The sequence below is a fragment of the Phodopus roborovskii genome, unplaced genomic scaffold, assembly GCF_943737965.1.
Source record: "Phodopus roborovskii unplaced genomic scaffold, PHOROB, whole genome shotgun sequence".
In the NCBI taxonomy this organism is placed as follows: domain Eukaryota; kingdom Metazoa; phylum Chordata; class Mammalia; order Rodentia; family Cricetidae; genus Phodopus; species Phodopus roborovskii.
The window spans coordinates 2,722,321-2,794,409 of NW_026126433.1; the positions used below are offsets into that span (position 1 = coordinate 2,722,321).

The window sequence follows — 72,089 nt, forward strand, 5'->3', positions numbered from 1 at the left end:
TTTTTTCTTTGTTTTCTCTCTCTCTCTCTCTATCTATCTCTATCTATCTCTATCTCTCATCTACTCTTCTGTTCTTGGTGCCTCTATGTCTCTTCCCTTCCCCCTCACTCCCCTTTCTAAATAAACTCCTCATTCAAGCTTTTTCTGCCTGGCGTGTTATTCCCTCTGCCTCAGTTACCCTCGCCTGCTATGGACCTATGCTCCCCCATGAGGTCCCTTACCTTGGGATCCCCACACAGGACCACACCCCCCTTCTCTAGCTTTATTTCTATAACTGTAACAAAAGAACAAGATTTTGTTAATTTGAATGCTCTCTCTCTCTCTCTCTCTCTCTCTCTCTCTGACTTTTGGTTAATTTGGATAAAGGTTTATCTATCTTGTTCATTTTCTTGAAGAACCAACTCTTTGTTATATTGATTGTTTGTATTGTTTTCCTAGTTTCTACTTTATTGATTTCAGCCCTCCATTTGATTATTTCCTGGTGTCTACTCCTCTGGGGTGAGTTTGCTTCTTTTTGTTCTAGAGCTTTCAGCTGTGCTGTTAATTCTCTAATGTGACTATTCTCCAGTTTCTTCATGTAGGCACTTAGTGCTATGAGCTTTCCTCTTAGCACTGCTTTTAAAGTGTCCCACACATTTGGGTATGTTGTGTCTTCATTCTCATTGAATACTAGCAAGTCTTTAATTTCTTCTTTATTTCTTCCTTGACCCAGGAATGGTGCAATTGCGCATTATTCAATTTCCATGAGTTTTTAGGGTTTCTGAATTCTGTGTTGTTGTTTAATTCTAACTTTAAAGCATGGTCGTCTGATAAAATATACAGGGTTATTCCAATTTTTTTGGTATCTATTAAAGTTTGCTATATTGCTGAGTATGTGGTGGATTTTAGAGAAGGTTCCATGTGGGGCTGAGAAAAAGGTATATTCTTTTGTGTTCGGATGGAATGTCCTATAAATGTCTGTTAAACATAATTGGGTCATAACTTCTGTTAGTTCCTTTGTTAAGTTTCTGTCTGGTGGTCTTAACTAATGTTGAGAGTGGGTTGTTGAAATCTCCCAATATAAGTGTGTGAGGTTTTATGTGCGATTTGAATTTTTGTAATGTTTCTTTTACAAATGTGGGTGCCTTTGTATTTGGGGCATAGGTGTTCAGAACCGAGACTTCATCATGATAGATTTCTCCTGTGATGAATAAGAAATTACCTTCTTTATCTCTTTTTTGACTGATTTTAGTTTGAAGTCCAATTTGTTAGATATTAGGATTGCTACACCCATTTATTTCTTGGGTCCATTTGATTGAAAACCTTTTCCCAACCCTTAATTCTGAGGTAATGCCTGTCTTTGAAGTTGAGGTATGTTTCTTTTATACAACAGAAGGTTGGGTTCTATATTCATATCCATTATGTTATTTTTATAAGCAAGTTAAGACCATTAATATTGATGGATATTAATGATCATTGACTGTTAATTCTCGTTTGTTTTGGATTTGTTGTTCTTGGTGGTATTATGTGTGGATTTTCCCACATTTTCTTTTGGCTGTTAGTTAAGTGGGATTATTTATTGCCTATGTTTTTGTGAGTGTAGTTAACTTCCTTGGATTGGAGTTTTCCTTCAAGAACTTTCTGTAGGACTGGATTAGTTGATACATATTGTTTAAATCTGGTTTTGTCATGAAATATCTTGATTTCTCCATCTATAGTGATTAAAAGCTTTATTGAGTATAGTAGTCTGGGCTAGCATCTGTGGTCTCTTAGTGTTGGTAGAATATCTATCTAAGACTTTCTGGCCTTCAGAGTTTCCATGGAGAAGTCAGGTGTACTTCTGTTAGGTTTGCCTTTATATGTTGCTTGGCATTTTTCTTTTGCTGCTCTTAATATTCTGCATGTGTGGTATTTTGATTATTAGGTGGTGATTATTATTTTTGTGGCCCACTTTATTTAGTGTTCTGTAAGCTTCTTGTGCTTTCATTGGCATATGTTTCTTTATGGTGGACAAGTTTTCTACTATGATTTTGTTGAATACATTTTCTGCATTTTTTCACCTCCTTCTATACCTATTATTCTTAGGTTTGGCCTTTTCACAGTGTCCCATATTTCCTGGATATTTTGTGTTAGGGATTTGTTGAACTTAACATTTTCACCTGCGGAACATAATTTTGCTCACACTCTCTCAGGTTGCAGCCATGATAGCAGACTTTAAAGTCCTAGTAGGCCCCCTGGCTGCCCTGCTCAGAGCATAGGCTGAGTGGAAGCATCTTGCTCTGAGAGCACTATTCCTCTGAGCTAAGGGATTCCCAGGATATCCTCATCACCAGGTATTTGTCTCACAGCTTCTTAAATTAGAATGCCTTAGTCCCATAATTTCCTGTGGTGAGTTTCCAAGATATGCACTCTCCTCTCAAACCTGCAAGCCTTGGCAATGCTGTAAATTCTTCCATTCCCTTATACCCTAAGTAATAGCTAGTGCAATTATTCCTGTATACCAACCCTCATTACTGCTTTATTAAGCCTTCAGATTAGGTTAGAAATATTTCTCAAGGAGTTAGATAGTGTAGCTCAGTAGGAGAGAATTATGAGGATGAGGAAGATGAGGGGGAACCAGGAGGTGATAATGAAGTTGAGAAGAGGTGCTGGGAAGGAGGTCCAGGGACAGTTCAAATGGGAAGAGGGGGCAGATATGGTCAAAATACATTGCATACATTTACAAAATTCTCAAGGAATGAAAATATCCTTTGAAATTAAATAAATGCAGGGACTAATCTACCCACCCAGTTCTATCTCCACCAACAGTTAAGCACTATTGTTTCTTGTGTGTTCTGGCATTTCATTATACTCACAAAACCAGTAGCAATGCAGTCTTATTCACCCCATCACAGACAAAGCTCTAGACAGCCCTTCTGGTGAGTAGGCAATAGAGTCTTAGTGGGGTTTTATTCTGTACTTCCTTAGCAACTAATGATGAACACCCTTTCATATGCCTATGGCCTTTCAGATACCTTTCTTGGTGAAAGGTCTATTCAACTCCTGTCCACTTAAAGAGTGGGTCTCTGCCCTTTTGCCTGCAAGGAGTCTTCTCCCATCTTGGGCATCCTTACTCAACAGGAATGGCAAGTGCTTCTTGTGGTCTGTGACTCATCTGGCCATTGTGTTACTGCTGTCTTTGGAAGTGTGACTTCTTAAAATTTTGCTAAGTAATTTTCCTTGATAAATTGTGATTTGGCATCATTTCTAAGAACTCACCAAACCATGAACATGTTCTTCTGTTTTCTCCTAATGGTTTATAGACTTAGCTCTTACCTTCGTCCTGTGATTCATATTTTACTTAATAAGTTTAGCACAGCACAAAGAAAACTCAAATTTATTCTTTGGAATTCCAAGAGACAGTTGTGTAGCTTGATATCTGAGGACCAGGCAGTAAGACCAGGGTCTATCCCTGGTGCTTGAGCTGCCTTGTGAGAGCCCATTCCCTGTGGTGGGATGCCATGCTCAACCTTAAAGTGGGGGAGGGGCTTGGTCTTGCCTCAACATAATGTGCCAGGCTTTGTTGACTTCACATGGGAGCCCTTACCCTTTGGGGAGGAGTGGGTGGAGGTGGGCTGTGGGGTAGGCAAGGGGTGGTGGGAGGAGGGGTGGGAGGGAGAACTGTAATTTGAATGTAAAATGAAATGAAAATAAAGTAAAAATAATTAATTCCAGTTGTCCCAGCAACATTTTTTTTTTTTTTTTTTGGTGTTATTTTCCCCAACTGAGTTGCCTGGATCCTTTTGTTGAGAATCAATTAAACATAGATATAAAGGTTTATTTGGAAGTTCTTAGTTATGGGCAACTGATTCATGTCTGTCTTTATGCTATTACTATAATGTTTGGGTTATTATAGCTTTATTAGTAAGGTCCACAATGGGAAAATGTAAATCACTAAACTTGGTTATATTTTTTCCAAGTTGTGTTGCTATTCTAGGTTCTTTGAATTTTCATATAAATCTTCCATAGATTCAGTTTATCAATTGCTATAAATCCTACTAACACCTTGGTAGGGACTGCACTGAGCCAGAAAGTTAATTTGGGAAGATGTGCTGTGCATGTTCATGAGTGTGGGGTAACACTGGCTTACATCACCCTTAACTTCTAGCAATACTTATTATTGTCAAATGTATAAACTTATTCTTCATTTGTTAAATTTCTTCCTAAGTACTTTAATCTATAGTTGTTCTATTAGTTCTTTTTCTCTAGAAAACCTTAATACACTAGTTATTGGTTGCTTGAAGCTTTTGTCAAAAGATGGCTTACTTAATATTAATAGGGCCTGGAGTTACCTGATATCATTTGGCTTAGTGTTGATGAAGAGATTTGAAAGCTCCAGGAAACCATAGTGTCAAAGTGAGTATGGTGAGTGAAACCTAACCCTCCACAATGAGAAGGCCCAAAGACATGCCCTTCACTCATCTTATAAGACCCAAAATGGTGAGAGGGGAACCAGTATATCTGGAGTTTTGAGTGTCTCTTTTCCTAGTGCTGGACCTTAGGGTTGGAGATGCTGGTGCTTGACTGCACGAATTAAATATGTATGATGGGTTGATTGGGCCCCAGAGTAGCAGGGACCAGGTGGCATCACTTAATTGTCAAAGGCAAGGTGAATGTAGTTATTGTAATAGGCAGCACGGACAAAGTAGTATTTATGGTGGCACAGTTTGTATGGACCTTTGATATTGGCTAATTAGTCAAAGTGTTTGCAGGAATGAGACAGATCAGTCTACTACACTTTAATTTAATTTGTATAAGTAGAAAAATTCTGGAACAAATGAAAGAAGGAAATACTGGATCATAGTAAGAGTGAAGAAAACAGTTTCCAGACTTGATCCAGTCTGCAGACCCAAAACTCATTAAATGAAGGGATGGTCAGGTCTCCCCTAGGAAGGACCTTGCTAAAATATGTAAAGACAGTGGTGGCTCATGCCTTTAATCCCCGCATTTGGGAGGCAGAAGCAGGCAGGTCTCTGTGAATTTGAGGCCAGCTTGGTCTATAGAGTGAGTTCCAGGTCAGTCAGCAATATATATAGAAACCCTATCTTGAAAGCTTCCTTTACCCCCTCCCAAAGAGTTTTATTGTAGCCTTCCTCTGATCCTTCCACATAGGGACCTATGACCTTTACAAGGACAGCTGTGCATTTGGGTAAAGGTCTACTAGATACTTGTTTAAAACTGCACTGATTCTGGGAAACCCCAAGGAGCACTGTGATCCTTCAGTTAAAGTGGGAACTAAGGAGGTCTGGTGGTTCGTGGAGTTTGGTTGAATCCAACTCACAGTGGGTCCAATGGGTCTCCAAACTAATTCTTGGCTATTTCCCAAGATCCAGGATATACAATTAGGATGGTTACAATTGGAAGTCGGCAGAATTCCCACATTTGTTTCCCTGGCCTGTGGAGTGAAGTGAGGGCTACTATAGTTGAAAAAGCCAAAAGGAAGCCATCCAAGTTTCCTCTACTAGGGAAAACAGTGAACCAAGATTAAACTGAACCTGGGGGAACTGTAGAAATAAGTGCCACATCAAGGACTTGAAAGATGCAAGAATAGTGGTTCTCACTATGTCTCCCTTCTGCTCTCCTATTTGGCCCGTGCAGGATACAAATGGATCATGGAGAATGACAGCTGATCATCACAAACCTAGGCAAGTAGTAACTCTAACTGCAGCTGCTGTACCAGGTGTGGTATCCTTTCTTGAGTAAATTAACACATCTCCAGGTACATGGTGTTGTCAAATATTATTTTAAGATGTGTTACATTGGTTTATGCTGTAGAACATTTATTTCAATCATTCGAAGATGTGTTGCATTCTTTCATGTTGCATTTGTTTAACTCTGTGAAGCTGTGATTATTTGACTGTCTAAAACACCTGATGTTCTAATAAAGAGCTGAATAGTCAATAGTGAGGCAGGAGAAAAGATAGGTGGGGCTGCTAGGTAAAGAGAATAAATAGAAGGAGAAATATGGGAAGAAAAGAGGAAATAACAAGAGATATCAAGAAGAAAGAAAAGAAGGGGCCACCCCACAGACAGCCATGGAGTAAGGGTGAAAGTAGGATTATGGAAGTAAGAAAAAGGAAAAGCCCAGAGGCAAAAGACCGATGGGATAATTTAAGGAAATCTGGCTAGAAACAAGCCAAATGAAGGCTGGCATTTATAAGTAAAAATAAGACTCTATGTGACTTATTTGGGAGCTTGTTGGTACCCCCCCCCGAAAAAAAGCCAAAAGAAAAAGCAAACAACAATAACATGAGATGCAACTATTGATCTAGCAAATGTCTTTTTATCAATATCTGTCTCCATGGACCACCTGATGAAATTTGTTTTATACCTTTATTGTTTTACTTTAAAGGTATATTAACTCTGTAGCCCTGTGTCACAATGTAGCTTGAAGGGATAGTGATGGTCTCTGTCTCTTCCACATATATCACACTGGTGCGCTATATTGATGAGGCTGTGCTGACTGGATCAAATGAGCAGGAGGTAACAGCCACTTGGACTTGTTGATAATGCATATGAGAATCAGAGGTTGGGGAATAAATTCAAGCAAAATTCAAGAGCCTTCAACCTCAATGAAATTTTTAGCCAGTGGCATAGGGCATGCAGATACTCCTTCTAAGGTGAAGGATGAGTTATTGATGAACTTGGTCCCTCCCACTACCAAGAAAGACACACAACATTTAGGCCTATTTGGATCTGGAGACAGAACATTTTACACTTGAGTGTGTTACTCTGGCCCATAAACTAACTGACTATGAATGTTGCTAGCTTTGTGTGGGGCCTGGAGCAAGAGAAGGCTCTTCAACAGGTCCAGGCTGCTGTGCAGGCTGCTCTACCACATTGTGGACAATGTGGTCCAGCAGACACAATGATATTGGAGGTGTCCATGGCAGATAAAGATGCTGTTTGGAGCCTTTGTCAGGCTCCTATAGATGAATTACAGAAGAAACCTTTGGGATTTTGGAGGAAGGTTCCATCATCATCTTGACACAACTATTCCCCCTCTGAGAGACAGCTCTTGGTTTGTTCTTGGGCCTTAGTGGAAACTGAATGTTTGCCAATGGATCACCAAGTTATTATGCAACCTGAGCTGGGTATCATCTGACCCAGGTCATAAAGTAGGGTATGCACAGCAGCAATCCATTATTAAATTGAAGCAGTATATATGTGATCCTGAGGCCACAAGAAAGTTACATGTATCTATTGTCCAAATGCTTATTGTTAATCCTCTAGAGGTGGTGGGACCTGAGAGAATGGAGCTGAAAAATGAGGCAGACTAAAAAGTCTCATGCAAGAGTCAATTTTATTCAGAGTATCAGAGAATTTATACTTTAAAGGTAAAATAAGTCACATGAGTGAAATGTACAATCACAACGACAAGCTGAACATGGCGGATAAGCCACATACATGGAAAATGTGGTTTTCCATAGAGGCACGTAAACAAATAACAATAGCCAGTTGTAATAAATAATCTGAAGTAAACTTCCTCCTATCTGCTACACCTGGGAGGAGCATGAAAGCATAATACAAAAACAATTCCATGTTCTTAAATAAATCAGGGTCACAAGACTCTTCTGTAAGGAGTAGGTTTTTCCACCTGCCGCTGTTCTTGCCCCAAATAACACACAGAGACTCTGTATTTGATATAATGCTGTTGACCAGGTACTAGTTTCTTATCGGCTAGCTCTGTCTTAATTATTAACCCATTTCTATTGATCTAAGTACTTGCATGTGGTCTTAGCTTACCGGAGAGAGAGGTCACCAGTGTTTTGCTCTCTCCTCTTCCATCTTGACTCCTCCTTACTACTTCCTCTTTTCTCCTTGTCTCTTAGTCCCGCCTATCTTGCTTTCCTATTGGCCAACAGTGCTTTTTTTTATTAACCAGTATGAGAAACATATTTACAGAATGACATCTCCCATCACTCTTTTCTTGTTAGAGTTTCTCTCAAGCACTTAGACTCTCCCATGACTCCATTGTGGACTGTGTTCAACACCTATGGGTTCTACTCCTGTTACAATGTCTTCTGCTCCCAAGCATACACCTATAGCTTCAGGGTATTCGGCCTATGATGAGTTGACTGAGGCAGGAAAATGCGAGGGTCTTCTTTACTGATGGCTCTACAATGTTCTACAGGCACTATTCAGAAGAGAACAACTGCCATACCACAGCCATTTCTGGGACAACCCTGACAGACACATGTGGAGGGAAGCCTTCACAGTGGGCAGTACACATGATCATATACATTCATTCCTCTTGGAAGGGGAAATGGCCAGATGTGTGACTGTTTACTGACTCATGGGTTGTAGTCAATGGACTGGCTGGGTGGATAGCCAGAGACTTGGAAAGAGCATACATGGAAAACTGATGAGAAAGACATCTGGGGAAACAGTATGTGGATAGATCTCTTTGAATGGGCAAGGGATGTCAAGATAATTGCATTCCATTTAAATGCTCATCAAAAGGTGAGGAATTCAGTAATCAAGTAGATATGATAACCCCTTATGTGGACAGCCAGGCTCTTTCCCCATCGGTCATTGCCATGGCCCATAAACAGAACATCCATGGTGGCAGAGATGGGGTCATGCATAGAGTCAACAACATGGACTTCCATTCACCAAGACTGACCAGGTTACAGCTGCTGCTGCTGAGTGCCATATCTGCCAACAGCAGAGACCAACACTGGGTCCCAGATACTGCACCATTGACCTGGTGAGCAGCCTGGTTGCACGTTGACTATATTGAGCCACTTCCTCTTTGGAAAAGGACAGTGCTTTGTCCTGACTGAGCAGATACTAATTCTGGTTGTGGATTTGCCTTTCCTGTATGTCATGCTTCTGCCAAAACCACCATCTGTGGATTTACAGAATGTTTTGTCTGCCATCATGGTATTCCACATAGTATTGCTTCTGACCAAGGAACTCACTTTACAGCCAGAGAAGTACAACAGTGAGTCTATACTTATGGAATCTACTGCTTACCATGTTCCCCACCATATTGAAGCAGCTCTCTTGATACAACTGTGGAATGGCCTTTCAAAAATACAGTTACAGCACCATTTAGGTGGCAGTAACTTGGGAGCTGTGGCAGGGTACTCAAGAAGGCTGTATATGCTTTGAATCAACATCCAGCATAGTATAGTGTCCCTTCTAGTCAGGATTCTCAGGTCCAGGAATCCAGGGGTGGAAATGGGAATCATTCCACTCACTACCACACCCATTAGGAAAATTTTTGCTTCTTGTTTCCATGACCTTAGGTTTGGAGGGCCTGGAAGTTTTGGTTCTAGGTGGGTGAACCCTCCTGCCAGGAGACACAATAAACATTCCATTGAACTGGAAGCTCAGACTTCCCTCTGGTCATTTTCGGCTTCTGATGCCCTTAAAACAATGGGCTGAAAAAGGAATATCAGTGTCAGAGTGGGGTGATTGGTCCAGACTACCATGGGGAAACTGGATTACTTCTTCACAAAGGAAGAAGGAAGGAGATCCATTAGGGATTCTCTCTTGGTGTTGTAATATCCTGTGATTAAAAGACTCCAGGAGCATATTCCCTATGAAGGAATACTATTTCAGCATAGATATACAAAGGAGGACCTAGCCAAATGATGTGATAGACTTTGATGATCCTGCATGGAAGGCCTCACTATCCTTGGTGAGTGGGTGCTGGTGGGTTGTGGAGGTCAGTGGGGGGAATGGGAGGATGGGAGGAAAGTGGGGGGATTGGTATGTAAAATAAGATTGCTTTTAAATAAAAAATTATTAAAAAATGATATCCTGTGATTAAAGTAAGTGAGAAATTGCAACAATGTAATCTAAGCTAACTGACAAAGAACTCAGACTCTAAAGGAATGAAGGTATGGATTGTTCCTCTAAGATCCAAGACCTGCTGAAGGATATCACAAACACACACACACACACACACACACACACACACACACACACACACTCCATATGTACTGAGTTCAATTCCCAGCAACCACATGGAGGTTCATAGTCATCTATAATGAAATCTGGTGCCATCTTCAGGCATGCAGGCAGAACACTGTATACATAATAAATAAATCTTTTTTAAAAAGTGAATTAGGTAATATAAATTGATATAATATCCATTATGAGACACTTAAAGAATGCACCTCAAGGGACATTGCCACCTATTCTAAAATATATAATTAATTTGCAGATGTACATGGGATACTTTGTGGCTGTTCGTGGGAGAGTTGCATCATGTTGGGTATAATTATGACCTGATTCTTTTTTCCATTTGTAAATTAAGCATGACATAATGAAATGTGACAAATTGACAAGGGATGGACTTGTGATGACTAATTTTAGTTGTCAGCTTGATTTCATCCGCAGTTTGTCAACTAAAGCACAAGCAGCTGGGTATGCTTCTGAAGAAATTCTCTTGATTAGATAATTCGAAGTGAGAAGACATACTATAAATCTGGGCTACACCTTCTGGTGGCAGACTATATACAAAGGGACATGGAAGAAGGAAGCTTCTGCTCTTTCCAGCTTGCCCTCACTCTTATTGCAAGTTCATCTTTCTTAGAGCCATGGCATTACTTTGTTGCCATTAAAGCACACTTGGTCAGACTGAGCTAAGACATCCAATCCCATGAATCCATCAACCACTAGATTCTTGACCTTTCTGTCAGGAAACAGCCACCCTAATAAATCTTGTTAATATATTCACATATATTTGTATATGTTCTTCCATTAGTTCTTTTCCTCTAGAGAACTCAGACAAATACAGACACCATGAATGGGTATCAGATTTTATTAAATGCTGTTTCTGCATGATTATGAGGTTTTGTCTTTGACTCTGTTAAAATAATACATGAGGTTAACCGATTTTTAATGAAAAAATTAACTTTGAATTTCTTGGAACTTGGCCATACTGTATAAATATTCTTGTATAGTATTTGATTATATGCCAAGGATTTGTGTGTGTGCTGGGTGTCCAATCCAGGGTCTCAATAAAGACAAAAGTTACTGACAGTAGCTACACTCCACACTGCTTGCTAGTATTTTCAAGACAGGATCATACTATATCACTTGGCTGGTCTAGAACTTGTGATTCTGTCTCAGCCTTCTAAGTAGAAGGAGTTCAAGAATGATCATCATGCCCAGCCTTCTAATACTTTTGAAGTATTTTTGCATGTGTATTTAAAAGGGATGTTAGTCTTTAGTTTTATTTCCTGATTTGTCTTTTCCTTTTATTAGGAGTCAGGATCTTGGCTCATAGAATGGCAGCATGTGTCTACAGACATGTAAATGGAATTTTCATTGTTATAATTTATAAATTGTAATGTTTCACTTTCTGTGAGCCAAGTTAGCATCATCATCATCAGGTGCTAGAATGCCCTGTGTGACTGAACCATACAGCCAACTCCCAAGTTAGTGTTAGGAATAAGCAAGGTCTCATTCATTAGTTTGGCCACCATTTATTTGGTGCAACACATCTAGAGTCTTATGCTGTGTCTTGTTGCTGACAAGAACAGAGGCAGATGATAACTGGATCTATATACCTTAGCATCAGCTCCACTTACTAAAAGGGTGTGCCACCTCCTATTTTCTTCTGTATCATGGAGTGGTTACAAAATACTTCCTGAGTCATCAATGGTCTTCATCACAGCTTTTTATCTTGAGACCACATTCTCTGAAGATTTGGGGGAGAAGTGTGATAATGGTACACAGATGTTTTTGAACAACCAACTCGACTCTGCTGTTTAGAGCCTCCAGATGCCAAGAGCCAATCTGCTGTCAGAAGAATCTATGTGTTAACCTGGTGTTTCAAGAAGTCAGAATGTCCAGTCAGTTGCCTTTGTCGTGCATCCCCAATACTTGTTATAATAATGACTGATCTGGGTTACTGTTTAGTTTGTGAAGTGCAGTGTTATACCAGTATAATGCAATTGAAAGGAACTACTTCTTTCCAAATTTAATTGATCTTGGTATATAATTCATTAAGTTACTTTCAGTTTTAAAAAACAAAACAAAATCATCTCAGTTTGATATTCAATGCTGTTCATTTTTCAGATCTCAATTCACATGTCACTGCTTCTAGAATGAGCAGCCACTACTTGTTGTTTTGTCCTCTGTGTACTGTCTCCTTTACAAGGTTATGAGGTAGGCCTTTTACAGATGAAAAGCCTGGGGGCCCAGAGAAGTTAGGAAATAGGCCATTATCACCTCTGCAGTAAAATGACCAGTTTGATTTCAGCGCAAATCCAGGTAACTCAAGCTGGCCCTCTGCTTGCTGTGTAGCCTCTGTCCCAGCACTCGAAGCTTTCTCAGAGATCTTACCTCTCACAGATTCCATATGGTGTAACACAGAACTCCTGGTTGAGTAGCTTGGGAAAACCTTCCAGAACTGTGTGGTTGGTTCTATTTTGTATTTCTAGCATTCTAAAGTGTAGTGACACATAGCTGTTCTGTATGTTCAAACAGACGACTTATTAAAACAACTACACTTCCAGGAACTTTGACATAGAAGGAAACTAAGTACATATTTAATACAAACTTTTGCTACCAGTCAGAGGAATTGAGTCTCAAAGAAGGATGGTGGCATTTGCCCAGTCATACAGTGATAGAGTAGAACATGTTTTCTGTCCATGACTGTTTCATGTAACCTTCAGGTTCGGAAGTTGCAAAGCTGATGCCATACGCCAGTTTGTAAGTTGAAAATAAAAAAAAAAGATCAAAAAACTAAGAGATCTGAACTTGAGATATCAGAGGTGCTGTGGAAAATTCCAATCAGGGTGACTTCATACCTATCAAAGCTGTTTATTAGGTCTGAAGATCATTCCCCACCTGAAATAAACCAAGGCCTCTCTCAGGCCAACTAAACCCCTGGCTCGGTGCTAGTAAACTAAGAGCCTGAGATGTGAGCTATAGAATTCACCCAAGGTTCTCCGACTTCACAGCTGTGCTCTTACTCTGCAGGCTGAGTCCTATGGATGAAGAATAAATCCAACCTCTCCCAGTGGCTGCGCCTTCCAGCTAGGCCTGACCTGCTAGTTGTGCTGTCATCCCCCACACCCCACAGCTCACCAGGCCTGCCCAGCCACAGGCCTCAGGCTTCCTTCCTCCCCACTCAACACCCACCCCAGCCCAGCCCATCCTAGTCAGGGTTATCAAGAAAACCACTGAGCCCTTCTTACAGCAGTGCAGAAAACAAAAGCAAAGACAACCTCCAAACATCAAATTCTCTAACATTGATGGTTTGGGTCCCTCTAGTGAGCTGTGGTCGCAGCCTTTACTCATCTCGCTGCAGTAAATTAAGCTGCATACCCTTTCTTTCTTTCTTTTTTTCTTTCTTTCTTTCTTTCTTTGAGAACACAAATAATACTTTATTGCTGGACCTGTGTCCACTTTCCTTTTTATATATATTAATTTAAATATTTATATATTATATCTTAATTTATTTTATATATTTATATTTTATATATTAATTTATTTTCACACTGTGAAAAGGCCAAACCTAAGAATAATAATAGGCATAGAGGAAGGTGAAGAAGCCCATCTCAAAGGTACAGAAAACATATTCAACAAAATCATTGAGGAAAACTTTCCCAATCTAAAGAAGGGCATGCCCATGAAAGTACAAGAAGCATACCAAACACCAAATAGACTGGATCAAAAAATAAAGACCCCCTTGACACATAATAATCAAAACACCTAACATACAGAATGAAGAAAGAATATCAAGAGCAGTGAAGGAAAAAGGCCAGGTAACATATAAAGGCAGACCATCAAAATTACACCTGATTTCTCCATGGAAACTTTCAAGGCCAGAAGGTCCTGGATAGATGTTCTACAAGTACTGAGAGTCCACAGATGCCAGACCAGGCTACTATACCCAGCAAAACTCTCAATCACTATAGATGGAGAAAACAAGATATTTAATGACAAAGCCATATTTTCACAATGCGTATCTACAAATCCATCCCTACAGAAAGGTCTGGAAGGAACACTCCAACCCAAAGAAGATAACTATGCTCACAAAGACATAGGCAATAGATAATCCCACTTCACCAGAACCCAAGGGTAAAGCAGGGCAAATATATTCACAATATATTCACAATACCACCGCCAACAACAAATCTAAAATAAACAAGCATTAATGGTTCTTCCTTTCCCTCAATATTAATGGTCTTAACTCACCTATAAAAAGACACAGGCTAACAGAATGGATATGAAGACAGAATCCATCCTTCTGCTGCATACAAGAAACACATCTAAGCTTCAAAAATAGACATTACCTCAGGGTAAAGGGTTGGGAAAAGATCTTCCAATCAAATGTACCCAAGAAGCAAGTAGGTGTGGCTATCCTAATCCCTAACAAGTTAGACTTCAAACCAAAATCAATCAAAAGAGAAGATGGTCATTTCATATTCATCACAGAAGTGATCAGCACAAAGTCTCAATTCTGAATGTCTATGCTCCAAACACAAAGGCGCCCACATTCGTATAAGAAACACTACTAAAACTCAAAGCTCACATAAAACCTCACACACTTATAGTGGGAGACTTCAACACCCAACCACTAGACAGGACCACCAGTCAGAAACTTAACAAAGAAATGAAAGAACTAACAATATGTCTCAAATGGGGTTAACAGACATAGATAGAACATTCCATCCAAACACAAAAGAATATACCGTCTTCTCTGTTCCACATGGAACCTTCTCTAAAATTGACCACATACTAGGCGACATAACAAACCTCACCAGATTACAAAAAAAAAAAAAAAAAAAAAAAAAAAAAAAGAAAGAAAGAAAAAGAAAAGAAAACAAAAATGGAATAGTCCCCTGTATCTTATCAAACCACCATGCTTTAAAATTGGAATTAAACAACAACACAAATTGCAGAAAACCTACAAACTCATGGAAACTGAGCAATGCACAATTGCACCATACCTGGGTCAAAGAAGAAATAAAGAAAGAAATTAAGGACTTCCTAAAATTCAATGAGAATGAGGACACAACATACATGAACTTATGGGACACCTTGAAAGCAGTGTTATGAGGGAAGTTCATTGCACTAAGTGCTCATATGAAGAAAATGGAGGATAGTCAAATTAAAGAATTAACAGCACAACTGAAAGCTTTAGAACAAAAAGAAGTAAACTCATCCCAGAGGAGTAGATGCCAGGAAATAATCAATATGAGGGCTGAAATGAAAAAAGTAGAAACCAGGAAAACAATACAAAAAAAAAAATCAATGCAATAAAGAGTTGGTTTTTCGAGAAAATCAACAAGATACACAAACCTTTATCCAAACTAACAAAACAGCAGAGAGAGAACATGCAAATTAAAAAAAAAAATCAGAAACGAAAAGGGAGACATAACAACGGACACAGAAGAAATCCAGACAATTTTCAGGTCATACTTTGAAAACATGTACTCCACAAAACTTGAAAATTCAAAGGAAATGGACAAATTTCTGGATAAGCTGCATACCCTTTCATCCACAAGGAATTCAGGGCAGTCATTTCCTTGCTCGACTTCACCCTAGTCTTTCACACTGCATTGAGCCAGTTTCACTTTGCCTGTTGATTTCTCCATTGGCATTCCTTCTTCGGTATAGATGTGTCCTCAAAATGATCATCTTATAAATGAGCATTTTGTTATTCTTACTATTTTCAGTCATTTAGGCTAACCTGATTCTGATATTTATATTTTCTGTTTTCTAATATTTGCAAAGAAAATTTTTTCTCAAAACTGTTCTCTTTCATCCTAAGTAACTTCTTTGAAATTATTACCCACTGTGATGGAGCCAATTAGGGGTGAGTTCAAGGTCAGGCTAGGTAACATAGGGAGGATCGCTCAAAATTAAAATGTAAAAGAGGGCTTGGAAAGTAGTTCAATTTAGAGGGCTTACTTGTCTGGTGTACACAGACATTAAGTTCAATTCAAAGTACCTCAAATAATGTGGTTCTCCTAAACTGCTATACATACTAAAAACATGTATTCAAGGCAGATATAGATGCACACACACAAACACATTTGATACAGACTCATATAGCCCAGGCTAATACTTAGTCCTCAACTAAGTATACAGCCAATGACATAAACATTTGATTCCTCTGCCCCACCTAAGTGCTGGTATTAGCAGGTGCTTCAGCATGCCTGGCTTATGGTTGCTGGGGGAATGAACCAGAGCTTTGTGCAGTTGTAGGCAAGCACTCATTATTAGGGCTAAACTTCTAGCTTGGGAAAGTTTATTTCTAAAATTATATTTTATTTCTCTATTGTCCAAAGTTTTGCTCCAACTGAATTTAACTTCCCAAGTGCTAAATTTCTGTGCTTTCTATTGGCTATACATAAATACTCCAGATTTAATTCAATTTCTGTTTGTTTTCTGAAGGTAAGAACTTAGGCTGGAGGTAAGAACTTGGGAACTCAGTGATCAAGAGCACTGGATACTCTTCCTGAAGACCTGGATTCAATTCCCAGCACCCATGTGATAGCTAACAATTGCCTGTTAACTCCAGTTCCAGGAGATTCAACACATATTTCTGACCTCTAAGGGTACTACACACATGGTGCACAGACATATTTGCAGGCAAAACACCCATACACATAAAATAAAAATTAAAAAACTCATTAATAATAATTTCAAAAGAATACTAAGTATTCTTTTTCTTTTTCAGGCCAACTACTGCCCAGGTCTGAGCTGACTTAAGTCAGAGCTGCTCCCAGCAACTGGGCCAAAAATATAGCTATTCTGAATTAGTGGCGCTCTGAAGGTGTGAGTATTCACCTAACATAAATCCTATCCGGAAAACGGCAAATAAAAGATCTCAGTAATACTTAACATTGAGTATATATTTGGATTAAATGAAGTGTTAAATAATAGATGATGTCTTAAAAAAAAAAAAAAAACTTCAAATATTGCTAGGTGGTAGTGGTGCATGTCTTTAATCTCTGCACTTGGGAGGCAGAGGCAGGAGGATCAAGGCTAGCCTGATCTACAGAGTTCCAGGACAGCCAGAGCTGCAGCCCAGAGAAACAGTGTTTCGAAAAACCAAAACCCAAATCAAACCAAAACAAACAAAGAAACAAACAAAAAACCCAACCAACCCACCAAACCCCCCCCCCAAAAAAAAAAACCTTTTAAATGTCACTGTGAGGAAATTTAAAATAGTTTCTCATTTGCCTACACCGTGGCATTAGTCAGCAGGCACAGTGACTTGTAAATGTCACACACTCAAGAGAGAAAGGTGAAAGTGATTATGTTTCCTTGAATTTTCTTTCTGCTTTGTAAAATGGGGGTCTGAACTTCGGGACTCATGCTGGCCTGGAACTCAAGATTGGTCTGCCTCAGTATCCCCATGCTGGGATTACAGGAGTACAAACCTGGCTATTTCCCTTATTTGAGGGACCCTTTGCTAGCAATGAGTCAAACAGGATTTTTGTGAAATTTTATCAAAAATTAACATAATGTTTTCTCTGTAGTTGAGACTACTAAGCCCTAGACAGGCAGTTTTATATCTTACATACTATCCATTTAATAAAGGCAGGGCAGCAGTGATTATTCAACAGCAATGGCAATTCAAAGGCTGTCACTTGTATAGAGTGTCTTAGGAGGGTATCTAAAGAACCAGGGACCATCAGCGGTGCTCTGCGGCCTCCTGTCGTCAGGAATTCATCCATTGAAACCAGAGTTGTTCAGGACAAATGGCTGAGCAGAGGGGTCACATCTAGGAAGGACAGAGCCTACTTGGGAAGAGAGATGGGCTCACTCTGGGACAGTAGGACATTGTGACATCAGCAGTGATGGTCTCTGAGTCCTATTGCTGACCCTCCCAGGCCACACTGTTACTTGCTCCAAGCCCATTCCTCTACCATGAGTGTGAAACAGCTAAAATCAGCAGATCCGCATGGACCTTGAGGTGACAGGCTGGCTCTGGTGAATATTCCCATTTTCTATTTAGAAGGTGACCCACCCCAGTATTACGTGTTTGCGATGAGGTGTATAATGATGCCTGATTCCCTGAGGTTTTTCCCTTTGTCCTGATTAAGGATTCCTCTTCGAATGGTTCAGAATGTGGAGGAAAGAGTCCCAGGCAGTCATTCCTTCAGCTTCACTGGTAACGTTTACTGGGGCAGGGGACAGCAAAGGCTTGTACTTCTAAGCCCACTCTCATTACTTTGGTGTGAATTGGGACCTGTGGCCCCCATAGATTTCCTGTGGTCCATAAGGTCTAACTCTTACAAAAGGATTCTCCTTTAAAAGTTCTACTTTGGAGGCTGAGGGTAAAGTACAGAGCCACAGGTGTGCTCAGCATATATGAAACCTTGGGTTCAATTTCCAGCATACACAGACACAAACATGCTATAATTCTGAATCAATAAGCTGTACATGTTATTTTATTCAGGCTAAAATATGTTGCAAAATATGGGCCCAAAAAACACATGTTATGTAAGCATAGGACTAAACAGCATCCACCCAAGTTATGAGAAGCTGGTGGCCACATCTCTCAGACCATGCCTTGAAACTGAAGTTGGATATTCAGAACTAGCCTGCTGGCTTCATTTTAGCTAAATGAACCACCAGAAATGCTAGCAATCTGTCTTTTCAGAGTTCTTCTCTTGCTGCCAAACACAGATTCTAGAATTCTAGCCTCTTTGGTTTTCCATGTTTCTCTAAACAGAGTTGCAATGATTCTTATCAGTGAATATTTACTATAACATGAAAGATGTAAGCTTTTGCAGCAACATTTTTTTTCAAATGGGTTTACCTTGAAATGCCACCTGTCTGCAAATACTATGTCATTATAGCTATGTGTGTACAAAGAATGTGTGTGTGCAGGTATGCATTTCAGCTAGATGTTTTCATCTTACTTCTTTTTTACTGAGCCAAAATTACCACTATAAAAGTAGTTTTAAAAATTATGTATTTGAGGGGCTGGAGAGATAACTCAGTAGGTAAGAGAACCTGTTGCTTAAAGACGAGGGCCCAAGTTCAGATTTCTGCACCCACATACTACGCTAGGCATGCCGGCATGTAGCTCCAGTGCTGGGGTGGGGTAGATCTGAGACAGGAACATCAGTGGAGGTTGCTGGAAACTGGCATAGCTCTGGGTTCAGTAAGAGACCCTGTCTCAAGAGTGAGGCACAGAGTGATATAGCAGGACATCTGATCTCCTCACTGGCTTCCCCATATATGCAAAGGTATGTACACACCTATAAACACATATCACACACACAGACACATGCACACACACACACAATTTCTGTATTTGAAAAAAACTAAAGCATTTGAAACATTTTAATGAATACCTCTTGTTAGTCAAATATTGTAACTTACATGTTATCTTCAAGAACCTGCAAATCAAATGAATAAATAAATAAATAACCAGGACAATGTTCACAAATGTGCTTATCTCACAAAATAATAATGATTAGTATTCTCCATCTCATATTCAGTTCTGTAACCTGGAAATGTAGTGGTATAACCATTGCTGTTACATTTACCATATGGCCAAGTGTATAATATGCATCTATTAGAATGAGCATCCTACTACAATAACAAACAGTATGGACACAGCACTGCTGTAACTTCTTTTGAGACAGACTCTCAATGTGTACCCTGGCTGAGCTGGAACTTACTGTGTACACTAGCTTGGCCTTCCCTTGCATCTGCCTAACAAGCACTGGGATTAAAAACATGTGCCACCATACCTGGTCCAGTTATTACCACAAGTAGTTTTTGAAGCACAAGGCAAACATTCTACCTCTCTATCTCTGAGCTATCTCACCCACCCAACACTAAAAAATTAAAGATAGTGCAAAACACGTGCTTCAAAAACAAGCACACGATTTCAAATTCCCAGGAGGTATGGAAAAGTAGGACACATAGTTCATGTGTCTAAAATCCAAGTATCCCTACAGGGAGATGGAAGGTGGATACTGGAGAATTCCCAGAGTCCAAGGGCCAGCCAGTTTGGCATTAGAGGTAGAAAAACAACAGGAACTCCAGTTTAAGCAAGGCTGAAGGCATGACACCTGAGGTTGTCCTCTGACCTCCATCACGGACTCCACCTACAAACAAAACAAACAAAATTACCTCAGCGATGTATGCGATTAGGTCTTTGCCCTAGCTATGGCGACAAATGATTATCAGATGATGCCTTAATCTAACAGTATACCCTAGGGGGTCATAAAAATGTAAAACGAAATGCCCCAATTGCAGAAGTCCAGAGTAAGAAATAAACTGTGGTAGTTAAGAGAACATATTATAAGCAGATTGTTTAAGTCCTAGCTCTATTACTTGCTGTGTAACCTTGGGTGGGCATATTACTCTGTGCTTTGGTGCTCCCTACCAAATGGGCATACCTCAGACCTGAACTGAGTCTCCTGGGCTTAGACAGTATGATACACAGGAAGTCTTCACTCATGTTAGCTAGTGTGCTAGGGACAAAATAGGACCAAGCCAGGAAACGTGAAGTATATCGTGCTTAGCAGGCAAACACTAAATATGAGCTGCACTTGTGTGGAGGGCCAGGAAAAAGGCAATGGAACAATGCGGAGAGAAACCCCATGACTCCAGAGAGGTTTGTGTTAGGATAGTTCTTGGAGGCTGTGAGGAAGAGAGTCTAGTCTGCATTGCTGACAGACAACTCTGGTACAGAAGGGAAAATATGGAGAAGATGGGATAGGAGACAAACATGCCTGTAATCCTGGGAGCTCAAACAAAGCTGTTGGCAGTTAGCCTGGGCTACATGGTCAGACCCCACCATCTCAAAAGCGATGGAGGAAAGATATTACTGATGAGGGATAATGGACTCTTGGCTAAGGGACAGAGAGGTAGAATGCAGATTTGTTCAGGTGATAAAATCGGCAAGCTCAGACTAAGGGAAATGAGGTTGAGCCACTGTGGATGGTTCTAGTATTTAACTTGCATGATAAAAAAGCAGGAGGAAAGGAGTTTTGCTTTGAGGGCCGGTGGAATAAACAGAATTGGTGTTTAGGATACACCATTGGCCAGCTTTGGCCAAGATTTTTGGACTCACTGGGCATATGGACAGGAGTAAAGGAGTACAATATATGAACAGATTCGGGGTTGGTTCTGGAAAGCCCATCACTGAAAAACCAAAGAGTTTATCTAGCAAAGAAGAATGGTCAAAGTAGGGGACACTAAAAAGTAAATCAATTCATGGAAAATGGTAAAAATTCCAAGAAAGAGGTCAAGTGGAACCAAGTATCACCCCTTGGAGCTGGCACTTAGGAAAAAAGAGCTTTAAGAAAATCTATAAGCTGTTGTTGCAATAAAGTCTAAGGGAGTGCCGCAAGAGACAACCTTCTTCGTTAATATTTCAGGTTGCTAGGTTGAGTTCCTAGAGAATATCCACAGGTGTGATCCAGTTTCACGCTTGCTACGTGTTATTTTCTTAGGGCCTTGAAAGAAGCTAACCGCATCAGTGTAAACAGGCTGCTGAAGGCAAGAATGAGTGAGTGACAATTCTGTAGCGCCAAAGATCTGCTTCCGTAGGGCTCAAGGAGCTCCCAACACGTGGCTAGTTCTAAGCAGTAGTAGGAAGTCTTGAGGAGTTACAAAACAGTTCTTTTAGTAGAAACTTGGGAGGCTGTTAACTTCTAGGGCTTATCTGGTGTTGTATGCCTGTGTTGAAGGGAGACAGACCCATGCTGGTGATGAAGATGTGGATGATACTGTTGGGTGACATACACAAACCTGAGTAGCTTTTAAAAGAGCCATACTTGCTGTTTTATTTCCTTCCTCTGCAGGGAGCACTATGTTTCCTTGCAGCACACACACGTCCTCTGGACCGCAGCTCAGAAGCCAGGCTAGGTCGAGCTTGGACAGTTCACCATGATAGTGACTCTAGGTGCAATGGTTTCCCGTATTCTTCCCAAAACTTACCCGGGAAACTCTGACGTGGGGCTATTAGCAGCGCACGGCGGACAGGACGCGGCCGTGACCCTGGCGCCCTGAGTGGGGGCGCGCACAGGGCCCCGCCGACTCGGGTGCCCACGCGCTGGCCGGCCGGCGCCCCGCTGGTGCCCGCTCGCCGCGCGGGTCTGGGAGCATGGCCTCAGCCCCGGTGGCCGGGTCGCCCAGCCGCTCGCGCCACGGATGCCGGCAGGCCAGGCCGCCCACCCCGGGGCCCGCGCCCTCCGCCTCCCGCGGCCGGGCCGCTCCGCGGGCCGCCGCACTGCGCATGAGCGGGAGCCCGGCGAGCCCGTGAGAGGCGCCACCGCCGCCGCCGCCGTCCATTCGCTGCGGAGCCGGAGGAGGAGGGGAGAGGTCCGGAGGACACCAACATGGTGAGGCACCGCGGCGCCGTGCCGCCCGGCCCGGGACCCCGACCCGGACGCGCTCCGCTACCACTGCTCGGCCGGCGCCGGACTCGGCCGGTCCCCTCCTGGCGCCGCCGCTACGCGAGGGCCGGGCAGCGGAGCGCGGCGGGGCCTAGTCGCCGGAGCGGGGCCGGGCGCCGGGCGCGGAGGCGTTGGGGGACGGCCCGCGCCCCATTGTGCGGCCGGGCGGCGCCTGGGCAGCGGGCCCGGCTCTGCCCGGTCCCGGCCGGGCCCCTCGGTGCTGGCGGCTCGGGTGAGCCGGCATCGGCCTTCCCCGTCCGGACGCGCTGGCGCCGGGCGCCCGGGAGTTGGGGCGGCTCGGCAGAGGCTCGGTCCCAGCGAGAGGACTGGGAGGCTCCGGGCTGCGGACGGAAGTGCAGCCGGGGGACCCGAGACCTGCTGCCTTCCGAGCGCCCGCTCTGTTTGCTTGGGGTGGGAGGAGTAATTGCTTTATTATAGCAGTTAGGGACCATTTGTGATTCTTAAAAACAGTTTGTCAAGTTGCTCGCCTCCTGGTTTTTGTTGGGGGGGGGGTGAGAAAAAGTCACGGAAGCTGGAAGACGCTGTAGTGAGCTGACTCCTTTGTCATTAAGTACCTGGCGCTGCTGGACACTGTTTTTCAGTTTGGAAGAATACAGTCACACCTTGTTGGAGTTCCAGCCAGGCTGCTGGGTGAATAGTAAAAGTGAATGGGTCCTTTTGCTCCGGAGAGCAGAAGGGCTTCATTGGGGAGGAGGATGTGTGCTCCAGTCTTCGGTTTGGGGGGTTGTTTTCGCTCAGTGACACTTATGTGGCTCCAGCCTCCAGCTGCTTTAGTTTTGTGTGAATTATGTGATTTGGTCCCACATATTCAAGATTTTTCTTCTGTGCTAAGTTCGTAAAACTTTGTAAGAAGGCGTCCCAGTAAAGTACAGGATTGAGATTAAGTTCAAAGACCCAACAGAGAGAGAGTCTGCAGTTTCTTCTTGGATAGGCCCTGGACATCGCTCCTGAACCCCTAAGAGTTTCCACTCTGTTCCTGAGGTGCTTGTAGCAGGCTGACATACTGAAGTGCGGGTCTCCAATGGACACTTATCATTGCAGTGTGTATGTGCAGCTTCCAACAGCCCATCTCAGATTTTTCTCGAATGCAGTGCCTGTCAGTGCTCTGGGCATGTAGGATTCATGCTATTTAGATGGGAGCTCACTTTGGGTTTGGGCTTGTAGCCTTCTATCCCTTTGGTTAATATTAAATTAGCTCATTTTGGAACGTAGCCGTAAGTCATGCAATCGTCCTGGTTGTGACAAGATGCCCTTAACTTTCTATGCCTTAACTCATTTCATGTCACTTGTACTATCTTGGTTTAGAAAGTCAATATGGGCCCATAAGGATCTTACAGTAAATTTATTTCATTATAAATTTATAGTTTTCTCTTAGTACAAGTTTACTCTTTTAGGAGTTTTTTGTTTGTTTGTTTGTTTTTGTTTTTGTTTTGTTTTTGGTAGGGTCGCCATAGCTAATTTCTACAACACGAATTATTGTCAGTTTTAGGAAGGACATAAATGACAGGATATCTGAAACATTTATGTAAGGAAAAAAATTCAGTTACCTGTCTTTCACACTCAACAGAGAGACCAAAAATAACCCCGGGCTGGGGATCAAACCTAGGCATGCCTGATAGGCAAGTGTATTTTAAGAAGTATCCAAACATCTGAGTTTTCTCCTTATAAGATTGGGCAGGACTGGGTTTGTTAACTTCTCAAGTTCTGCTGAACGTGATAAGTTTATGATTCTAATGATTGTTTTAAATATGTAAGATATATGTAGATTGTGTAACCTATTTGATTTTTATAAATCACCAGGAGGTTTTTAGACCTGTGATATCTTATGAGACCATTTGGCTTATCCCCTCTCCTTTACAAAAGTAGAAGTGGAGGTTCAAGAAGGTTTTGAGGTTCAGGTTTGTCAGATGATTACAAAAATATAACTATTTTCTCCCAGCCTGTCATTTCCTGGTTTTGTGGTACATGTAAATAAGTTTTTTTTTAAATCAAGCCAAAAATGGTTGAAAATTGCATTTGAGATTAAGTTATATTAAATAGGAAAATAAGTATTACAATAAAATATGTTAAGTAGAAAAATTAAAATTAATGGGTAGCTAATGTTAATTACTGTTTTTAATGGCTTTAAAAATATGGACTTTGAAATGTATATTACATTTTCTGCAAATAGCAGGCCCTAAAAATTCAATGTGTATATTTGTTCTGGGTTGTTTAGAATTTGTTGCACATCTTCTGTGTAGCTGGAAGTAAAGGAGGACCTGACTGCTTTGGGCATTCATTAAAGTATCTGCTATCTGTTATGTTCCTCACGCTGTTATAAGCCCTGAGATGTATCTTATCAGACAGAAACCTAGAAAGTCAGACAGAAATCTAGGGAAAGTCAAAAAGTAAACATTGTATATATTTTCCTTTCCGCTACTGTTTAGAAGGTGTTAAGTGTTATGGGGAAAAGACACTGGTAGGAGCAGAAGGTGATTAGAGGGGCAGGGCCATGGTGGAAGTGGGGATACAAAATAGCAAACTAGTATCTGCACCACTGAGGAGAGAAAACTTGAGCAAACCAGAGTTGTGAGAATAAGCCTTGCAGAAGCAGGGTGGAGAGCAGCTTGCGAGACTGGTGTCTGGAGACCACTCTAAGTGTATGGAGGAGGCCACTAGAGTGGAGGGAGTGAAAACTGGGGCTCTGCCTTAGTAAGCATTGTAAACATACCAGACTTATACTTCCCAGAGAGATGGGAAGCCCAGCTAAACTCTGGGTGATATGGCAGTGTTCCTTTTGTCTCAGGTATCCTGTTACAATATGATATCTTCAAACAGTCCTTTACATACTAGATTCTCATTTAAGGTGTTTTTGAGACACACTTTCTCTGTGTAGCTCTGGCTGTCCTGGAATGCATTCTGTAAACCAGGTTGTCCTTGAACTCACAGAGATCCACCTGCCTCTACCTCCCTGAGTGCTGGGATTAAAGGCATCTGCCACTATCTCCCTCCACCCACGTGCTAAAGAGTTTTGAATTCTGTTTTATAATGTTTAATACATTTCCCTCTAACTGTTCTAATTTTTTTTAAAAAATGATTTTCTTAAGTTGTTGGACATTTTGGTGAGTATGTACATCAATGACTATATGCAGATAACTGGGCCTTTGAGGAGAGAAGAAATTGAGATTTATTGAGAATGTAGTGCAAGCTCATCTGACAGCTTATAACCATGTATTCCTGCTCTCACTTGCGGAGTAGGCAGTATTACCACCACCTGTCAACAAAGCTGCCAAATGTCTTGGTGGTTCTTGATGATCTGATCAAGGTGAAGAGCTAGTATAGGGAAGAGCAGGGAGTTCCGAAGGTCCTGATTCCATGTGGGATTCCTTCTCCAGACCTGTTTTTTTTTGGGGGGGGGGTAGTGGAGAGAAGAGAGAGAGAATTGAGAATTAAGCAGTTATTTCATTGCTGGTATGGAATCTCTTGCTAGTTTGACCATGTTGCTTCTATATTAAATCAGGTGGTCTGGTGTAGACATTAAATATGTAATTGAAAATTAAAACTTTGGTGTATAGTGAAGAACATTGGAAGTAAAATTAACTGAATGTGAGTTTTATTTTTCTTAAGTTGTAAAGGAATAGGACTCATTTGAGTCAAGTGCCTTTTTATTTCAGACTCTTAGGTTGGTGCATACATAGAGAAAATCGGAGGTAGCCCCTTTCACACACAGCTCTGAGGTGCTGAAGACCAGCTCAGAGGCTTGTGTAAGGTACACAAGTACTCTTCCATTCTGCTACATCCCCTGCCAAGAAAGTCTCCTTGAAGTATAGGATGTGAAGTTATGGATATGGTTGTGCCTATAATCCCAGCACGCCGGGAGCTAAGGCATGAGGATCACAAATGGGAATAAATGGCAGAATTGAGTTTCAGAGACAACCAGGGTTATATAGTAAGACCCTACCTCAAAGCAAGCAAACAACAACAAAACAATACAAACAGAAATTGTACTGTGTGGTATTCAGGCCATGGTGGAGTCAGCCATGACAGTTGAAGAGAACTACTTCAAATAGAATTCAATTGCTGTGTGGACAGAAACAAGTTATTGAATGGGTGAATAGTTGATTTACCTCACTATGTCCAAAGCCATCTTTCATTACTCCTAGGATTTAAAAAAAATTTTTAATGTTTTATTTTATGTGCATTGGTGTTTTACCTAGATGTATGTCAATAGTAAACTACAAGTCTGCATTGTAATTTTTTTTTTGTTTTAATATGGAATGATTCATGAATTTGCACATTATCCTTGCTCATAGGCCATGTTAATCTCAGTATCATTCCAATTTTAATATATTTATTCAAATAATACATTTCTAAAGAATTGTGTTGAATTAAACATTTGAATCCCTCTAAGCACATTGATCAGTTGCTGAAGTATATATAACCAATCCCCTTGTTAGGTTGGTATGTTTTAATTTTAATAAACATTAAGGGGCCAAAGTGTTGGCAGAATGCTTGAATTAGGCCCTGGGCTTTATCCCACCACCATATAGATGAGCCATGGTGGTTATGCCTATAATCCCAGCACCCTAGGGGTCTAGACCAGAAGGTCAGAAGTCATCCTTAACTATGTATGGAATACATGAGCAGTCCTATCTCACATTTATAGTATTTGCTACATTATTAGAGTTTTGCTTAAGATTTGAGTAGGTAAGAAATCTTAAAATTAGGTTCCACTTTTTAAGGATCTTTATGAAACAAATACTGTATTGACTGTTGAATGCTAACCATTGTAGTTATCTATGAAACTTTAAAAATATACAGTTCTTTGGGTTCTTGTTGCTTTTGGTTTCTTTTTCTTAACTTTTTTTTTTTTTGTAGAAAATGTGTATGGAAAGGGTAAAGCAATTTTCTTTTCATTCATTCATTCATTCATTCATTCATTTTTGAGGCGAGATTGCTCAGGCTCAATTGATCTTAATGCTTCATCTTGTTCTCAGGTGGCTAAGGCAATGATGATTGCACCCAGCTTGAAGAACCAAGTTACCTGCTAGGACCACTTGTTAGATGGTCAAGTCATAAGCTAGGGAAGACCAGCTGAAAAGTGACCAACAAAAGTAAAATTGAAGGGACTTATTTCTGTCCTCTCACCATATTTAGCTAGAAATTATCAAAACTCACTTTTAAGTGATCAAACACTTTCTGTTGGAATTTGACAGCAGCCATCTTTTGACTAACCTAACAATTTTGAAGAATAATGAAGAGAAAATTGAATGTCTGTGAATAGAACACTTGTTACAAACCTGTGAGGGTCAGGTGTGACTGTTCATGCCTCTGATTCTGGCAGTGCGGTGAGACAGGATTGCTGTTGAGTTCAAGACTACCAAGGCTACATGGCAAGGTGTAGGCCAGCCTACACTACAGTATGAGTAAGACCCTGCTCAAACAAGGAATTCTCTCTGCAACCATTTTGAATCATATAGACTTACTTCCTGATTATGTCATTGTACATAGTAACTACACAGCATTTCTGACTTTCTGCTCAGTAGGGTACTGCCTACCTCTTAGGTGATTTAAACTATTTATTATTCATGCTGCAGAAAACTAAAGGATGAATGAACAGCTGCACTGGCCTAATAACTTATTAGTAATTATTCTACACTGTAGATTAAATTGTAAAAGAGTATTCTGAGAGTTCTGTTTCTTTTAGCTTAGTATTGGAAATTGTACCCAGTGCCTTAAGTTCTGACTGTATTTTCTGTGTCCAGCCTTTCCACTGGAAAAGGAAACCATGACTTCCAGTAGCTGTAGGTCTTTCTATCTTTTCATTCAAAGCTGTAGATTGTAATCTGATTAAAAAAACAGACTGTCATGGAACCATAAATATACTTTTCTTCTTGTTTTACTACTTGTCTTAAAAATAACCTATCCCCTTATTTCCCCAGCAAAGCCCTAAGTAAATGTTCCATCTCAGCCCCTGTGTTAACCTGGGCACTAGATAGGGAACCAGTGTTTGTAATTAGATTGCTGATACTTGCATTTGAGAAGGGAAAAGTTGGTTCCATTAGAGGAGGTGAAGAATGCTTTCCTCTTCTCCCCTGCACTTTTGTAATCTTTGTTTTCATTTCCCCATGAAGATGTGTGCAGAATAATGGAAAGGTAGCATTCTTTGAAGGCAGGTACCATTCTTTGGGTAGATCTATTTGGTGAGTGTAGTAGTTCTTATCCTGAGATGATGTGCCCAGTGAGACCACTTTTCAGAGCTATCATATGTAAATCAAGCTCTGAATCCAGCTTGGGCAGTTGAGGGCAGGACTAGCTCTCAAGTTTCAGGCTAGCCCATGGCCACAAAGGAAGATCCTATCTCTTCCCCCCACCCGAAAAAAAGAAAAGTTGGCCAGCTTAAGATCTGACAGACAATAGTAGCTTGAATAAATACAAGCTATTAGTTTTATTATTATGTCATTATTTTTCATTTACCATTTAAGTAATTTTGTTTTGTCCTCCCCTCCCATTATTCTTGCTTAATGTATGGTCCTATAAGAATCCTTACTACATAACAAGTTAAGGTTAATTTGATTAAGTTAAATGCCTAGAACACTTTGTTTACTGAGGCACAGATTAGCTTTGTAGGAGTGGAATGGAAACCTTGCCAGGTTGGTGTGAGAGGAGACTTCAGTTTTGACAAGCCATGTTATAGTGCACCTCTGCAGCAGAAGAAAGATGTGGGCAGTTCACTCTTACCTTAGCCTGACTTTCCTGGAGTAGAGCTTTGTCCCTAGGTGAAAGTCTTCTGTTGCAGCAGGCCACCTCACTGAATCAACTTTTCCTGCACTTTTGACCTGTGATCTGTGGGGAGGCCAGTTGAGTGGTTGGGTATGGGTAACATTGCACTTTGTCTTCAGCAGACTGTCTTATATAAGAAAACATAGCTCGCTAGCTAAAGCTAGCTCTTACAAATCTCGTAGGAATTTTAAAATGTTAATCACATGCTAATCACTTTAGCCACACAGAGCTTTTTAAAAAAATATATTACATTATGTATTTATGTGTAGGGCTTCATATGTGCCAAAGTGCATATTTGGAAGTTGGTACAACTTGTCAGAGTTAGTTCTGTCTTTCTACACATGTGGGTCTTGGGGATTGAACTTGGGTCATCAGGCTTGATAGCAAATGCCTCTACAGGCTAGCCATCTCAGTGGCACCTGCTGTACACAGAGCATTTAATGAAAGTGACACATGGTTGTTCAGGTATTTTGTTTTTACTTTGAGTCAGAATTTAAGTTGCCCTGCCTAGCCTATGTAGACCAGGATGACCTGAACTCATACAGATCTGCTTTCTGTGCTACTACACCTGACTTTTGTGAATTAGGTATCAGCTGACTAGAATTGCATTCTAAAAAGTAATTCCAGAGCTGAGAGATGGCTTAGTATGTAAGAGATGGTGCTCTTACAGAGGACCCAGGTTAGATATCCACATGGCAGCTCACAATCCTCTGTGACTCCAGTTCTAGAGGGTCTGATGCCGTCCCTCCCTCCCTCATCTAGCAATTGCAGGCACTTAATGTGCATCCATACCTGCAGGCGAAACACTCATGTTCCCTTTAGAAATTACAGAACTGTGGACCTGAGTGTCTTTTCTGCAGTTGAGATTGAAGCTGAAGCTTAGGGGTGAGGTAAGCAGATGAATATTGTGGGTGAAAATAAGTGAATTTTTTTGTTTTGTTTTGTTTTTACAAGTGCCATTTCCTCAGTAAAGTTATTTCTGTTTTGGAAATTTGAAGTGTAGTTGGCCAGAAGGTCATTTTCCATGTACATGATTTGTCTTGGGGAACATAATAGGAAGACTTTCCTGTCATTATGTTTTGCTGTAATCTGTTAACCTAGTCATTGTTTTTTGAGTTTAGCAGTAAAATATGCCTGAAAATGTGCTTGGCTAGATCCAAAACACCCTATTTGAGGTTTTCAGATGAACTACTTGTTTTGGTACTGGAGATTAAACTTGCAGTAGTTACTGTACTGCTGAACCACACCATCTTCTTGAAAAAGCTGTAAATTTATTGAGTTAAAAAAAGTAGGGAAATTTTAAATACAAAGTGGTATGTGTTCGCATTTAAGCATTTTTTTTATTTTATAAGGCAAATAGATGAGTTTTAATTGTTGAGATTCTGGAATTTTTCCAGGTTTTCTCCCCTGTCCCTCTTTCCCCCCTTCCTTCTCCCCCCCCTCTCATTTTAAAATCTAGAATAAAACTAAGAATTTTAATTCAGCCTGAGTATTATGTCCTCAAATGCTTACCACTCTTGACTTCTCTTGAAAACTTGGTAGTGTCCAAGTGGCTTTAATACGTGAAGATTGGAGGTTGCACTGCTTAATCCTATTTACCAGCCACTCTGTTCTAGTCCTTTTCAATATACATAAAGGAAATCTAATATTCACATTTGACTGTTAAGTCTTTGAGGCTGTCTCATGGAAAAAGGTCTTCAGTAGCTTTTTAATGGAAATAGAAAAGAACCTACAGCCAGATGTGGTGGCGCACACCTTTAATCCCAGCACTCAGGAAGAGGCAGGCTGAGTTTGAGGCCAGCCTGGTCTACATAGTGAGTTCCAGAACAACCAGGGCTATACAGAGAAACCCTGTTTCAAAAAAACAAATTTAGAAAGAAAAATCTGTTTTTTCTTCCTCTTTAGTATTTGTTTTTAATTTCTCCTCTTATCTCTGACTTCTCAGTAATGTTCTGCTTAATCTAGTGAGCCTTCTTTTGAGATTGGGCAACTTTTGAAGCCATTCTCTCGTGGAATTGGAATATCTTGCCCCAAACCACCTGTGTGGCCTGGGAAAAGAGGATGGGCATGTGAGGGTTCTAACCATCTTGAGCAGAGGGCAGATGTAGTTTACCCTGGAGAGCCCTATGGTCTGCAAAAAGTGCATCACCCAGGGGGAAATGGGTCGCAAAAACTTGCTCTGGGTACAGAGCTGAGAGGATGTGACAACCAGCCAACCATAAGAAGCAGAGGGGTGCTTATCAGACATGGCAGGGGCAGCAGGGGCAGGCTGGAAGCAGCCATCACTAACCTTTCCCCTCCGCCGCCCTCTACTATCAGTTCTTGCCAGGTGCTACTCAGTTTATGAGGTTACACACAGATGACTAGTTGCTTTTGAAGAATGTGTTTATTTCTCCACAGACCAAACGTTTATACTTGGAGCAGGCAGAATAGTTACTGTATTAAAAACTAACTGGTATGACATGAAATTAAGTAGTTAGTATAATGTTGTTGCTTAGTTAGACAAGATATCTTCTAATACCTACTTTCTGTCAGGGAGTTACCAATGCACTGAACAGCTCTTGGCTTGTAGAAGTAGATTAAACTCTGCTTTTTAGTTCCTGTCTTCAGGAGGGAGCAGTGTACTGGGCTCAAACTGTCTTGCTGCCTGTGACTTTAGAAGAATGGGGGAGACTATGTAAGAAGTTATTATATCAGGGTTAATTCAGAAGTAGTTTCCAAGTTCACTTTCTAGATTATCTGGTGGCTGTGGTGATCACAATGACACTGAGCATTTTAAAGGGATATAAACATGTCAGATACCCTGTAGTTCTAGGGAGAAGTATGCTGTGTTTCAGAATAATTTCCACGGTGTTTGCTCTTAGTTAATTAACTTTTGGGAATTTAAATTATTTCCTTTTTGGCTATTTCCTTGGGAGTGTCATTGAATAATACAGTTCAAGGATAAGAATAATCCTGGGTCTTTGAGAGATCTCATGTGCTAGGCTAGAGGAGTGCTTCTCAACCTTCCTAAAGCTGCCACCCTTTAATACAGTTCCTCATGTTGTGGTGTCCCAAAATGACTTTGTTTCTACTTCATAACTGCATTTTTATTACAGTTATGAATCATAATGTAAATGATTTCAGAGGTAGAGGTTTGTTAAAGGGGTCATGACCCACAGGTTGAGAACCAATGGGGTATAACTTATGTGTTATCCAGAGGTAGAAGGGTTATCAGGCTAGTATATTTTACAATTTCTGTTTCAGTGGAGGATAGTGGTTGAGGTTGTAATTTGAACTTCATTCATTAACATTTGCCAAGAGACTAGAGAGTGATAGATAAGGCTCATGGGCACAAATGTTTTTCATGTTCTGAGAGAGAGGCTTTGTTTTATACTTGATTTTGCAGTCTTATTTTCACCCTGTGATAACGGTAATGCTATTTATCTTTGATAGTGTCTCTTGAGATTCTCAAAAGCTTTTTAAATATCCATTAAGCAGGGAGATTTCTAGAAAAATTACCAGGACTTGAGTTTGTAAGGCTATTTTGTTCTTCCCTCATTTCTCCTGCACAAGCTGGGTGAGTTTCAAAAACTAAGAACTCATCCTTCTGGGTCTGTTTACCCCACATTCTGAAAGAGGCTGGAGTTTGGGATGTGCCAGTTTGGACTAGGTCAGAGTTTAGGGGTTGGGGGTAGGAGTAGGGGTGGGGTCTTAGTTGTGTTGCTTAAAAGAATACTATATCTTTAATGTGTTTGGCCCTCCATTTACATTGTAGCATTAAAAGAGCTGAGGAAACTGAATTGGGTCTTGAAGGAGGAAGAGTGTAGTGCGCCTTTGTCCCCAGGAGCCCAACTTGAGAGGTGGGGAGAGCACACAGTCTCTGCCAGTAGGAGAGAGCAGAGAGCCTGATAGCCCTGCCTCATTTTGCTTTGGGTTTAAGTCAGAGAAGTGAAAACTTGATGCCTTTTAGGCACAAGCAAAGAAAAAGAGATGATTCCTTCTAGGGAAAGAAAAGGGACTCTTAATGTGAAGTGTCTCAGGGACCAGCAGTGAGTTCTATCCCTACAACATCTATGGGAGAAGGGAGAATTGACTCCTACAAATTGTCCTCTGCCATCCACATTAGCATCTTGACATGTGTGTCCATACATTTGTGCAATTCATGCACATACCCACATGCACACACATATGCTATCTAAATAAATAGATTACCTTTTTAAAGGAAGTATCTAAGTAGGGTAGATGGTTCTTATTTGAGGGAATTCTAGTAAGAATTGTTTCCTAAACACCATCTAGGCTGTTCATATTCTGTTACCTTCCTCCATTTGGTGAAAATAGCAGACTCAGGCAGGTAGTGCTGGACTGGGCATTCGGATTGCAGCAGTACCTGTTTAGTTCTCCTTCCCATAGAGAATTGACTCAGTGTGTCTTCTTTGACAAGGAGGCTGACTACTCTTGCTCCGTCTACGCTGGCTTCTTCTTCCAGAACTGTGCTATACATTGTGCTTTGGATACTTTTAAATTGTCTTGTTGGTTAATGATAGACCACAAATAAGTCTTAGAAAATAAAAATTCTTCCATGTTTTATGAAGAAAAACATTCCTAATGTTGATGACTTAGCTACATTGAAATGTGTAGTGATGTGTGATTTTTTTTTTTTACCCAGTTTTAGTTTGTTTTCTGGTTCTCATAGAACAAGTTGAAATCATCGCAGAAGGATAAAGTTCGTCAGTTTATGATCTTCACACAATCTAGTGAAAAAACTGCAGTGAGTTGTCTTTCTCAAAATGACTGGAAGTTAGATGTTGCAACAGATAATTTTTTTCAAAATCCAGAACTTTATATACGGGAGAGTGTAAAAGGATCATTGGACAGGAAGAAGCTAGAACAACTTTACAATAGATACAAAGGTGAGTGCCACACTACTTAAATGCTTTGAGTGAAGTTTTCCTGAGTGAAAGGATTGTCTGAGACACAGCTCAGTGTGTGTAGCAGGGCTACAGTAGGCCCTGGGACTAGAAAGATCTTAGAAGTGGCTTTCCTTTGCACTTAATCCCTTCTAGCCCCATCCCCCATCTTGTAGTTTGAGAATGGAAGATTAGAGGCAATTTTTCCTGACCTTGTGTTTGTAAAACTTGCTGAGCCAGGTTTTAAGAAAGTCTGTATAATAACTTTTTGTAACGTAACACATACTTTTAAAACTTGGATATCTGGGCATAATGGTACAAGCCTATATCTCAGAGGCAGAGGCAGTCAGACTGAGAGTTCAGGGTTAGTCTGGTCTAAATTATTAAGACCATCACTGAGAGGGAGGAAAAGCAAAATAAATAAATAAATAAATAAATAAATAAATAAATAAATAAATATTCACAGTTTAACTTACCCTTATTCTCCTGAGGGTAACCTGTATTTAATAGTCCAGCATGAATACATACATGTCTTTTGTTTTCACAGACATATATAGAGGTATTTTCAAAATTTCTCCCAAATGGTATTATACTTTATGCTCCAAAGATTTGTTTTATTTTTTGTTTTTAGTAATGCTGGGAGTAAATCCAGGGTTTTACCATCCTGTAGGCCAGGCAAGTGCTCTACCATTAAACTGCACACAGCCTGATGTGTGTCATCATAATTGCTACTTTAGATGTTTAGCAAATCATATTTGGTAGCAGTAGAGGGGACTCTCTTTGTATATATATTTTTTATTTTTTAAAGTTTTACAGTTTCCTGTTGTAAACATCAAACTTAGACTGTTGAGATTAAGGTTGAATTGTATATTAGTTTTACTAGAACTTAAGTGATTGTGGTAAAATGATTTTGTTTTAAGAATCAAAGTTTTCTCATTTCATATTGCTAATTTTGAATACCTGACTAAATAAAATGTGGGTGTGTTGACCAAAGCCCCTTGTCTTTGTATAAACATGTCTGATTTTATTTGTGTGTGTAACATTTTTACATGGATACGTTTAGGGTGGGTTGTATTTTTTTTTTAAGACCTAATTATGCAACTCTGGATATTTTAGATCAGTCTAGCCTTGAACTCATAGAAATCAACCTGCTTCTGCCTCCCTAGTACTGGGAGTGTGACACTAAGCCTGTGGCTCCATAAGTGGAATTTTAAATAAATTAAATGTCTGACTACTTTTACACTTCCCTATACACTTTAATAGTGACTTTTGTTTTTATATGGGGAAACATCTATAAAGACAATACTGCTTCATGTCTTTCATATATTGTGATTTGTTTTAAAATAGAAAACAAAACAGTATCTTTTTGTTAGGAACAAAACATAAGTAAGTATGGCACTAATTTTATATTGTATCGGTGTCTTTTAAAGATCCTCAAGATGAAAATAAAATTGGAATAGATGGTATACAGCAGTTCTGTGATGACCTGGCCCTCGATCCAGCCAGCATCAGTGTGCTGATCATTGCATGGAAGTTCAGGGCAGCCACACAGTGTGAGTTCTCCAAACAGGAGTTCATGGACGGCATGACAGAGTTAGGGTGAGTACGCAACTTCCATAGGAGATGAGGCCCAAACTGTGACAATGATGGACCTCATTTTTTTCATCTGTTTTTAAATGGAAATTTGTTTTGACTAGCCCACAAACAGTATTGAGTCAATATGTTGTTTCTCTGGTATTTTCTGAGTTTGCCAAATACCTGTTTCATTTTGTATCCTCCTCTAACTGCATTGTCTTTTAATCATTTGTTCCTAGAAGGGAGCTACTATTCAAATTAATATTAAAATTATCAGACATTAATATTTATAGCAAAGTGAAACGAGCAAGTAAATAATTTCTTAATTTCAGGCTGTGTATTCTAAACTGGTAAAATGTAAAATTTAATAACTAGAGGGTATTAAGTGCTTTTTGTTCTACTTAGTGCCTTGCTGGCTGGTTTAGCTGAATGTGTTTGAATAGATAGGTTGAAAAGTAATAGGTCAAGGTTTTGTTGACAATTTGTTTGGTGGGACTGTCTGAAAGCTTGGCCTGGTGGGCAGCCCAATGGTCCCCAGCCTTCAGCAGGCAGATCCAAGCAGGTCAGTTCAGGTCATTCTCAGCCACATAGGAACTCAGGGCCAGCTCGAGCTACAATGTGAGATCCTGTCTCTAAAATATAACCGAACAGAAAAGGCTCACATTAACAGAGCATGGCTTCATCCCAGTAACTGCTTTGCCTACCTCTTCATAACCACTTCTGTGAGGGAAGTATTTACAGACCCAAAAGAGATCATAAAACCAGGTGATATTCCACTCAGGACTAAAAGCAGGTACACTGCTTACTGAGTGTGAGGGACATTGGAAAACTGGGCCCAGTCAGGATACAACCTCACTAGTAATTTGACCACAGAATGTGTAAAGAAGTACTATACTGTGTAAAAGAAAACCCTAAGGTGTAAAGAGGTGGTAAAAGCTCTTGCCACCCCTGGGACTGCATGAAGTGAGCCAGCCAGCCAGTCCCTTGGGGGAGAGGCAGGGCTGCAGGAGAGGGATGCTTACTCTAAAGCTTCAATGCAGGATAAAAATTGGTTAGAGACCAAAGGGTGAGATGCTATTAAGTGTTGTCACCACTGGTAGAATCTGCTGGGACCTTTCATACACTAAAACCATTTCCCTCTATTGACAACAACCTGGGTAAAAATTTCTCTTCCTCTTCTGGCCTTGTAGCCCTGTCAGTAGACCCTGACGTGGGGCTAACTGGCAAGAAAAACAATGTCCAATGGTTTGTGACTGACCACTACAAAACAGGGCTGAGAAGGCAATAAATTGATAGTGTGCCTGGACCCTGTTTTATGACCAAACCAGGCCAGCTTGAGCCTGCTGGACTTAACTGTGACAGACAGATGTCACTAGAATTTATGGAAAAGCAGTGTCACTGTTTCTGGAGAATGTAATATAAAAGATGACCAGAAATGCTACAGAGAATATATTAGGAAGATAAAAAGCAGAAATGTTTAGAGGACAGAGCAGGCTGATTTGCTTGTAGTTTTAAGAAATGGGACATTTCCATCATAAAGCCTTTGTGATGAGGAGACTAATGTGGTACATGGACCTTTGCTCTTTGAAAGCTTTGTAAACAGAAAAACATCCTAATCATCCTTTAAATAATTCAGCTGAAGGCAGTACAGGTTTTAGCTAACACTATTAAAAACAAGTGTTCAAGAAGAACGCTTCCTTAACAAGAGACTTTGTGGTTATTTGGAAGCTAGACCCATGACTAACTGTGGTGCTAGCCACACCCACCATAGTGTACATTCTTGGCTATTCACTGAGGCAGAAGTGCCATCTGTAAGTCACTGTGTTGAGTTTGGTGAATTAATAGATATAAAAAGTAATTCTAACATTACATCATTCTATTGTCTTCCTTAAGCCAACTCTAGGCAAGAGTCACCCTTTATCTGTAGCTTTTTTGAAATTTTAGTAACTCATAGTTGACTGTGTTTCCAAATTATTAGTTGAAAGTTTCCAGAAAAAAAAAAAAACCCTAAGTTTTAAGTTGGGCATCGTTCTGAGTAGATTTTAAATCATCCTGAAATATAAGCTCTCCCTTTGTCCAGCATATTCTCACTGTACCCTGACTGTCTGATAGTCACTTAGTGGATTTCTCAGTTCCAGATTGCTATCCCAGTCCTTGTGTTCAGGTGGCCCTACTCTATTTCACAGTGGTCCACCAGCACAGGAGTAGTGGTGCTGGCAATTGAGATGTGCCCAAGAAGTTTTTCCTTTTAAGTAGACAGATAATACATGCATATCATTTTCATTACTGCATCATTATTTTATTATTAGTTCTGATTAATATGTTGCTTTGTCTCTTGTGTAAATTACACTTTGTATCATGTGCAACAAGAAGCCACATATGTCTGAGGCATGGCACTCACCAAAGTTGCAGGGACCAGTGAGGGACTTATATCCCTTGTGACTGAGGGAGACTGCCTTCTTACTATGTGTAAAAAGATGAAATCCCATAGATCTGATTTTTAAAATGTAAGTTCTAGGAAACAAATGCTAGCCCTCATAGGAGTAATTAAGTTAAGTTTTTTAATTTATAGTAACAAGTTAACCATTTACAAACTTAATTTTACAATGTAGATGTGACAGCATAGAAAAACTAAAGGCCCAAATACCCAAGATGGAACAAGACTTGAAAGAACCAGGACGATTTAAGGATTTTTACCAGTTTACTTTTAATTTTGCAAAGAATCCAGGACAAAAAGGATTAGGTAAGAATATTTTAAAGTTATATTTGGTGTTTTACATATATTTAAATACATTGATAGTATCACTTTTGCAATAGAAAGTCATGTGCTTTGAACATAACGTTATGAAAATGCCAGTTATCGGAAAACACTGAGCAGTAAACATTAATTAGGGAACACTGGGCACAGTACAACAGAGGGTCACTCTGATGTCTTATATGAACATGGAATTATCAAAATACAAAAGCTGTAGACACAGAAAATAAGTAGCCCTTACTATTTCACTGACAACTGTTCATGCATTCTTTTGTTCATATATACTCAAGAGTGCTGTTAGGAACTAAACAGTTTTAAGGTCGCCAAGTCATAGCATCCCTGGTAACTATAAGGAAGGGTGAAAAAGAAGATGATTACCACTCCTAACAGTGAAGCGCACCTTTACCCACCTGTGTCACAGCATCTTGTTTATAGTTTAGATCACCCACTTTGTACTAAATATAGTGTTTTGGGGCCAGGTAGGGATATGAAAAGTAAAGGTGCAATGGAATTTACAAAGTTTGTCAAAAGCTTAGACAGCAGTAGATAGCACAAAGTAAATAAAGACAGGGTTCCAAGAAGAGGAGGGGTGATTGAAGCCAGAGAGATTGGAAAGGGTTTTTTGTGAGGTAAGAGTGCAAAGCTTTGTTATTGGGCTGGACAAAGAAAGGTAGTAATGAGGGGTGGGGCTCCTAAACTATAGACATAAGCTGAAATGGCAGGAGAAGGCATTGGAGACACAGTAAGGCTAATTAATAACCACAGACTTCTTTTGAAAATGCAACAAAAATGTGTTGAATTGGTATGAGAAATAGGACACTGAAAGTTTGGGCAGTGAGTATAATTTTATTTAATGTGAGCTTTTAGTGTGTTAAGTCTTTGACGTGCACTGCTCCAGCAATGCTGAGGAATTTACTCTTTTCATTAAATAAGTTAGTACCTGCTGGTTACCACATATACAGCTAGAGAATATAGACTTTTTTTGTTCTCAATTCTCAAATGAGGAAACTTAGGCACAGAAAGCTAAAGAATACATTAGGCTACATTGTTTTTTGTTTTTGTGATACTGTGGATTGAACCAGACCCTCACACATGCTGGGCAAGTGCTCTACCTACTGAACCATGGCCCCTGCTCTCTCTCAGTCTTCATTTTGATGGTCTCGCTAAGCTGCTCGGGCTGCCCTGAAATTCACTTTGCCCAGGCAGACTTTGAACTTTGAATCCTCCTGCCTCAGACTCCCAAGTAGCCAACTTACAAACCTGCACTTCCAGGCTCAGTTCTGTTGTCTTTGCATTGGTAGGGATTGAGCTCCATCCTCCTTGGGGCAGTGCTCCACCACTGTGCTCACCCCAGTGAGTGGTTTTCCTTTGAAGGAGGCTCATGGGTCCTGTGGTACTAATCGTGCCTTGTACATTAGATTGAACATTGAGAAACAGATCAGTTTTATGACTAGGAATTAGACCAAGGAAGTGACTGAAGGCTAGAGAAGACAAATGTGTGTGAGAATTAGCCTAAAGAGAGATAAACAGGGCGAGTTGATTAAAGATGTTCGAAATATTTGTAAAATGAAATTCTAATGAACTGATTGTTCAATATAAGCTGGGTTTTACTCTTTTCTTTAAACACACTTGAAATGAACACAATTATACAATTAGTAGAGTACAGTGTGATGTCAGTGTATTTCTATAGGACAAAATGATCAGATTGGATGGATTTCATTAAACAGAAGCCTTCCCTTTCAGGATGAGATAGAAAAGCTACAATGTATGTAATTAGATGCCAGTTAGTTAGGCATTTATTTTTCTAGTTTTCTTTTTCCTTCCCCAAGTAAAAATTTGGTAAAGCATTTCAGTTTGAATATTAGTTTGTGGTATTTAGGAATGTAACAGTATTTTGGTAAGATCACTCAGTACTGTATATGTCAAATTGATTTAAAGGAATAAGTTTCTTAATTATATTGCTGCCCCTTACTAGATATCTATAAAATAAATAGTACTTTGAGTAAATGTATAATTTGATATTAAAATGAAAATCATCATTTTATGGTTATTTGATATAGTAATATGATAAGTTAGAACTTTTAGATTAGAAAAAATTTGAGAAAATTTTGTGAAGACATTTTGAAAAATATTTATTTTCTAAAATTATGCTTAAGAAAAAATACATTGTTCAATGGTTATAGAGTTTGTTTTGTAAGAGGAGTATTCAAGAGATTGCTTAATCATTTTACTTATATAGATAGAGGCAAATTTTATGCCTATATATACACCCACAATAAAAAGTTATTAATGGTTGGGCATTGTTGGTGCACGCCTTTAATCCCAGCACTCAGGAGGCAGAAGCAGGTGGATCTTTGAGTTCGAGGCCAACCTGGACTGCAGAGTGAGTTCCAGGACAGGCTCCAAAGCAATACAGAGAAACCTTGGCTTGAAAAAACAAAAACAAAACAAAACAAAAAAAATTTATTTATAAAACTTCCCAGACCATAGCATTTACAGTGAAAGGAACCCTAATGTGAAATGGGGGGTTTGTTAGTGATGGTGTATCTGTGTGGCTGTATTGGTCAGTAGGAACTGAACTGATAGATGAAGAAGGAACACAGTGGGAGGCAGAAGCAGAGGGGCTGCAAGAGGGAAGGAGAGCAGGTAGAGGGAAGGAAGGAAGGCTTAATTAACAGAGTTTTCCTGACAGCCTTTCTGAGGGTCCCAAGTGTGACATTTATGGGAGGGCATCCAAGTCCCAGAAGATGGGCAAGAGTGAGAGTGGCAGCACTGAGCTGTTGTGCAGTGAGAGCTGGCCTTTCCTACTTCATTTCTGCTTCCGGCCCTCCTCTGTCTCATCTCCACCATCCGCCCCAGTCCCCTGCAGTTTCAGAGTAGTCTGTGGATCTTAAATATTAAAGAGACTTTTGTAAGCCCTGCATGAAGTCTAATCGACATAAAGCACTAGTCCTGCTTAGGACACACTTTGGTTTTCACTTTTGCATCTGTTTTAGGAAGTTGCCGTTCCTGTCCCAGAGTGAGTTTATGTTTATTACATAGTTCTTTCTTACTAAGCTGACTTTGCTGTCTGTCCTCCTATTTAAAACAGAGGAAGTGTAGCCATTTCAAGACCACACTGCTCAGTCCTTATCCCTTCCAGCTCATTTAATTGTCCTTCATCTGAGATGTCTGTTGTTCCTGGTGTGCTCCCACAAGCACTTTGCCAGGCTTTTGGTTTCTTTCATAATTGAGCATTAATATCTGGACCCGGTCTTCAGAAGAAGGTGGTTAAACAGTGCACTGCAGGAGGCTGCTGACTTTGCTCACTCTGTGACAGTCCTGTCATTTTAAGAACCATAGTGAACCCTTGCTAGAATAAAATCAGTAAAATAAAAAAATAAAACACCAGTGGGCAGAGGTATTAAAGTATAGACCTGACAACTAACATTAGTCTCCAGTATCCCACAAGGTGGCAGGAGAGAGCCACTTTCAAGGGCCCCATGAGTTCAGAATCTAATTATTTTAAAATGTTTTTAAGTGAGTAAATAGTAATAATGATTCATATATTGTTTGGCAAGCACTGTTATAAGGGCTTTTATGTGTATTAACTCTGTCCTTATCATAGCCCAGGAAGGTCGGTACTGTTGAGTCCTCTCTTCTGGGTCCTAAGGATCATTATGTTTGATGGCAGGCACCATCTCAGCAGCTACTAGTTGGGATGTTTTTTATTACTACATGCTGGGGAGAATGTTGGGGGAAAGAAGAACTTTATTACTGGTGGGAATGCAACCCAATGAGTTAGTGACTATGAGTTCAGTATGGAGGTTTCTCAAAACCTTAAAAGTACTGTCATACGACCCAGCTGTCCCACTCCTGAGCGCATTCTCAGAGGAGGACTCACGTCCTGCAGCAGAGATGCTACACATCCATTGGTCTTTCTGGTCTCATTCAGACCACCTGAGAGGGTAATAGCAGATGAGGAAGAATGAAGAGTGGGCAGAAGGACTTGTGACACACAAAAGAGATCATGAGGGAGAATTAGGGTACCAGGAAGATGGATGGGGGAGAGAAGAGGAAAGGAAAACCTGCCCAAATATACATTGTTTGAAAATGCTATGATATCTAGTGCATTGCATGCCAAGCTAACAAACAAAAGGCATATGTTTATTAAGTGGTTATATTGTTTTGAATTACCCCCTTAACTCAGTATGAATTGATCTGTTGTAATTGTGCTTTGAAGTCTATTGTGTTAGAGATTACAATTATTATTGAAGGGTGTGTGTTAATTCTCATCATCGTATTGATGCTTCCCCCCTTTTTTCATGTTCATTATTTGCTTATCTACTGTTCCATCATGGTTTTTCTTTCATATATCCTCATATACATGTTTTTCTCCAGTGCATAGAACTTCTTCAGTTATCCTCTATAATACTGGCTTAGTTTTCATAGGTTGTGTCAGTTTGTTTATCATATAAAGTTTGTCCATATACTTATCAGGATATGATAATCTTAGTTGGCAGTTACTTTCAGAACAAAAAATACATTTGTCTGTATTCTTTGAATTTAGGTAGTTTTTTTGTGTCCTGTAATTAAATGTTCTTAGTTATTCCTTTAAAATCGTAGAGTTTATTCTAATTCAGACCTATAGGAATTCATTATTGTGGAATATGCCACATTTTCTTTTCCATTTGTTATTGCACCTACATTGATTCTGTACTACCATAGACATGGAAGTGCAGTTGTCTCTTTGGTAAGTTTGTTTCATTTTCTTTGGCTATCCAGATGCTGCTCTAGAAGATAGATCCTTCACATGGTAGATCTTTTTGTTTGTTCTCTTAAGAGGCGATTTTAATGTCTTAGGCTGGCTTCAAGCCCTTTGGGGTTAGAGATGGGTGCCACCATGCCTGGCTCCTAGTTTTAGTCTTTTGGGGAGCTTGTTGTGTTTCTGTAGTGGCTACAGTAATTTACAGTCCCACAGTTCCCATTTCTCCACATCTTTGTCAATATTTGTTGATTTCTCTCATTTTATTTTTTTAAATGAGTATGTTATATGAGTGTTTGTAGTGTGTGTGAGGATAGCAGCAGAGTCAGAGAGGGCATTGAACCTCCTGGAACTGCAGTTACAGAAGGTCTTTTCATCTTTTTGTTTCAATTTCATCGTCTATAAATCTTCATTTTAGAGTGTGACTAACTTTATTGATTTAATTTTATGGTACAGTGAGTAGGAATGTTCTTATGATTTCTTTCTCAACAACTTTATTATTGTTGTTATTTCAAAAACACTGTTGGTCTCACAACTTCACTGAGTCTGTTTTCATGTATTTGAATAATCTTTGGTGAGTCTCTTAGAGGACCTTGGTTTGGATTAGAACAGAGTCAAGTGCAGTCTTAGTAGGTTGCAGTGATGTTATGTTTCACATGGACACTGAAAACTTTCCAGTTGATGGCAGAATGTGGTTTCAAGGAAGACCATAAACCAGGTGTCTAGAGACATGAATGAGTTCACGGGATTTCAGTTAAGGAGTACAGTAGATGACAGCAATAAGGATGAAGTAATAGAACTAGATGATGGCGTGTGTTCACAGATCACATATTGTCTGCACCAAATTCCAAGTAATTTGGAAGTGGTTTTAGTGATTTAAGGGAGTAAACCTGTTCCTGTGGGAGGGATAACTGACCACACTCACTGGAAAATGACACTGGAAATTAGAGTCCTTTTGGAGCAGCCAGAATTCAGAGAGCACAAGAGAGTTGAGGCACATGTTCTCTGTCGTATGTGGAACCCAACCAGTGAAGCACACTCAGACACATGTTGATTCAGTATAGAAAAGAGGGAAAGAAAGGCTAAATATAGGGCATGAGGAAGGAGTGAATGGAGGTAAGGGACACGAGTTATGAAAGAGAATATAAAGCTAATCATTTTCTAGTTCTTACTCTGTCATAGACTTTCCATTTTTGATGGTAGTTAAGTGCATAACAATATATAGCAGTCAGAATGTACAATCCAGTGTGAAACTCCACAGCTTCAGAAGAGGCAATTCTAATTCACTCAGGTGTGTAGACTGGGTCTGGTTAATTTTGGTGTGAGATTTTTACTTTCAAGATTTTTTTGTTTTTGATTTTAAATAATCAAACTATAAGAATACTCTTCAGCTGTAAAGAAAAATGAAATTTGCATGTAAATGGATAGAAATAGAAAAGATTATATTGACCAGATGGTGGTGGCTCACGCCTTTAATTCCAGCACTCAGGAGACAGAGGCAGGTGTATCTCTGTGAGTTCAAGGCCAGCCTGGTCTACAGAGAGAGTTCTAGGACATGCTCCAAAACTACACAGAGAAACCCTATCCTGAGAAACAAAACAAAACAAAATTAAAAAAGAGAAATGATTGTACTGAGTGTAGTAACCCAGACCCAGAAAGACTAATGCATGTTCTCTTGTTTGTGGGTCCCAGTTTCTAATCTAACACTATGACAAAAAATTGCAGTCAACCTAGCTGTCCATCAACAAATGAATGGGTAATGAAAATTCAGAGTATGAAAGAGATGGGGTGAGTGGATGAGACTATTCAACTCTAAAGAAAAATGTAAAAAAGTATAAAAAGAAAGAAAATTGTAATCATAAAATGTACAGAAAAATGATGGAGTTAGAATATATATTAAGCAAAGTAACACAACCTCAGAAACAAAACCCTGCATGTTCTAGAAGACACAGACTTCCTGCTCCTCTTGCTCTGTAATCTTTCCAGCTCCTCTCCCATAATGTTCCCTGAGACTTGGGTGTAGGTGTGGTATTATAGATGTCTTAGTTGGGGCACCCCACATCAGTTGCTAGCTACATTTTACCAGTTGTAACTGTGATGGTCTCTGATAGAAAAATGAAGTTTATTTGAGTGAGTGTGAGTGTGTGTGTGTTTATGTATGTATGTATGTGTATGCTATACACTTATTTGTGGGTATAAGGGTACTTATTTAGAATGCAGTTAGCAATCATACAAATCATAGAGGTAGTTTCTCCTATAGGATCCATGACTTCACTAACCACAGATGGTTGTCTCAGTTTACAGTATGAGGCATGACTTCCTCATGTTAGGTGAGCCTCAAGTCCATTTAGACTGCTGTTGGTTACTTTCAAGATATGAATGCCATTACTGCACCTGTAGGGATGTCATGCCATGCTGGTCATTGTACTTCATAGGATAGGAGGATTGATTTCTTTCTTCCCTATACACTGTGCATATCATCTTCTGGTACTATGAAAACTAGGCCTCAGGGAGAAGGCTTTCAGGTCAGATCCAGTTTAGATCTTCCAAGGCTTTTACCAAAGTATTTTTCTCAGCAATACAATTTTCCATTAACCTTTTGGAGGCAACCAAAGGCAATTGTTTGGGAGTCTTGGATTCCCCCAATCAACAGCTCAAAAGGAGGTTTCTCAAGCCTGGCTGGGTGCTATTTTCTTTGTTTTAATTTTTTGTCTTTGGCTCTTGGACTTAGGCATTAGCACCCCAAGTAGCATAACTTCACTTAAACTATGTCTGTGCATGTGCACATAGACCTATCTACATTATATGTAATTTTAAGTAAATATAAAACAACATAATTCCTTGAAATTACTATTTCAAATATCTTTAGTGTTATCTTTCCTCCCTCTCTTTACTTCTCTGTTTTCCTCCCTCCCTATTCCCATTTTTCCCATGTTTCCCCTTCATATAACCTGTGTCCTGTTCTTGCCCTTTTTAACTCTTCTTTCTCTCCCATGGACCCCTTTTCCTTTCCTGACTTACATAATTACTCCACATTATATTACCCACATCTGAACTACAGATTTGAGAGAACATGTGATGTTTGCCTTTCTGGTTCGGGATTACTCAATAAAACCTTTTTGTTCCATCCATTTACTTGCAAATTTTATAATTTAATTTTTCTTTACAGCTTTTTTATAGTATATATGTAGCACATTTTCATTATCCATTCATTAGTCAAAGGACATTTAGGTTGTTTCCATGTCTTAGCTATTGTGAATAGAACAAGAATGGATGAACATCACTAAGCAAGTATCTGTAGAGTATATCTGCATCAGCTTTCTGTTTTCAATGGTTTCCTTCAGTGGTTAAGCTTTTTCTTTAGTTCCTTTTCACAGGTTAGGACCTTAGCTGGATAGGGTCTTGCCCTGAGGTTAGCACTCCCTTTATTCCATTTAGGATCAGGCTTTCTTTAAACTTTTTCTCTGTGAGCCCTGGGCATAGCTTTATTATGCTTCTTGGTGCTCCTTTTCACCTCAAACTGTACATTTTGTATTTTCCTTTGTTCAGCTTTCTCTTTTTCTTTATAGATTTGCATAATCACTAATAGCCACAAGACAGAGTCAGTATTAAACTACCTTGATATCTCCTCTGCCAATGCCATTTAACCTAAAACTCTTCAATTTAGCCTCAGGCAGACTTTTTAAACAAAGGCAAAAAGGAGCCACATTCTTTGACAAGATATCACAAGAATCATCTCTAGGCTACTTACTAATAGTCTTCTCCTCTGAAACTTGAGTTGGGTCATCATAATCTACATTTCTCTCAGCACCACTGTCTTTTCTGCTCCCATTAGTGTGGCCCATTAGCCCCACTGAAAGCATTCAACTGCTTTCCTAATCTAAAGTCCCAGCATCCACATTCTACCAACAAGCAGCATGGTCAGACCTGTCACATCAGGTACCAACTTCTTTCTTAGTCAATTGTTAACACCCTAGTTGTCAGTGTGAATGTGGGAGAATAGAGCTTAAAAATGAGGTGGACTGAAGTCTCATGCAATAACTAACTTCATTAGAGTTTCAGACAGTTTCTATTCTGGCAGTATTTTGAGGATTAAGCAAGGTCAAATGAGCAAAGTTCACTTGACTTCATGCAGTGTTTTACAGTTAAAAGGGCAAGACCACATGAGTTTAGACAGCTGTGAGGACAAACCATGCTTGGAAATAGCATTCTGAATGATAATAGTAGATGATGGGTAATCCAAAGTAACCCACTCCTATTGACTACACCTGGGAGAGGGACAAAAGTTCATACCAAGAACAACCATGTTATGAAGAAGCAGGTTAAAAGATGTTTTTCTTGTTTTCTTAGAACTACCATACAAGCTCTCAGAATTCTCCTCATACAACTTCATTCGTGGACTTTATTCCAACAGTCAATGTTCTATTGCTGTGAAGAGACACCATGACTACAGCACAACTCTTATTAATTGGAGCTAGCTTACAGTTTAGAGGTTTAGTCCATTGTCGTCTTGGTGGGGAGCATGGTAGTACACAGGCAGACGTGGTAGCTGAGCCCATGGCAGCCATTTTCATTCACACCACCACCAATCCTTCCAGGTCTCTAGCATTTGTGATTTTCAGTTGATTTCCTACAAATCACCTGTGGGATTTTTGGTTTTTGTTTTGTTTTGTTTTGTTTTTTTGTTTGTTTTGTTTTGTTTTGTTTTGTCAGTGAATAAGCGTTGGATTTCTTTTTATTATTTTTAAGAGTCTGAGCAGCATTTGTCCACCTTAGTCTTTATTATGTTGTTTGGGCTCCCTCAGATTGTCTCATGGTTTTGACTTCACAGTTTGACAGGATATTTAAAGTTCCTGCAGTGTGATTTACCCAAGACTTGTCAGTCTCTCTTGAAAACTAGGCAGCTTCAACTCTTTGAGTTCCTTGAAAAGATACAACTTGTTTTTACTGTCATAAAATAGGTCTAGAATTTGTCACAGTGGGTATTGACAGGATTACTTCTTTAGCTTTCTCTGATCCATGCATGTCTAACTAAAAAAACTTTTTAAATGTCTTTGGCAAATTAAAAAAAATCTTAGATTATTACTATTATTATTATCTGATTTTTTTTTTTAGTTATTTTAATTTTCCATGGTGCTGGGGAATGAAACCTGTGGTGCACATGCATTTTATAAAATTGATGCACTGAGTCAAAAGAACAATGGACTTGTGCTTAGAAAAGTGCGCATGCACACACACACACACACAATTTCCTGGATTCTTGTAGTTAGGACAAGCTAGATATCAACTGCTGGAATGTAGGAATTTTAGGATTGTGAATTGAGCAACCCTTTGCATTTCAACCAACTGATGTGCATCTAGGATTCTTAACTGGGACAGGTTTGCCCTCAAGAATGACTTATTGGTGTCTGATGACAAAGGCATGGGTATTACGAAGTGGCCCATGTTGCACACACAGCCCCTATAACAAATAGTTATTGGTTCAGAATGGTGGAAGGTTCTGTGCTGATCCTGGGGGCCTCCACACATTAGTATTTGGCAGTGAAAAAGAACACGACGTCTGGTTTCAGTATCTACTCCCTGTGAAGGTAAGTGGCATTGTTCTTAGCCAGAGGCTGCTGGAGCTCATTGGAAAGAAGATCACAAATGTGGACTTGGGTCTTTAAGAAAAGTTTAATCCATGATACTCAGAATGCAATTGGCTTTCTTTGTTTCACTCACTGTTCTTTTGCAGAGACATATTCAAAGCATTACAGTTTATAAACAGTTTATAACTTATCCTTAATATTACAGATCTAGAAATGGCCATTGCTTACTGGAACTTAGTGCTTAATGGAAGATTTAAATTCTTAGACTTATGGAATAAATTTTTGTTGGTAAGTTAACATTTTTTGCAGTTTCTGTTTTCTCTTAAGATTATACTGTACTTAAATATTAATTTATTTCAAGGCATCATTAATTTCAGACTATGTTATAGATGTAAAATGAAAATTTTGATTTGATTACCAGAATTTCATTTTGCAAATATTACAATTTCTTATGGTTAGCAATAGCTGAACTAACTTTTCCCAACAACTGTTTCCAAGGTTTAAAGGCTTTTTTTTTTTTTTTTTTTTTTTTTTTTGGTGTTTTAATAGGAGCATCATAAACGATCAATACCAAAAGACACATGGAATCTTCTGTTAGACTTCAGTTCAATGATTGCAGATGACATGTCCAATTATGATGAGGAAGGTAGCAAAAATATTTGCCTTACTTGAACTTCCATCTGCTGTCTCCATGGAAGTTATCTTCCTTTTTAGAGCTTTTGGTCATCCTCTCTCTCTCTCTCTCTCTCTCTCTCTCTCTCTCTCTCTCTCTCTCTCTTCTCTCTCTCCTCCCTCCTTCCCTCCCTCCCTCCCTCTGTGTGTGTGTGTGGGGGGGGGGGTACTGGAGAATGAACCTAGGCTTTAATTGCTAAACACCTGCTGTAACACATAAGGAGATCCAAATTCCTAGTCTTGGTTTTTCCTCTTTACCGACTGCCATGAAGGAGGGTGGGGTGAAGTTAAATCATAGCTCAGTGCAGAACATTTGTGGAGCATGCACCCTCTCCATAGCACTGCACAATCAAAGGGAGACGATCTTACCCTATCTTACATGTTCAGTTTATTGTAAGAGTTATATTCTCTTAATGTACTTTATTTCATTTGAATCTAGTGGGTTGTTATTTGTTTTTGTTATTCTCATCTGTAAACTCATGAAGTATGCTGGATTTGTATAGTTTGAAATGACTTCAACTGCTTGGTGGTCTTAGTTGCATTCAGCCACTATCCTTTAAATGCTCTTTGCCATTTCTCCATCTATGTGAACAGCATGCCCTCCCCAGCATCATTTCCAGTTAGTTCTTTGCAGTTACCTAGTCCCTCCTGAGAAGCAACTGTTATTTTTTCAGATTGTTGAATGTAGGATATTCTTTGGAAAATCTGCCATGTGCCTTACCTCCCTACCTCGGGACCTTTTGGCTTAGTCAGCCATCGTCTCTCTGTTCTTTGTGTTGTCACTGTCATCACTTCACTAAGAAGTGAGAGGTGCTCCTGAGGGGCTGTAGGACTCTGCCACATCATTAGATAGGCTGCCTGGCTTTAATAAAGCTGTCTGAAAACCACATTATGTATTAGTGATTTATTGCCCAGGAGAGGTGTTTTCATTGATCAAGCACTCCCCCCATTTTAGAATAACAGGTTAGAGAGAAGACAGGGGTACATTAGTAGAAGTCATAAAGATGGACTCTCTTGAAGATTGATCAGTGGGAAATAAATAAGAGTAACATTTTAATTCTTATGAGGAAGCTGTTAAAAAAAAAAAAACAGGATTCTATTGAACCAGCTTTTATCCTGCTTTTCTCTATTCCCTTTCCTCCCATATTTTTTTTCTTTTTTCTTTTTTTCTTTTTTCAGGAGCATGGCCTGTTCTTATTGATGACTTTGTGGAATTTGCACGCCCTCAAATTGCTGGGACAAAAAGTACAACAGTGTAGCACTAAAGGAACCTTCTAGAATGTACATAGTCTGTACAATAAATACAACGGAAAAATGCACAGTCAATTTCTGCTGGCTGGACCGAACTGAAGATCAATCCTCACAGTTCAAACTGAGGGTTGAGACAAAACTTTAAGGATACATCTTGGACCATATCGTACTCCGTTCTTCTACTGGTGGTTTGGGCTTGTCTTCTAGTCTGGGCCACTCTAAACATTTATAATTCCAACATTGTGGATTTCATCTTATACCTGTGGACCATCTTAGTTTGTCTTCCCATAAGTCATAGAAGCTTGATGGTGATTATTTTGAGGTTTCCATTCTTGCATAAAGCACAATGCTGTCTTCATCAGAAAACAGTTTGGCATAAGAATTAAACATAATAATGAACACCACAACAATTTATAAAAACTTCTTAAGTATATGCTTCGGGCTAGTTGCAAAGACTATGCTGGTAGCACCTCAAATGAGAGTGATTTATCTGAGTGGACCGGATTTGGAATGGTGTTTGGTTTCAGGGAATCTAACTTTTCCTGGCAAACCACATGTACTGTTGACGTGAGTGGGATAGCTGATGAAAGAAATGTCAAAATAACCAACACATGAAAAAAATTAGGATAACTTGGTGACTACCTGAAATATGGCTTGTGTTTCAGACCCTCACAAAGGTCTACAAAACAGTCTGTGATTGTCTTACCCACGTTTATACACAGTGGTTCTGCAGGGAACTCTTATTTAAACAATATTGTAATGGGACATCTGTTAGAGTCCACTCTCGTCTCCATCACACACCACATAATTGGATTTCATTATGCTTTTGAAATGCTTCTATGTCGAATAAGTTAAACTATTTCATTTGTTTTGAATGTTTTGGATTGCTATATAATACAATATTCTAAATTTAGGCATGAAGGTTTAGTTTTTTTTTTTTTTAATTTTTTGTCATCGCACTATGGAACACAATGCAATTCACTTAATTTATAAGAAGATAGTAGGATTTACATTTTAGAAGTGGTTGTGATGAGCCATGAAGTTCAATATTTATCATATAGGCACTGCTCTTTCAGGCAATACTCCAGCCCCTACGACTTCTCATTGTGTTGAAATGGCTTTACTGCTAAATCACTGTGGTTGCCAAATCTTTACTCCAAGAGCAGAGGTTTTCAAACAGGCGAGTGCTGGTGCAGAGTACCAATGGCTTCTGTTGTATAAATTACTTGGACTTTTGACTGTTTTTCTCTCACTCGCATTTGCTATTTCCACATCAAAGCAGAATACTGTCTTGATTGTATTTTATTTTTTCATGACAGGACCCATGAAATGCTCTCCTGCTGAAAATGTGTGTTTTCTCTGTTAACATGCTGACATGTGAAAGGGTGTATCCATAAATATTTTCCAGGAGAGAGTTAATAATGATGAGCTTAGATGTTGGAAGAGTTTGCTTCATGTGTCCAGTCCTCTTCAGGGCACAAAGGAATGTACTTTGGGAGACTAGAACATTTTATGCAGATATGGAAATGATTAAAACTGCTTTTTAGTCACATGATTTGGAAATTGCATAGAAAGCTTACCTTATAGATATATCATTATGCCAATCATAATTTTAATTTAGGAATACATTTCAAATACCAAAAAAAGCTTAGAGTCAATTTTTATTCACGTTACAGAAATTGGTTATTAAAAGAAAAATGAATCTTGCTGTTTTCAGTATTTCATGATTTCATTTTTGTAAATATGAAGAACTTCAATTATGAAAAAAGTTAGATATATATATATATATACATATATGTGTGTGTATATATATATATGTATATATATATCTTCAAAAGTTTTGCTGACATATATTGTTTATTCCCTACATGGAACATTTTGAGTTCTGGTGTTGTTTTCAGATTGATTGATTCAGTATGATTTGTTTTCAAATGAAAGCCCCTTAGCTCCTCCCCCACCTCATACATTTTTCTTCATAAAATCTCAATATTTGTTTGTGGCCTAATGCTTTGAGTTTTACAGATTTTATTTTTAAATGCAAGACTTTTCAACTTTGTCATCAGTTTGGTACTAAACATTTACAATTACTGTGTAATTATAAACAAAAATATATAAAGCTTTAATATAATTATGTAGCAAAAAAAGTTAAGGTGTTCACTGTGGTGGCATCTTAGAATTAAACAAAGCTATTCCTAGGGCTCAAAACATAAAACTGATTTATTGTGTTTATTGTGAGGATAAATGTCTGGTTATAGGGAATGTTTTGTACTGTTGGGGGAGGGGCATTGGTGAGTCTGGAGAGAAACAGCACATGCACACACAACCAGTGTAACTGCTTTGGGTCATGGGTTTCGGTCTTCTTTTGCATCAGTTCTCGATGCTGAGTCTTTTTTTTTTTTTTTTTTTTTTTTCTTTCAGAGAGACCCATAGGGAGAGTTTACTTTTTGCCAAATGTCAGAACAGGTACACAATCTTAAATGTAATGCTTTCTAAATAGTAAAATGTATAAAATAAGAAGTACCCACATATAAAAATACTTGAGATCAAGGTTATCTTCAGTGAATATCATCTGCATATCTCTGTAAGTTCAAGTGTGTCTTTTCCAATCCCTGTCATATTACCAACAGAGGCAATAAAAGCTTCAGTGAAATTGCCATGACTAAATCTTTTCACATATTATTTCAGTGTTTTAGTTTTTTCACAAAACTAAAATATACTTGAAGACTTTTCCGGGAAGAGTAATTATCCACGGAAGAGCATTGTAATGGCACATTTGGGGGACGAGAAGACACATCAAGTGTTTACTACATTAATGTTTACAACTGTACCCACATGCTTTATTTATGAACTGTACTAGTTGTATACTGTGGCATAGTGAGAATGTATCCATCATACACTTTAAAGGTTTCAGTGAGTGGAAGAAAGCTCACTCAGTGGAAACATTGGAAGCCTTTTATGTAGTATCTTCCCTGAGCAATTCCTAAACAAGGTATATTATTGTTTTCTCAAAGATATAAATGAAGAGTTATTTATTTTTTCTTTGATGATAAGAAGATCTGAGTCCTTTTGTGCTTAACCTACTTAGATGTTTAGGTATGTTGCTGTTAGGTATGTTGCTGTTAGGATTATTGGTTGGAAGCCTGTAATTTTGACATACAAATAGGAGCAAGTTGACCTGATAGAATAACTTTGGAATTAAAAAAGGAAAATTGGTGTTGGGAAAATTTATATACTTGTTTACAAAGTCTGCCTTTGTAAAACTGAATCAGTTTTTAGTGAGAATTTATGTGGCTCTGAGTGTTAAATTGTGTGTTTATTAGGAAACATTTACCTGACACCTCCAGGGGTTTTTGTTGTTACCTTATAACTTTTAATAATGTGGTTTATATTGAATGCTGAGATGTTTTGATAAGAGCTTATCCAATTTGATAATGTAATGGTAAATGTTTTTAAATGTGAACTATTGATCATATATCTTAATAACTTTATTGTGGCTTTTATATAACGGATGATGAACAAGGTCAAATTATGACTCATCATTTAATTGATTATAAACTTGAGTGTATTTCTCACCCCTTTTTTGCTTCCATTTTTATAATAGCAATAATTTTTATTTCTTAGGAATTTAGTGAAATTAATTTCTAGTTACCATTTATTCTACTTGGTTAACTATATATACTTTATTTGACCACACTCTGGAGGCAGATACAATTTTAGAACTGTCACAAATGGTTTTTCTCAGAGCACTTTTGGCATATTTTCTTCATTACCTGTTTGGGAACTGTCGTTTCCTGCCTACCAACTTTTTGGACAGCTTTGCTCTGGGCTCAGTAATTGCAGTAATTGGTGCTAATAGAGTTTTTGACTTCTCTTCGGTTGAGGTTTTGTTTATTTTTTTTTTTAAAGATTCTAAGATTCTTCTTCATTTTTAATTATGTGACTATGTGGGTCTATACACATGAGTGCAGGTGCTGGTTGAGGCCAAAAAGAAGGCATCGGATCATCATGAGCTGGAGTTACAGGCAGTTGAGAACTGACAGGACTGGCAAGCATACTTTAATCTCTCAGTCCCACGTTAATTTAAAAAAAAAATCTGTAAATAAGTAAATTATGGTGAAAAGAACATAGCCTTTGTCGCTGTCGAAAAGGTAATGGTTTTATGTAGGGTGATTTAAAGAGAATGACTTTGTAGTTGTTCACTCTTGCTTTTATTGTTACTGTTTTGAGGTGGGGGTCTCATGTATTCCAGGCTGTTCTCAAAATCACTATCTAGCCAAGGATGTCCTTGAACTTCTGATCATCCAGCCTCCATCTCCCCAGTGGGAATTACAAGTGTGTACCACCACACCTGCTTTATTTGGGGCTGGGGATCAAACCTGGGCATCCTGTGTGTTAGGCAAGCTGTGTATCAACTATGGAGGTAATACACTACTCTTTTATGCTGAGATTTTTAGAAATATGGTTAGGTGTATACAAAGTATCTCTTCATTCACAAGTGAGCTGTATCAGTTTCTTTCAGTTTGATTTTTTGCAGTGGCATTGTTCCAAGATCAGCAAGTAGTTCATTCTTAATGCTTGCTTTGTATGCTATAATATAAGGTGTTTGAGCCATCAGATACAGATGCCCCTGCTTAATTTAGAGCTTTACATTACATTTTATCTTTTGTGGGTGGGTTGCTTTATTGTTTGCTTGTTTTGTTAGCATGGGTTTTGAGACAGCATCTCCAGACTGTGTAGACCAGGCTGGCTGTGGAATGCACCTGCCTCAGCCCCCTGAGTGCTGGTATTAAAGGTGTGCACCACCACCACCTACTGCTTTTCTCTTTTATAAATGTTCCATATGAAATTTGTTAGGATTGGATTTTTTAACTTTGTTTTGGTTTTGTGTTTTTGGAAATGGAATACTACAGCCCAGTGTTGCCTCAGACTTTTAATCCTGCCTCTCAGTTTCCCAAATGCTGGGATTAAAAGCAGGTGGCACACACCTGGCTTGGGGTTGTTTTTCTTCCCCCTCTTTTATTTTACATGCCTTTATGTATGTCTGTGTAGTGTGCAAGGAGGCCAGAAGAGGGCAGTGGATCCCATGAGATTGCAGTCAGATGCTTGTAAACCACCATGTGGCTTCTATGACTGGAACTCAGGTTCTAGGGAAGAACAGCCCAGCCATTCCCTCCAGCTCCTTTGGTTGCTTTTTAATGTTTGTTTTTTAAATGTTTTGTTTTTTGCCTTTAAGGTGGTCTCATGTAGCCAAGACTGGCCTTGAACTCACTGTATAACTGAGGATGATCTTGAACTCCTGTCCCTCCTGCTGCTTCTCCTGGGTGCTGGGATCACAGGCCATGAACCCCCATGTCTGGTATGCAGTGCTGGAGAGGGAGCCCAGGGCATCCTGAAGCCTGACCAGCTAAGCTACACACCCTGTCCCTAAGATGTGTTATCAGTTGGCTGAGAAGGAAGTATAACTTTACCTCTTGACAAAGCTGCCAGCCAAGGGAAAGACATGGAGACTGAAAGGAAAGCCAGCCCTTCCTGGAAGAAATAATCCATCAAATTCAAGGAAATAGAAGAGTTTTGAACCAAAATAATGAAAACAAAGTTCGATTTGAAACAAGTGTTTGAAATGTACAAAGAACAGCTTAATTATCAAACAAGGAAGAAGAAAGAACGGTTATACATCTAGAAAGTATGTTTGCATTTAAAGGCATATTCAATATAAATATTAAATTTTTGCTTTGGGTTATGAAACACTCAGAGAAAACTTTTTGTCTAATGAAAAAAAAAATGGGTGCTATCAAGCAAGAAATTTTCCAAAAGTGAATAGTGATAGAGCCTGGGGAACGGTTTAGAGTGAAACACCTCAGTAAATGTCCAAAATGCTGTGCTGTCATGAACAGTGGAGGAGGAGCCTAGGCTGCAGTAACCATCACTGTGAGCAATATATAGAGACACAAAGCACATGTGAATTGTTTCCTATAGTATTAGAATTCACACTGGATCTCTGGATTGCCAGTCAGAGCTTTAACAGAATCTTCCTCAGCTTTTGTTTTCACAGCTCTTCAGGAAGGCAGTTAAGTGGTGCCAACCCCAGAAATGGTTCCCTTTAAAGTCTAATCTATGCATTGTAAAACTGACATTAGCAGGACAAAGTCTCAGCAGACTCAAGTTTTAGGACATGATCATCCAACTGGAAATGTCCCAGAAAGCAAATTATTAGCTAGTAAGTATACCAATGTAAGGATTTTTAAATATCACCACCTTCTGTTTTTCCTTGTAGTTAGCAGTAGTTTCTTAGTGTTAGTAACTAGTCAGTGTCTAAACTATGCTCCCTTACACATTTCAAGTCAGTATTTAGACAGGATGCAGTCTCTTCACCTATACCTTACAGAGTCTTCTGAGAAAGCTACCATGGCTTTAATTTTCTATGTGCAGTTTCAGACTATTGTGAAGTTTTGATTTACTTAGTAAAAATATGTATCTGAACTTGAACATACTTTGAAAATTAATAAAAGGTGACATAAGAAGCTAATGTATATGTCAGCAAACTTTGAACAAACAATGTCATAGATACAGAAAATATAATAGACTGGCACATCTTTAAAAACTTATTGTATGTGTGCACGATGTATATGTGTGCATGGGTATGCATGCCATGGCATATTTATACATAGAGGTCAGAGGACAACCATGTAGAGTTTGTGTTCTCCTTTCCCATTTATGTGGGTCCCAGAGATTGAGCTCAGGTCATCAGGCTTCTACAGCAAGAGCCTTTATACACCGAGCCCTCTCACTAACCCAGGGACCCATATCTCCTAACATTTCTCAATACTTTATTCGTCTCTAAATATCCAATTAGCATAAGGAAAAAGATTCAATACCATCATAGAATAATGTAATAAGCCTGCAGAGAACCTACTTCCTCACCAGCATGCTCTTGTCAGAGCTGGACAGTAGCTGAGTTTGTAGCTCAGTGACAGTACTTGCTTCGCACATGTGACACCTTGGGTTTGACTCTGCACTGAGAAGGAAGAAGAGAGGAAGAAGAAACAGGAGGAGGAACATTGTTGCTGAGGCTCTGGAGAGGTGACCCTTTGGATTTTGTGTGTGTCTTGTAAGCTCTTGCACTGGCCTTAGAGAACAGATGGGCTTTTCCTGAATACATTAAACACAGAATTAGCATGTGACCTAAGAATTTTCCTAGGTATAATAAAGAGAATGGAAAACACCTGTTTCCATTAAAAAGCAAAAGCAATGCAAGTATCACCTGATGGCAAGGTATGTACCTACACAGTTCAATGGTATTTGTCAACAAAAAGAAGTGAAATATATAAAATGCTAATAAACTTAAAAGTGTTTTTTAAAAACCATCCTTAGCCATCAGAGAGATGCAAAATAAAACTACTTTGAGGTCTTTACTCTAGTTCTAATGTCCACCGTAAAGAAAACAACAAATGTTGGTGAGGGAAATAAGAAATAATCCTTACTCACTATTGGCATCAGTGTTAACTAGGACAGCCATTATGGAAATATGTACAGAGAGGTCTTTAAAAAGTAAAGACAGAATTTCCATTTGAGCGTGTGTACCCAAAGGACTTTATCGTACAACAGAAACCACTAGAGTGTCTGTTGCTGCTGTTTACAATAATAAGTCAATGGAGCCAGCCTAGACACACTGGGCACACCCCCAGATAGTTGAAAATATGATATATACACAGTTGACTTTAATTCAGCTGTAAATAAAAATATGCAGGGAAAGGGATGGCTTTAGAAAATGTTGTGAGGGAACCCAGGCTCAGAAACTGTTCTAATATGCAGGCCTTAGCTATTAATTTTCCTACACATGATGCATGTGGGTCTCAGTGTAGCTACTAGCTATAAAACCGGAAAGGACCATGAGAGGAGGGGAGAAGAGGGTAATAGAGCATGTGATGTGAAAACAGAAAGGGAGCTACAGTGGGTGATGAGGGTCAGATGCTATAACCACTGCTTTGTGTGCTAATTAAAACAATGAAATAAGACCGTATGCTATGGATGACCTTCAAAACAATGGGTGAAAAGAACCAGCCTTAAAGCGTGGGAGGCGGGGGGGAGGGGGTAGAATAAGTATGGTTCTCTATATAAGACCTGTTAGGGTAGGCAAAGCCATGGAGAAGGATCTGTGCCTGGAGCACATAGTGGAGCTTGAAGAGCATCTGTTAATGGGCGCAGACTTGTTTGGAGGATGGCAAGAATATTCTGAAAGTAGATAATTGTACACACTGAATCTTATGTCTTAAAATGGCATATAAATTGTGTATCACTAGCTTTTTCCTGACAATGTTGCAGGATTTGTGCACAAAGAGCCCCAATTTCCCCTCCAGAATGTCCCCTTTAAAAAGACCTGTGTCTTGTAATCTTTGATGAAAGGAACTTGGTTACTGCCTGCAGTGGGAACCAGCTGATAAGTTCAAGTGCTTGTGCTGTTCTCGGGTCTTAGGAAGATTGGTTGGCCTGGAACAGGATCCGCCTTGCTGCTCTCAATGCGTCAGGACGCTGCTCTGCTAATGAGACAGTGTCTGCCGTCTGTCCAGACACTCGGCTCCATTTGGTTTAGGGGTCTTCCTGCTGCGTTGCTATTGCAGCAAGAAAGAAGTGGTTGTTAATGCCTCTGTCCTACGTTACCTGGGATGAATGTCATAAACTGGATCGATACTCTACAGGGTTTCCAAAAGAAGGACGGCTACATTATGAGCATTCTTTGAAATTCTCTTAACCCTCATGTTTTATCCTTAACTTCTCATAGCATCGTGATGTATGCACGGGAGGGTGGATTGTGTGTGCTTCCTGAACACAGCATGGTAAATTTGAGTGATTCCCTTTTTCCTCGGAGTATAAGCATCTGCTTTAGGTGTAGTCCAGTGTAGCTGGCTCCCTGCCAGCAAACGCCTGTACTGGAAAGCTGAGCATCTTGTGGGAGTCAAGTATCCCTTAAGCTCTAACTGCCAACAGACAGAATTTCAAAGACAGAATTTCAGCACATTAGTTACATAATCTAGTAGGTTTTTGTTTGAAATCTATGAATGGGTAGCGTCTCATGTAATGGGAGCGGCATCGGGCTTGGCAGAATAACTGGGTTTGTAGGGTTTGTAAGGAGGTGAGCGAGGAAGGAAGCAGTGTAGCAGGAGGGGCAGCTCAGTCATGAGCTATCTCAGGCTACTCAGAGACTACTCAAACGCAGGTGGAAGCCGGTCAGTGTCTGTCCCGATGGTTCAGAGGCTCGCGGGAACAATGCAGTGTGGGCTTGGTCTGTGGTTGGTTTGTCAGGACCACGTGCAGCAGTTCAGAGCAAGAGCTTCAGGTGCCTCATGTTCCACAGGAAACAGTGCTTTACTGTTAAAAGATCTTGTCTCCCTCCAGAAAAATAAGGAAGTCACTGTAAAGTCAGCGCTACCGCTAGGGTACATTTCACCTGATCCATTCAGAAAGCCTGTCTCACTTGCATTCACAGGCACACTCAATTTCTCTGTCTTTGGTGACTTCTGGAGACTTCTCACTTCAGTTTCTCCTTTGTTGTGGCACACTTAATCATTTGGTTCTGAATGACATCTCCACTTTGGTGATCATTTCCATAAAACAGCAATCCAACAATCCATCCAAAGTTGGGTCCTTTTGAGAATCTTTCTGACACTGACACCGCTGGCTTCGCATTTCCCACAGGCAGATCTTCCACAGTTACACCCTTCCTGTGACTTCTGGAGGATGCAGCTTATTGAAGGGCTTTGTAGGTAACTTCCAACTTTTTTGAGATAGGCTCTTTGTGGTCCAAGCTGACACTGAATTTTCCATCTTCTTGCTTCATTTCTTCTTATTAAAATAGGCTCTGGATGAAGTCCTTTGTTCTAGATATATTTTGTATATAACATTTATATCTGATGTCTCTGTGGGGGGGTGCACTGCTAATATCTACATTTTCTTAATCTCTCCTGCCACTCCCTCTCTCATTCCTTCCCTTCCTTTCTCTCCCCTCCTCCCCCACCTTTTTCTGACACAAAACTGATATAGTGCAATTGATAAGTTTTGTGATATATATTGAGAAATTTTGGCCTAATTGAAGGTCACGCCTACTTTTCTATGTAATTTACAATTTACACCCATTTGAGTTTTATGGTTCAAATTAAATTTGAATGTGGTGTAAGGGACTAGGTTCCAGTTCCATTTGATTAGGCTACCCCGCTCCGCCCATCAGATTATATTGATAACTCTGTCAATAGGCCAGCAACCTACTATGTGGGCTTTATTTCCAAACTCTCTTATGTTTCATGATTTTTGTCAAATTAAACAAGGACAGAAAGAAGTTGGGGCTGGAGAAATGGCTCGGTGGTTAAGAGCACCAGGGTTCAATTCCCAGCACCCACATCGCTGCTCACAGCTGTCTGTAACTCCAGTTCCAGGGAACCCAACACTATCACATAGACATACATGCAGGCAAAACATCAATGCACATAGAATAAAAAAAAAAAAAAAACTAAAATCAGCACATTAGTCTTTTCAGACACTTTACTACAACTGGAGTGAGGCGGATGCCTAGAACCTAGTGGGGCAGGTGCACAGCACTGAGTCTTACAAGGGATGATCTGATGCCAGCTATCAGTAATGTCCCAGAATCCCTCCTGTAAATCTATACATTATTGTGAAAGACAACTGTCATCGTAGGAATAATAAAAATTTTATCTCAGATGCAAAACATATATATTACTTGTTTAGATCTTTAAATTTCCCTAGCAGCAGGTTTTATGATGCCTTTTATAAGTATTGCACTATTTTTAAAAAAATATTTTTGATATAATTGTGAATTTGTTTTGACTTCATGTATGACATTTGTGACTAATACATAGAAATAAATGAGATTTTGTCCATTTATCTCGAATTCTGTGATGTTGCTAAAACCTTTATAAATTCTAAACTTTTAATTTTTTTAACTTAAATTTGAAACAAGCTTGTTTTACATGTCAGTCCCAGTTCCCTCACCCTCCCCTCCTCCTCTGTCCCTCCACAACCCCCATCCCATACGCTTTGTGCTTCCCAGGGAGGGTGAAGTCTTCCATGGGGAATCATCAAAGTATCATTTGTAGCAGGGCCTAGGTAAGAGAGTGTCCTATGTGGAATGGGCTCCTAAAGTCCATTTGTATACTAGGAATAAACACTGATCCACTACCTGAGGCCCCATACAATGCTGTCCTCCTAACACCCATGATCACGGGGTCTGGGCCAGTCCTATACTAGATTCCCAGCTATCAGACTGGGCTTCATGAGCTCTGTCTTGTTTAGGTCAGCTGTTTCTGTGGGTTTCTCCAGCCTGATCTTGACCCCTTTGCTCATCACTCCTCCCTCTCTGCACCTGAATTCCAGGAGTTCCGCTCAGTGTTTAGCTGTGGGGTGTCTGCCTCTGCTTCTGTTAGCTACGGGGTGAAGACTTGAGGATGGCATATAAGGTAGTCATCAATCCCATTATCAGGAAAGGGCATTTAAGGTAGCCTCTCCAGTATTACCTAGATTGTTAGTTGGGGTCATCCTTGTAGATCTCTGGACATTTCCCTAGTGCCAGATTTCTCTTAAGACCTATAATGGCTCCTCTATTATGATATCTCTTTTCTTGCTCTCCTCTATTCTTTCCCTGACTCAATCTTCCTGCTCCCTCATGTCCTCCTCTCCCCTCCTCCCCTTCTCTCCTAACTCCCTCTTCTTCCCCTGCCATGCTTCCAATTTGCTTGGGAAATCTTATCCCTTTCCCCTTCTCTGGGGGACCATGTATGTCTCTTCAGGGTCCTCCTTGTTCCCTAGCTTTTCTGGCGGTGTGGATTATAAGCTGGTAATATTTTGCTCTATGTCTAAAATTCATACATGACTGAGTACATACCATGTTTGTCATTTTGTGACTGCGTTACCTCACTCAGGATGGTTTCTTTTACTTCCATCCATTTGCCTGCAAATTTCAACATCCCATTGTTATTTTTCTGCTGAGTAGTTACTCCATTGTGTAAATGTACTACATATTCTCCATCCATTCTTCAGGCTTAAGAGTGGAATTGCGGGGTCCTGTAGTAGCTTGATTCCCATTTTCCCGAGGAACCACCATACTGATTTCCAAAGTGGTTGTACGAGTTTGCACTCCCACCAGCAGCAGAGGAGTGTTCCTCTTTCTCCACATCCTCTCCAGCATAAGCTGTCATTGGTGTTTTTGTTTTAACCATTCTGACAGGAGTAAGATCCTATCTCAGAGTTCTTTTGATTTGCATTTCCCTCATAGCTAAGGATGTTGAGCACTTTCTTAAGTGTCTTTCAGCCATTTTGGATTCCTCTATTGAGAATTCTCTATTTAGTTCTGTACCCCACTTTTTAATGAGATTATTTGGTGTTTTGGTTACTAGCTTCTTGAGTTTTTTGGTATATTTTGGAAATCAGCCCACTGTCAGATGTGGGGTTGATGAAGATCTTTTCCCATTCTGTAGGCTGTCATTTTGTCTTGTTGACTGTGTCTTTGTCTTACAGAAGCTTTTCAGTTTCAGGAGGTCCCATTTATTGTTGATCTCAGTGTCTGTGCTACTGGAGTTATGTTCAGGAAGAAGTCTCCTGTGTCAATTTGTTCAAGGGTACCTCCCACTTTCTCTTCTAAGAGGTTCAGTGTGGCTGGATTTATGTTGAGGTCATTGATCCACTGAACTTTAGTTTTGTGCATGGCTATAGACATGGGTCTATCTGCAGTCTTCTACAAAGCAGCATTCAGTAATGCCAGCACCATTTGTTGAAGATGCTTTCTTTTTTCTATTGTATAATTTTAGCTGCTTTGTCAAAAAGCAGGTATTTGTAGGTGTGTGGGTTAATATCAGGGTTTTCAATTTGATTCCATTAGTCTACCTGTCTATTTTTGTGCCAATACTAAGCTGTTTTCATGACAATCTCTATAATAGAGCTTGAAGTCAGGGATGGTGATGCCTCCTCCAGAAGTTCCTTTATAGTACAGTGTTATTTTGGCTATCCTGGGACTTATGTTGATTATTATTCTTTCAAGGTCTGTAAAGAATTGTGCTGGGATTTTGATGGGGATTGCATTGAATCTGTAGATTGCTTTTGGCAAAATTGCCATTTTTACTATGTTGATCCTACCTATTCAAGAGCATGGGAGATCTTTCCATTTTCTGGTGTCTTCTTTAATTTCTTTCTTTAAGGACACAAAGTTGTTGCTATATTGGTCTTTTGGTTGTTTGGTTAGTTTTACCCCAAGATATTTTAAGTTGTTTCTGGCTATTGCATAGGGTGATGTTTCTCTGATTTCTTTCTCAGCCCCTTTATACTTTGTATATAGTAGGACTACTGATCTTTTTAGTTAATCTTTTAACCAGCTGCTTTGTTGAAGGTGTTTATCAGCTGTAGGAGTTCTCTGGTAGAGTTTTTTTTTTTTTTTTTTTTTTTTTTTTGGAATACTTATGTAACTATCACATCATTTGCAAATAGTGAAAGCTTGACTTTCTCCTTTCCAATTTGCATTCCCTTGATCTCCTTTTGTTTTCTTATTACTCAAGCTAATACTTCAAGTACAATATTGAAGAGCTAGGGAGAGGTGGACAGCCTTGTTCCTGATTTTAGAGGAATCACATTGATTGTCTCTCCGTTTAGTTTAATGTTGGCTGTTGGTTTACTGTATATTGCTTTTATTATGTTCAGGTATGTTCCTGTTATCCCTGATCTCTCCAAGTCCTTTATCATAAAAGGATGTTGGATTTTGTCAAAGGCCTTTCCAGCATCTAATGAGATGATCATGTGGTTTTTTTTTTTCATTTTATTATATGGTGGATTACACTGATGAATTTTGTATGTTGAACCATCCCTGCATCCCTGGAGTGAAGCCACTTGTCATGGTGGATGGGTTCTCTGATGTATTCTTGGATTTGATTTGCCAGTATTTTATTGAGTATTTTTGCATCAATGTTCATGCAGGATATTAGTCTGTAGTTCTCTTCCTTAGATGTGTCTTTGTGTGGTTTGGGTACCAAGGTAATTTTAGCCTGGTAAAAAGAGTTTGGCAGTGACCCTTCTGCTTCTATGGTGTGGAACACTTTGCGGAGCATTGGTATAGCTGTTCTTTGAATTTCTAGTAGAATTCTGCACTGAAGCTATCTGGCCCTGGGCTTTTATTGGTTTGGAGACTTTTGATGATTGTTTCTATTTCATTAGGGGTTATAGGTCTATTTAGATTGCTTAACTGTTCTTGATTTAATTTTGGTAAGTGATATCTATGCAGAAAATTGCCCATTTCCTTTAATTTTTTTTATTTCTGTGGAGTACAGGTTTTCAAAATTGACCTGAAAATTCTCTGGATTTCCTCAGTGTCAGTTGTTATGTCCCCCTTGTCATTTCTAAATTTGTTAATTTGCATGATCTCCCTCTGCCTTTTGGTTAGTTTGGATAAAAGTTTGTCTATCTTGTTGATTTTCTCAAAGAACCGACTCTTTGTTACATTGATTCTTTGTATTGTTTTCCTTGTTTCTACTTTGTTGATTTCAGTGCTCAATTGGATTATTTCCTGGCATCTACTCCTGCAGGATGAGTTTGCTTCTTTTTGTTCTAGAGCTTTCAGGTATGCTGTTAATTCTCTAGTGTGACTATTCTCCAGTTTCTTCATGTGGACACTTAATGCTATGAACTTTTCTCTTAGCACTGCTTTTAAAGTGTCCCACACACTTGGGTATGTTGTGTCTTTATTCTCTTTGAATTCTAGGCAGTTTTTAATTTCTTTCTTTATTTCTTACTTTATCCAGGAATGGTGCAATTGTGGATTGTTCAGTTTCCATGGGTTTCTGCAATTTATGTTGTTGTTTAATTCTAACTTTAAATTATGGTTGCCTGATAAGAGGGGTTATTCCAATGTTTTGTACCTATTGAGGTTTGCTATATAGAGAATATTCCATGTTAAATTCAATTGGGACATAACTTATGTTAGTTGTTTTGTTTCCTTGTTAAGTTTCTGTCTGATGGTCCTGTCTAGTGTTGAGAGTGGGGTATTGAAGTCTCCCACTGTGAGTGTGTGAGCTTTTATGTGAGCTTTGAGTTTTAGTAGCATTTCTCTTATGAATGTTGGTGCCTTTGTTTTGGGGCAGAGATGATCAGTATTGAGACTTTGTACTGATGGATTTCTCCTGTGATGAATATGAAATGACCTTCTTCATCTCTTTTGATTGATTTTGGTTTGAAGTCTAACTTGTTTGATGTTAGGATAGCTACACTTGCTTGTTTCTTGGGTCCATTTGATTGGAAGATCTTTTCCCAACCCTTTACTCTGAGGTAATGTCTGTCATTGAAGCTTAGATGTGTTTCTTGTATGCAGCAGAAGGATGGATTCTGTCTTGGTATCCATTCTGTTAGCCTGTGTCTTTTTCTAGGCGAGTTAAGACCATTACTGTTGAGGGAAAGTAAGGACCATTGATTGTTAATGCTTGTTTGTTTTAGATTTGTTGTTGGCGGTAGTATTGTGAGTGTATTTTCCCTGCTTTTTCTTTTGGATTCTGGTAAAGTGGGGTTATATATATTGCCTATATCTTTGTGAGTGTCGTTAACTTTTTTGAGTTGGAGTTTTCCTTCCAGAAGTTGGGATGGATTTGTTGACATGTATTGTGAAAATCTGACTTTGTTATTCAATATCTTGTTTTCTCCATCTATAGTGATTGAGAGTTTTGTTAGGTATAGTAGCCGTGGACTCATAGTATTTGTAGAACATCTAATCAGGACCTTCTGGCCTTGAGTGTTTCCACAGAGAAGTCAGGTATAATTTTGTTAGGTCTGTCTTTATATGTTACCTGACCTTTTCCCATCACTGCCCTTAATATTCTTTCTTTATTCTGTATGTTAGGTGTTTTGATTATTATGTGTCGAGGGGTCTTTTTTCTTTGGTCCAGTCTATTTGGTGTTTGGTATGCTTCTTGTACTTTCATGGATATGTCTTTCTTCAGACTGGGAAAGTTTTCATCAATGATTTTGTTGAATATGTTTTCGGCACCTTTGAGCTGGGCTTCTTTGCCCTCATCTATGCCTATTATTCTTTGGTTTGGCCTTTCACCAGTGTTTCACATTTTCTGGATGTTTTTTGTTAAGGATTTGTTGGATTTAAGATTTTTCTTTGGTCCATGCATCTATTTCCTCTAGTTTATCTTCAGCGCCTGAGATTCTCTCCTCCATCTCTTGTATTCTGTTGGTTTTGCATACATCTGTAGTTCCTGATCATTTGCCCAGTTTTTCTATTTCCAGCATTCCCTCAGTTTGTGTTTTCTTTATTGTCTTTATTTCAGTTTTCAGGTCTTGAACTGTTTTAATTGTTTCCTTCATCTGTTTGATTTTTCTTGGCTTTCCTTAAGAGATTTGTTCATTTCTTGAAAAGTTTTTGGTCTTTTCCTCCATTTTTTCCAATTTTTCTTTATTTTTTCTTCCATTTCTTGGGGAGGGGGGTTCTCATATCATCTTTGAGGGCCTCTGCTATTTTTATGAAGTTATATTTTAAGTTGTTCTCTTCTGCTTCACCTACTTTGGGGTGTTCAGGTCTAGTTGGTGTAAAGTCCCTAGATTCTGGTGGTGTCATACTGGTCTTTCTATTGTTAGGTGTTTTCTTGTATTGCTGTCTTCCCATCGCTTCTTCCAGTGGGTGCAGGTGGACTCTCTCTCTCTCTCTCTCTCTCTCCTCCTCCTCCTCCTCCTCCTCTCATCACTTCTCTTCCAGTGGGTGCAGGTGGAGTCTCTCCCTCTCTCTCTCTCTCTCTCTCTCTCTCTCTCTCTCTCTCCCTCTCCTGCTCTCCTGGTGGGTTTAGGTGGGTCAGGAGTTCGATTTCTGTAACTCTGGATGATCCATGCTCTTTTGGAAGTCTCTCCTCCATCAGAGGGCAGGCAATGGGGCCCAAAGATCAGGAGAGTATGCCCTCAAGGTGGTCCAGCGTGGATAAGCAGGTCCAGTGTGCTCAGAGCAGACCCAGGAAGTTCCACGGAGGTGGAGAGGGTGTTGGACTGGCACTCTGGCCTAATGCTCATCCTGAGCAGTGGGTCCAGCAGGACAAAGGATATGGGAAACTTTATTCTGGATCTTAAGCCCTTAATAGATGTATGATTTGCAGGTTTTCCTATTCTGATGATCATGTGTGTATAGTAAAGGTCAGAAGTCAATGTTGGGTGTCCTCTCCAACCACTTTCTCACTGTTTTTGAGACAGGGTCTCTTATTGTACCTAGATGACAGTAATTGGCTAAACTGGCTCGTCATTGAGCTACAAAGATTCCACAGTCTCTGCTTCCCCAGTGCTGGTATTATAGATGTTATGCTCAAAGGTCATGATATTTTCATCTTTGTTCTGTAATTTTTAAAGTTTAGATGTATGTTTTGCATATCTAGCCAATTTAATTTTTACATATGTTGTAAAGCAACAGTTAGTATAAAACTTTATTGTTTTACATATGAGTATCAATTCTCCTCCTAACATCATTAGTTAAATAAGCTACCATTTCCCTTTGAATGCACTTGCTATCCTATTTGCAGATCACTGGCCATAATCAAGTGGGTTTATTAAGGATTTCATGATGCATTGCACTGTGATTGTCTTCTTGCAAGTGTCATTTCTCTTGTTGAAACTATGTAACATGTTTTGGAATCAGAAATTCTGAATCCTTCAAGTATCTTTCCTTTAAAAAAGGGTTTTGGTGACTTTTTAAAAAGAAAATCCATACCTTTCTCCACTGTGGTTGTAGTTTCAGATTTTGTCCCATGCCAAATTCTGATCCTGTGCTGTGTCTAGAAGGTCTGATGGGGTCCCACCAGGATTAACAGGCTTGCCGGAGCAAACACCCACCAGCAGGTCCAGAAGCTAGTTGGAGATAGTTGATCACTCACAAGCCTGTGGCTATTTTCTGGTTTGGCCAGACAGAAACATAGCCCTTGGGCTTTGGTAAGCACAGGGGAAGGATTAATGTGCAATGCTGGGAAGGGAACCTGTGTAAGGAGTGGAGTACAGGCAGTGAAGAATATATCCCAAATCTCAGATGGCTCTGTGCATCCCAGCCTGCATTCCAGAAGTATGCTATGTTTAAATGCTACAGGGTTCTCATGAAACACATCTAGGTGAAGGCAGACTAGGCCAGGAAGAAGCATCCAGCTGGCTGAAACCTGAAGGCTAAGACCAAGAAAGCATGTACATATTCCAGGCAAGTGATGTTCATTAAGACTGTCCAAGAAAGAAAACACCAAAACCAAAGCTCTCTTTTGCTTTCCACATATAAATATTCTTGGTGATGATTACATACATTAATTACGAAAACAAACTTTTGTTGGCAAAAGTAGAATTTTTTGGATTATGTGGAATGTCCAAGATCCCGTCAATTTTGGATGGGTTTTCCTGTTCCTGCAATGAATACCACTAGGATTTTCATAGTAATTTCATCAGTTTAATGGATAGCTCCAGTAATCTTAATGTCTTCACATGAAGTCCATTCATGCACACTGGATATGTGACATTCATGCAGTCTTTCTTCCTGACTTAGGCTTATTCCAAGGCATTTCATCCTTGTGGTTTTATAAACAGTTTTCTTCATTTCCATGGGACTTCTTAGGGGAGGGATGGGCTTTGGCTATGTAACTCAGGCTGTCTTGGAACTCAAGAGTCTCCTGTCCCAATCAAACAGTGCTCTGGCAGAGTTTAACAAATGTGTGCTACCATGCTCAACCTTTCTTTTCTGACTGTTCATCGTTAATGTATAGAAATAGGACTGCTTTTTAAATTTTTGTGTCTTGTACCTTTTAAAAATATTTATTTGTAATGCATGAGTGTGGGTGCTTGTGTGCTATGTGGCACATTTGTAGAGGCCTGAGAACAGCTTCAGGTTTCTCTACTATATCTACCAGTCCTGGCATTGAGCCTACTTTCCCAGGCATGGTGGCATGTTCCTTTACCTGTGGGTCCTATGTTTTCTTTTGTTCTTTTTCCTGAAGTCATTGTTCTAATGGTGTGTATGTGTGACTATAGGACATTTATTTATCTACTTATTATTTATGGGCCTCCTCCCCTGGGCTCAATAGTAGGGCCTACAGCCCCAGAAGCCTTAAGAAAGGCCAAAGTAGTCCGAGGGTCCCTAGGTAAGATACCACCTTCCACCTGCTCAAACTCTTTAAACCTGCCCAACAAAACAATCCAGACTGCACTCCATCCCCTGGGCTCCATATCCTGGTCTACAACTTCAGAAGAAGACAGATTTAGGGACCTCAGGTTCCAAAAATCTCAAAATGGACACCCTACTAAACCTGAAGACATGCTGGTCACCAGAACCCTTGGCAATTCAGGTCACAAGACCAGAGAGGAAAGAAACTATGGCACAAAACACCCATCCAACAAAGACCAATGCAGGCATCAACACCTAGACCTATCATCGTCCTAAATAAAGATGCCTATACACAAATATAAGGACATTATCAGTAACAGAAAATGCACTATGGTACATCTAGAGCCCTGATATCCTATGATATCCTATGACAGCAAGACCTGAGTGATCCAATGCAGCTGAAGCACAAGAAAACAACCTTAAAGATGAGTTGATAGAGATCCTTGAACAGAAAGTGAAAAAAATCCCTTAAAGAAATTATGGAAACGATATAAATAAAATTGATGAAGTCAATACATTCCTAAAAAATGCCAAGAAAAAAACAAAAATAGGTGAAGGAAGCTGAAAATGGAAGACCTGCAAACGGAAATATAAGTGATAACGAAAACACAAATGGAGGAATCCTAGAAATGGAAAATTGGGTAAGCAAACAGGAACTACAGATGCAAGCATCACCAACAGAATCCAAGAGATGGAAGAGATAATCTCAGGCACTGAAGACATGATAGAGGACATTTATTAATCAATTCCTAACACAAAACATCCAGGAAATATGGGATACTGTGAAAAGGCAAAACATAAGGATATTAGGAATAGAAGAAGGAGAAGAAACCCAGGTCAAAAACCCAGATTATATATTTAACAAAATCATGGACGATTTTCACAACATAAAGAAGGAGATGCCTATAAAGGTACAAGAAGTTTACATAACACCAAATAGAGTGGATCAGAAGAGAAAATCCCCATATCACCTAATAAACACAACACTAAACATACAGAACAAAGAAAGAATATTAAAAGCACAAGGGAAAAAAGCCATGCCATATAAGGGCAGACCCATTAGAATCATACCTGACTTCCCAATGGAGATCCTAAAATCCAGAAAGTCCTGGACTGATATCTTGTGTACCCTAAAAGACTACAGATGTCAGCCCAGGCTGTCAATCACCATAGAGGGAAAAAACAAGATATTAAATGACAAAGTGTAATTTAAACAATATCTGTCTGCAAATCCAGCCCTATAGAAGGTACTAGAAGGAAAACTCCAACCTCCAACCCCAGGAAATTAATTACACCCATGAAAACATAAGCAGTAGATAATTTCACACCAAAACCCAAAGAAGGGAAGCATACACATAACACACACACACACACACACACACACACACACACACACACACACACACCAACAACAGCAAAATAACAGGACCACCAACAGCAAAATAACAGGAATTAGCAATATTTGGTCATTAACATCCCTCAATATCAATGGACTCAATTCACAAAAAGACACAGGCTAACAGAATGGATCTGAAAACAGGACACATTATTCTGTTGCATACAAGAAACACAGCACAACATCAAAGACATTACCTCAGAGTAAATTGTTGAAAAAAATTCCAATCAAATGTAACTAAAAAGCAAGCTGGTTTAAACTATATGTAACAAAATAGATTTCCAACCAAAATTAAAGGAGATGGATAAGGGCATTTCAAACTCATCAAAGGAAAAAGAATCCACCAAGATAATGTCTCAGTTCTGACCATCTATGCCTCAAAAGTAGGGCATCCACATTTGTAAAAGAAATATTACTAAAGCTAAAATACACATAGAATCCTACACAGTAGTGGGAGACTTCAACACTCAACAATTAGTAATGGACAGGACATCCAGCCAGTAACTAAACAGAGAAATACTGGAGTTAACAGACATTATGACTCAAGTAGACTAACAGATATCTACAGAACATTTCACCCAACACAAAAGAATATATCTTCTCAGTACCTCCTGGAACTCTCTCCAAAACTGACCATATACACAGCCACAGAAAATTGAAATAACCCCCCCCCCTGCATCTTATCAGACAACCATGGATTAAAACTGGATTTAAACAACAGAAACAATAGAAAACCTCCAAAGTCATGGAAACTAAACAGTTCTCTACTGAGTCACCACTGGGTCAAGGGAGAAATCAAGAAATTAAAGTCTTCCTAGAATTCAGTGGGAATGAATGCAGAACACTTCAAACTTATGTGACCGTGAAAGTCACTAAGAGGAAAGGTCATTGCACCAAGGGCCTTCATAAA

The 72,089-nt window shown here is 39.5% G+C and overlaps 1 protein-coding gene and 1 pseudogene across 4 annotated transcripts; one reads left to right on the forward strand and one right to left on the reverse strand.

Annotated features, from left to right (window-relative positions):
- The first annotated feature begins 17,785 nt into the window (after nt 1-17,785).
- Dcun1d1 (defective in cullin neddylation 1 domain containing 1) lies at nt 17,786-53,288 on the forward strand. Of its 4 annotated transcripts, XM_051185809.1 has the most exons (8): nt 17,834-17,934; nt 18,048-18,115; nt 33,826-34,042; nt 35,470-35,638; nt 38,227-38,357; nt 48,907-48,989; nt 49,251-49,347; nt 50,553-53,288. In XM_051185809.1, exons 2-8 carry the CDS (start codon nt 18,071-18,073, stop codon nt 50,630-50,632), a joined length of 822 nt encoding a protein of 273 aa, XP_051041766.1. In that variant the 5' UTR covers nt 17,834-17,934; nt 18,048-18,070; the 3' UTR covers nt 50,633-53,288. The 4 variants fall into 4 exon arrangements, with proteins under 4 accessions (XP_051041769.1, XP_051041768.1, XP_051041766.1 ...); XM_051185812.1 differs by lacking the exon at nt 18,048-18,115 and having other exon boundaries at nt 17,786-17,934; XM_051185811.1 differs by lacking the exon at nt 49,251-49,347 and having other exon boundaries at nt 17,833-17,934.
- On the reverse strand, nt 26,634-26,733 carry LOC127223770 (uncharacterized; annotated as a pseudogene).
- Nucleotides 53,289-72,089: the final 18,801 nt, after the last annotated feature.

What these genes read in the sequence shown, in the direction of transcription:
- Dcun1d1 (XM_051185809.1), top strand. Translation starts at nt 18,071, where the DNA reads ATGTGGAGGAAAGAGTCCCAGGCAGTCATTCCTTCAGCTTCACTG. An exon ending in TCATTCCTTCAGCTTCACTG is followed by an intron (nt 18,116 to 33,825) that starts GTAACGTTTACT and finishes TGGTTCTCATAG; the next exon opens with AACAAGTTGAAATCATCGCA. An exon ending in TATGGAATAAATTTTTGTTG is followed by an intron (nt 48,990 to 49,250) that starts GTAAGTTAACAT and finishes GTGTTTTAATAG; the next exon opens with GAGCATCATAAACGATCAAT.